This window comes from Megalops cyprinoides, chromosome 8 (assembly GCF_013368585.1).
Source record: "Megalops cyprinoides isolate fMegCyp1 chromosome 8, fMegCyp1.pri, whole genome shotgun sequence".
Taxonomy (NCBI): Eukaryota; Metazoa; Chordata; class Actinopteri; order Elopiformes; family Megalopidae; genus Megalops; species Megalops cyprinoides.
Window position 1 is genome coordinate 32,196,765 of NC_050590.1, and position 65,569 is coordinate 32,262,333.

The 65,569-nt window shown below is 43.8% G+C and overlaps 1 protein-coding gene across 1 annotated transcript; it reads right to left on the minus strand.

Annotated features, from left to right (window-relative positions):
• Positions 1-469: 469 nt before the first annotated feature.
• ldlrad3 (low density lipoprotein receptor class A domain containing 3) lies at positions 470-59,838 on the minus strand. The gene is made up of 6 exons (XM_036534516.1): positions 59,635-59,838; positions 30,968-31,114; positions 21,691-21,816; positions 20,460-20,594; positions 1,493-1,862; positions 470-1,242 (listed from the first exon to the last, which is right to left on the minus strand). The coding sequence occupies exons 1-6, from the start codon at positions 59,684-59,686 to the stop codon at positions 1,083-1,085; spliced, it is 990 nt and encodes a 329-aa protein (XP_036390409.1). The 5' UTR covers positions 59,687-59,838; the 3' UTR covers positions 470-1,082.
• Positions 59,839-65,569: the final 5,731 nt, after the last annotated feature.

Below are 65,569 nucleotides of genomic sequence, written 5' to 3' on the forward strand. Positions count from 1 at the left end.
ACTTTAGGACACACAAACTGCACATTTTTATCCTTAAAAGACTTGCAGTGTAAGGACCGAAATGCACTTTCATTTTTTTGCACGAACAAGCTATTGGACTGAACATGTCATTGCCCCTTCACTAAATCACTCAAGCTAGATGACCTCACTCTCTGTGAAAGCACATCTTACTGGGTTCATCAGATCGGATCGATTTATACTGCATTTAGTTAGTACATTTTACGGTAAGGCATACTGCAGAAATAAACATTGAAACCCTCTATGTCACCATAAATCGACATTTTCCACAACATACACAATATGGTGATCCTTCAGAACACTGATAAAATATAATTGAAAACTACGAGTATACCACTACATCTGTGTAACTGAATACTTGCATTTAGCAAAGAACAGACAGCTGAACATTGAAGATCTGATTTCTTTAATAGTGCACAGTAAGAGCACTTAGCTTAAAAGCCTCCCCCTGGTGGTGATGAGTGGTAGCAACAGTGACCACAGTCTGAAACCCATGCCCTGTCATAACCTCCACTCAAGGCTTCATAGATCAGCATAGAGAAATGTCCTTCAATGGACCGGTTTAACTTCACTGAAGCTGTAAGGATTGTACCACTGTGATAAGATTTTCAGTAAGGCTCTGCAAGAACATCAACAGGGTGATGCTTGAGTGACTCCCACTGCATGTTGCGGTGGAAGCCCGACATGGCGCAGTGAAGTGGTTGTTGCTGGTTGCTCCTCTTCCCCTCGGTCTCACAGTTCCTGCTCTCTCCAGCAGACAGGCTGGGCTACATGTTGAGGACCCAGCAGAGGGCACCACTGTGTCCCAGACACAAGGATCATTGTATACAGCATCACAGAGTATGGAGCCAAGGGCCTTGTGGGTATGGGGGGGAGAAGGAGACAGGATCGGGTTGTCTCATTTTTGAATGCCCAGCCTCTCCTCTCATATTAGCAGCAGGTGGGTACATAGGGGTACATACTTGCCCTCCCCTCCCTCCCAGGACCTCTGCTGTCCCATGCAGTCTCTTAGAGAATGTCCCCTCTGTGCCACTGTCTCTTTTGTACAATCATCCAGTACAGAGCTACAACTGATCCAACTCCTCCTGCAGGCTGGGACTGGCTGGTGTTGATTCGGGGAGGGGGACCACTGGCTGGACCTCGTATGGGGGCAGGTCTCTCTGAGGTGGCGGCCCTCCATCTGGGGGGTAGGGTGGTGGCGGAAGATCAAACCAGGGAGGCCGGCTGAAGGTGTGAAAAAAGGAGGAAGAACAATGGGAACAGAGCTTCATGGAAAAGAAACAACATTCTGTCATATAATTAGACAAGCGCTAAGATGACAGCTAGAGAAATCACTTGCTGATTTAATTCTGTGAGGTTTACAATGATCGACTCAAGGGAACAGGTGTGAAATCACTCCTGAACAGGCACTTCAGACTGCATCAATACTGCCACTAATCTCTACGCTGCCTCTCCTTACAGCAGAGCCCCCTACCTGGCATCCAGCACGGCCTGCGAGTAGGATGGTGGAGAGTCCAGGGGGAGGCCGCTGGGGTTCAGAGTGCTGGAGAGCAACTGGACACCTGGCCCGGCACTGTATGGGACAGAGGGCGAGGTTGGGGCAATCCCAGCATGTGCCCGGTCCAGGATGACCAGGCGGGACAGGAGTAGGGGCTGGTGGTGATGGTGGCCCCCCCGCACACCACGTGGGAGCAGCACACTGCGCTTTCTCTGGTGGTGCAGAACGAGGGCCAGCAGTGCCACCACCAGGACAAAGATGACAGCACTGCCGATCACCGCATATGTGATACTGGGGTAGTACCGCAGCCGGTAGTCCAGGGTAACAAAGTCCTGGCTAGGAGCTTCTGTGGGACAAGACAGGGAGAACACATCAACATGCACATATCAAGGCACAGAAATCCCTCATCTACAACATATCACATCAGTCAAAGTGCAGTGGAGTCAGGCAGAGCACATCTGCTAACCCTCAGGTTGTCAAGCTGATTCCTCATGGAGGTAGTGCTATTGTACCCTTGAGCATGATAGCTAACCTCAACTGCTCCAGTAAGTGTGCAGCTGTATGAATGGGTGATATGTAAGCCATGGAATCTGCTACAGTTTAAACAGCCTAATAGATAATAATGCTTGAGAGTGTGTGGAAGGAGGGTAATGCAGGTGCCCACTACAACATGAAGATGGACCAGAGCAGCACCCTTCTTCTGTGGCTAAGACAGGCTTGCAGAGACAGGGAAAAGGGCCTCTGATTCCAGTGTAGGGGAAAGCAAGCGTTTTGTTTTCACAGAGTTTGCAAGTATTGTAAAGGAGGATGACTTCATCCACTCTCTGAGATATTAGAGGAAGTGGAGTCTGGGGGACAGGAAGCTATCTATGAAAGGGCAATGTCAGCATTGACATTTTTACAAGAATGTGAAAGAGGGACATAGGAGGAGGGGGTGCGGATGCGCAATAGCTGAGGTGGTTGACTGCGTGGTTTGTGTCACATCCCTTTTGTCCTGGTTTATGTGGGTTGTAAATAGTCCCTTGTGTGAGGGGACATGAGGGAAGCCAAATAGGAGGGAAGTCAGAGAGGGAGAGTTTAGGCCTGCTTTCTTTTGCTCCATGGCAACTTGGTGCATTTCTGGTGTGTACTAGACTGTAGGAATGGCCATGGCAGGCGGAACATGTCCTCTCCTGGGGGCAGGGCTCCTCTCTGCAACACCGAATATAGAACATTTGGGGCAGGGGGGGACAGCCCTAAATTAAATCCTGCTCATCTGGTACACTAGCTAGAACACCTGACTGATGACACTTTCCCTCACGCCCTCTAAAGGGCAAGTCTAAAGTCATGTTAATAGTGTGTCAGTCTCAAACGGACAGAACACTAAATGCCCAGAAATGAATAACCACAATAACTGCAGAGGGAGAAGTTCTGCACCCTCCCTGTCCCCACCCATTATTCCTCTGCGGGGCTAGTGGAAAACTCGTTGAGGCAGACACAAAGAGATGGGGATAATTCAGGGACTGAACAGAAGGTGATCCGGTGCATTTACAGCCAGGCAGTAGAAAGAGCCAGGAGCTTTTGAAAGCCCTTTAATTGCTTTGCGCAGAGAAGATGCCTCAGTTTCTCATGGCGCTCCATTCTCTGGCTGTTGGGAGAGATGCTGCTATCCTGTCAGCTCCCCAGCTGAGCATGTGATTAATCCACATCGCCTTTCTGCTGGCTTTCAAGCCCTTCATGTACTGAGCCGCCGTTAGAGACGGTCCCTCCAGCATGCCTGTGCACACTCTGGCGCGAGCACCAAGATGCACAGCAGGGAAAATACAACAGGAATGGATATGCACACAAGCTACAGAAGTGCAAACACACACACACACACTCAGAAAAATACACATGCACACTAACACATAAATTAACATCCATATGCCCTCACACCCTCTCTCCCTCTCGCTTTCTCACACACAGCCGTCAATAACCTGAGTGCCCATCCTTTCTAGCTGATATCTTCCCCTCCTAACTCTGGGTACTCCCTCAGAGCCCATAAATAGCCCCCTCAGGAGAGCTCAACAGGCCCTGGTTTCCACCAAGGACACTTTAATCACTGTGTCATGGCCCCTCTCCTGCCCCCTCCACCACACGCCAGCTTCCTCCCACTCTCAGCCTGATTGGAAAGGTGCATGGAAGTTATTGTCATGGTAATAACACATGGCTGGAGTACTTATGTGGCACACAACAGCACTCAAACAAGATTACATGTCCACAGATATACACTGTTATTTTCTCTCTCTGCCTCTCTCGGCACTGTTTCTACCCTCCTTGTGAGAGTTCTGAAACCTGCTCTGTGTAATGTAACTATTCTATGTTTATACCTCTCTCAATCCCTTTGGTCCCTGTCTATGCCTTTCTCCTTTCTTTGACGCTGTCTATATCTCTGTTTCCCTTTGGTCTCAATCGATTCCTCTTTTCTTCCTTCACCTCTCTGGCTATCCGTCTCTACTATGCTCTGTGTTTTCTCTCTCCTCTTCCCTCTGTTCTCTACTACCCACTCTATTCTGTTTGTGTTTCTCTCCCCCTCTCTCTCAGTGTAGCGCAGTACATCCTAGAGAGCCATGGCAGTCTTGGAGGGGGAGGGCAGTTGGAAACCCGCACCCCTTCCACAGCCAGCGTGCAGCGGGTGCGTCCCTGCTGTGCTGGCTTTCTCCTCCTGCTCACCAGAAAATATTTTAGAAAATAAAGGCAGCCTTTATTTTCATTAGAAGCAGTGGGTTTGAATTCTGCATAGTTTGGGCAGACAGACACACACACACGTCATCCACCCAACATTTTTATTTTGTTATTTAATTTTCAACTACTGACCCCCCCTCACCCCCACACCCTACTGATGCAAGCGCAGCTTTTTACCTTAACTTGAGCTGTACACAAAACCTTGCTTCCGGGGGTGGAAGCGTCTGGAGAATACGAAGAGAAATGCAAAAGGAGAGAAAACTGGCTCTAGAATACTAACACGCTCAAGAAGGAGAGAAAAAACATATAAAACACAGCTAACAAATGCTGCCTGTCCCAAAAGGGCTACAGAGAAGCAATTCTGTGGGCTAAGAGAGAAACAATCAAAGCTGGCAAAGAATGGATAAGTTCTCCAGTCTTGTACAAGAGTCACACAGGCTTTTGTTCACATCAGAGGGACTGTGTTATCAGTTCTATGTTGCATTAAGTTTGCTTAGGACACATTCACTTTTATCCAGAGTTATACATAGCTCGTAACTTTTATATAATCCATCTACACAGATGGATATTTACTTCTACATGGGAATAAAATCAGCAACCTTCAGGTTAAAAACTCAATTCCACTAGGCCACTTTTGCCTAATTCTAATCTCTGCCTAAGCATCCACATGCCAGTGTTTGAAGCTATGTACACAAGTCTAAAATGTACAAAGATGATCTGTGTACTTTGCTGGAACAGGAGAAAAGTGGTATACACAACAGGTACTTGCTACACAAACAGGAAATAGGCTGAAACTCCAGGTTTAGCAACCGATGACTACAATGCTAACCTAGGCAAGCACAAGTTTCCACTTTTGTTTAGTTGACAGGTTAGAAGAGAAGAAAATGGTTTGCTGGATTGCACTCAAGAAATGCTGGCTTCCTAAAGCAAACAATAAAAAATAACCATCTATATAAATTCTATATTGAGAAGATGGTTGTGTTTGCAGTTTGTCGGTTTATTGGTAATTATTTCGCCCACTCTTTGAAGCAGTCTTCTGCCGTGGTGTGTGAAGCTCTTTTAGCTGGGAGGTGAAGGGAGTCATAGTCCCTTCAGAATATCCTCTATAGGCGCTGCACATAGGAATGTTTTAAGTGTCTGCCAGGTAAACACGCTCTCTGGAGTAACACCTCTGACATCCACACACACGCACATATGCACACACATACCATTTTATGCAAATACACATACGCATGCACACACAAGATGGCTTGATGCACAAGTGCAACCCATGGACCGCTAGCCTATGCATGCTGAGACGTTTTTTCATGCTGAGGGCCCAGCAGTATGTGTGTCGACCTGGGATTGAACCCCCACTCTGAAACAGCCTGACAGCACAGCTGCAAAATAATGAGGCTAAAGGAAGAACCTTTTGGCAAAGAAAAAAGAATCACATCCTCTCACACCACTGGGAAAAATCTATCAGAGAGGGTACCATATCAGACTGCTTGCAACATGAAAAAGACTACACAGTTATAGCTGACACAACAGTGACAACAACACACTGTACTAAAGCGGTGAAAAGAGAACAGGATGCTGGGAACTAAAGGGTACCAACAGGGCTGACATTAATGTTATACAAGGCCTTAGTCCGAGCATTCTTAGAATACAGTGTTCAGTTTTGGTAACCAAACTAGATGCAAGATCTGAAAAAAGTGCAGAGAAGGGAATCAAGACTTATCACATATCTACATATAAACAGATGTGTATAAAAATGGACTAAATTTTTTCTCTCTTTAATCTCTGCAAAAAGAGACTCAGCAAAAAGGGGGATTTCAATGAAGTATTGGTATTTTTATTGAAGGTCTTTAAAGTGATGAATAAGGTGGACTATGGATACTATTCCAAGCTGAGATCTGTCAGCAGAACTAGAGGGCATGGTTGAGGATTTTCACAGCTCAGCTTTCAAAATTTCACACCACCACCAGAAAGAAATTCTTCACAGAGTTATTAATGCATGGGATAACTTGCCACCGTTTGTGATGTAGCTGCTTGGGTCCTTCTAAGACCGAACTGGACACAGTAATAGTTTCAATGCAGATCAACAGTAATCTTAATCATTTTTTTATGACGGTGCCATTGTTTTTATATTGTCAGAAATTTTTCTTCTTATTATTAATGTCATATTGTATTTAATCATTATAATGAGGAATATATTTTAGCAGTGGTATACTGAGTTAAAACCAGGGTTGGGAGGGTTACTTTTAATATGTATTCCACTACAGATAACAGAATACTTGCTCTAAAATGTAGTTTGTAACGTATTCTGTTAGATTACTCAAGGTAAGTAACGTAATCTAAATACTTTGGATCATGTTCTGAACACCGTGTTTTAATTTTTAAAATTATGTAAGTAAAAGTGTGAATGTGGCATATACTAGTTGGGTGATTCTCACAAACTATGTCCAAGTGATGTCAAAATCTAAATAGCTAAACTTGAGTGATTTTTTTTTTACTGCAATACATAAAATACAGTCTATATTTTTTAATTATGACAACATTTCACATGAAAAAAACCATTTAAAGCATTTTATGAAAGTTTTATAAGGATGTGCACCAGTATAATTCTATGTTTTATGATGAAGGAAAAAGACGAATTAAAAGGTCTATTTTACTGAACTTTTCACATTTAGACAAACAGGTGCATGAAATGATCACAACAGTACATTAAAAGCAGTTTTGGCACGAGCCACCCTAAATACATTGTGAGTGAGAAAGGAGTATCTTAACAATTTTATGTATAATATGTGTAGTGTAAAATTGTTGGCGTAATCACAGTTTTGAATGTGAAATTTCACTTGTTTTGTCACTGTATCTTGTCATTAGCTAGTTGCTTTAATACTATACCTACTAGCCTACTAGCTAGCTGAATAGCTAATCCAGTGCAGCCAAACTATGTAAGATAGCTAGCTAGCGATCGATATTAACTTAAATAATGAAAAAGAGAACTTACTTCAAGATGCTTCTTCAGGTTAGAGGTTGACTCTTTTGAATCGGATAAGCAGTTTGGTTGCTGGCAAACGCAGCTTGCATTGTATTGTTATGTTGCGACCTTTGTGAAAGTAAAATGGTCCCAGTATTTCCATGACATAAACGCGTTGCGCTGGTTGCTTTCTGTCTCACTCTGCATTCTACTGTCTTGTGAGTCAGGCAGGCTGCGCGCTTTTTTCTTCTTCTTTTTTTTCCTGAGGGGCATATGGGAGATACACCCTGGGGTTGCCTATCATTGGATAGATTTTCCAACTGAATGAATATTAAATGAAAATAAATGAAATGAAAAAAAAAATCAATGTAATCTCATTCAATGTAATCCCTTCAGTACTGTAATCTGAATATTTTTAAAATGTAACTGTAATTTGATTATCATCAATTTAAACTGTAACTGTAACAGAATACAGTTACTCATATTTTTTATTTTAAATATGTAACACCGTTACATGTATTCCATTAAAACACTCTGAAGTGATAAGAACAACCCTGTGGATGCAGTTCTTTACAATTACGAATAATGAGAGCAGAGTGGTGAGCTGTAGTGTTCCGTGTCTTGATTTTGGAATGATGTCTCTGGGCCACACCTTTCTCTATGGGGGAGTGTGTGTGTGTGTGTGTGTGTGTGTGCGTGCACATGTCTGTCTTTCAAGGTATGTGTATCTATGTGTATTATGTGTTGGTATGTATATTTGGGTGTGAGAAGTATGTGTGTATGTGTGTTTGTCTCTGAGAGATAGACAGCAAGTAATTGTACATGTATGGGAAAGAAATCCTGTGAGAAAAGTGTGTGCTGTGTTGGACCAAGGCTGGTGACTCATCAGTAGCTGTAGATGTTTGTTGATCATGGGTACCTCTCCTCCTAGTATTCTCTCTCTCACACATACACACGCTACTAGAAACAGACAATTATATATATCTCAAAAATCACTACACCACCATACACCCTGTCAATCTGTTGCTGATCATTGTCCATTTTCCCTGTGAAATGAAATCATCCTCTAAAAACACTCTGTGATGCTACCCTGCTCACTTCTCTCTTACTGTCAAGAAATGAAACTCTTCTGATGAGGTCACAGATTCCCACACTAGGTAGTCCAACATAAACACACAACAGCCCAACATTAACACACTGCAGCCCAACAATGGCACACTGCAGCTCTACATTAACAAACCACACTGCAGCCGAGCTCTGTAACTCTCTCTCTTTCTATCTATCTTTAATTAAATTGCAGAGGAGTGAAACATTAACAACAGCACATTGGGCTGTTTGGTTGCCGGGATACAGCTTTTTTCAAAGTGCTGTACTCTGTACCCTGTACCCTGTCGTGATTGGCTGCCTGCCTGTGAATGTAAATTAGCTGCTGACTTCAGGTTCAGCCCCTCCCTCTCCGAATAAACAAAGACAGGTGTGTCTCTCTCCTGGTCAGTTCACACTGTCCCGGTCCACCATGAAATCAGCCACAGCAGTTAACCTAGCATTTCTCACAAATAAGAAATTTTTACCATCCTGCTCTTTGCATGGATCCATAAATCCCTGCCAAAATCTGAGAAGTCCATTTCTCATGTAGTGGAAGTAATGCACAAAATAGATGTTGTGAATACACACAGCTTTTTCTTACATGTCAAGGTTGAATGAGCAATAATGTGCTGACACAACATTTTTTGGTTTAGAAGGTTGAAATTCTTGATCTGCCTGAGCTGTTTGTGACTATTTCATACAGTGATTCTACAATATTCACACTTCATCCAAAGTGTACAACTGATATTTTTCTCTCAAAAGGTTGGTTTCCGTCTTATGTGTTTCAACAAGCAAGAAGCTGCTGTGTCAAGACCCACCAGCAGACGGCAGTGTGATCCCATCTCGATCCTGTACCTCTCCTCCCTTGTATTGCTCCTCCAACTCTGCTCCACTGAAAAGTCTCCAAAAGAAAAGCACAAACAAAAACAGGATCTCAGCCACCCCCTTCCCCACCCCCCCTCCATCCCCCCTCAATACCCTGCTGCCCTGGGATCCCATCCAGAGCGCCAGAGGGGACAGTGTTTACCGTGCAACCTAGACACAGGGGCGCTGCTGTCTGTCTGGCATCCTCTCTTACACACACACACACACACACACACACACACATCTCTTCCCCCCATGCACTATAACACACACTCAAAGGAGAACCTTTCTGGACATGCAAAACTGCAAGCACATGGCCACATTAGTAAGAAACAGTATACTGGCTCTGCTTTAAGGGCCTATATACCCACAATGCAGCATGAGAGTAGTTATCAAAGTAGAAAGCAGAAAGACTTTGCCAGATAAAAAAACATCAAAATTTGTGTGAGGCTCCTGTAGGTTAACAAAAAGAACTCAAGATCCAAGACAACCCTAAATTTCATGTGCAGGAATACATTAGAACTGCAGCTTTGCAGCTGCTGTAGCCGTCCTCAGGTTAATAGGTTGGTTCCTTTGCTTGTTTGCTGTCTACAAAGTAATGCTACTCCGTTCCATCCCAGTAACTTTGCCTTTAGAGAGAATATGAGAGTCGGATTTGAGGGGAAGTTGGTTACCTGGCAATGCGCCAGCTTTGTTGAGATTGTGCCGTCTGTCCTCATCGCCAGGTCTGACCACGTGCTTGCGAATTTCTCGCCCCTGACGGAGAGAGTATGCGGCGACTCTGAGCTCGGAGAGCCTTTCATGCTCCATCTCGCCTCCATCCCTTTCCCACGTGTAATAGCTTGTCAGCTCCAGTGAATGCAATTATCGGCACTAACACGCTCACAGGAGCAGGCATGCAACACAGACTGGACCCTGCGGATCAGGTTGACGTGTGGGAGAGCGTGCCGTGGGTTACAACACAAGGCCTGAGGTTAAGTTACGCATTCAGCTAGTTCAACCACTGAATCTCATATGTTAAACCTCCCAGTATATGAAATTAATGGCGGCATTCCACAGGGGCATGCATCAGTTTGGGTATGGGTAGGGAGATGGGGGGAGTGGGGATAAGGATTATAAATTCTAATTCTATAAAGTCTAATTCTTGGGGGGTGAAGAAAAAAAAGAGAGGAAAAGGGTCAAAGTTCAAATCGGCTTTGATGACAGACCCATCGCAGGACATTCAAAGGGGCTCGGTCTCCGTAGCAACTGATTAGCCAACCCCCCACACACACACACACATACATCTTAGAAAAAGGCAGGCTGAATCAGTGTATTGTGGGCTGAGGGGACGTGTGTTTGCAATGGTCATAGGGGGCGGGGGTGCAGAGATTAGGGAAACGCACACAGGCTGAAAGACGGAGACGTGCAGTAAACCTGAGGGAGATTAAGTTTCTTTTCAACTTGCTTTCTTTGGGGATCAAACGGGTCCTGGGGGTCCAGGGAAGATATCCCCCTGGCACAGACATCGTTTTTACAGCCGAACTCAATCTACTGACAGTATGACATCCTTGCTAACAGGCAGCTGTAGAGCACTCATACAACGGCCCGGTACAGGCAAAATTGCCTCTCCAGCATGACTTTTCCCATTTGGTAAATTAATCTTCAGTGACTAATACCAACACAGCATCAAGATACTGCTTCTTGACCTCTTCAACACCGAACGACTGCAACAACCGTTTTGATCACCTCAGGGATTGCAGTTTCATATTCTTTTTCATAAACTGGCGCAAAAAAAGGGTTCTAAAAAATTGATGAGACCCACCCCTTTTCATTTCTGTGAAGATTCACCGGGTTGGTGGGAGATTGGGAGCTTGCTGAGATCATTATATTCTGCTGCATAAAAAGCAGGAGGAAGGCCTCTGAGTTAGGCTCTAATTACTCTGTGCTTTAGCACTGCTTTAAGAGCCGCGTTAACTGAGTGTGGACAGGAGAAAGGAAGGGGGGGGGTTGGGTTAATTAGGACATTGCACCCGTGTTTCTGTCCTCTGCTTTAATCCACTGTTGCTTTTCTCCGAGATTCTCCTGATCCGACAAGCCATGGAAAAAAAGACTTTATTCTTGGCTGACAGATGGTAGGATTGTGGGACCCCATCTTCTCCCTTTCTGCTGATGGTCCAATCCTCCCTTGAAAGTGCTTTTCCCTGTCTTTTACACGAGCTGTCGGCACAAAGGTTCCCATAAGCTACTAATCCAACAGGTTCCTAACGGCGAGCATGGTACATTCATTAGGGAGAATCTTGCCCGAACGAGGGGAAACTCCAGCCCTGGGAGCATTAGTCATCCCAGCTAATTAACCCCCCGATTCGCCTGAGAGCATTAGCTTGGATACGTATTACTTTTTTGTAAATAAAAGTCTGAGACTGACAGTGACACATGGCACCGAGGAGAATTTGGAATGCCCAATTGAGCCTGGGGTGTAGGTATTTGTGTGAGACAGTGTGTATACATGGGTCCTGAGCTGGCATGGTTGACTGTAGATGGTTACTGTATTACCGTATTACTCATTTGGCTTTGTAGACACCCTTACCCAGAGTGACTTGCATAGATTACAAACCATCCATTCACACAGCTGGATATTTAGTGGGGTGACGATGGGTTTAACTTGGGCTGAGTACCCAGCTCAAGGGGTATGGCAGCAGTACCCCACCACAGTATGTGGCCAGTAAATATTAGGCTACAGGCCCAGCTCCTTACCATGGTGGCACATGCTAAGTAACACAGCTGAAAATGAGTTACATTAGAGTTAGTGTGAAATGGCAGGAAGAGATGGAGATCTGAAAACTTAGATGCTGTTACTCACTGTGCTGACCCCCCAGTAGGCCGCAGGGATGGTGGCTGTGATGAGTGGGACATGCATCACATGCTTGTTACGGTATCCTGAGCCATAGTTCTCACAGTTTAGATTCTGGTCACCCTTGTGGATCAAGCACAAGTGCTCAATGAAGTCTCGATATTGCAGATGCAGCGGCAAAACACTCAAGGAAGCATGTCTGCAAGGACATCTGGACAAGGAATGCAGTATCCAGAATTTCCAGATGGAGGGCCCCTCTTCTGTGTCTACTGCGGGCCACGCTGTTCCCCGGCACACAGAAGCACAAGGTGACTCAGAAGGTGACCCCCGGTATCTGCGCGCTGCAGGGCGTGCTGGTGGCAGCTGGATACAGCTGGGCCTCTCTAAAGCTGGACTGTCCTTATCAGGCTCCACCGTGCCCTGGATCAACTGTCACGTGACAGTGCTGCCCTCTGATAAGTCCTAAAACCAACTGACTGGGGACCAGTCGCTGACACGGAGGGTAAGGAGATCTTGGGTTTAAGGGGTAGCAATCTGACCCCCAGTTTGGCACACCAAAGCACAGAGAGCTTCCAGACACCCAATCCAATATTTAATCCCCTATTCTCTCACAAACACAAAAAACCCTCTCTAGCTGCTGGTTGTGAATGCAGTCCGTCCCTTTATCTGCAGAGTCTGCAGGGTCCAGGCCTGCTCTGCTTGGTGAATGGTGGTGTGTCCGAACGGTCATGTGGACCCAACGCCACTTCATCCGACTGCTGAATGCTCTCTTTCAACCAGTAGACGGCGTCTCCTTTGAAGCTGAAGTGCCTGCTGCTGTGATCGAGCCAGCCGCTCCAGCGAAGCCCGCGGCGCTTGCGTAATGACAGTGCGTGCGGGAGCCATCAAGGGTCGGCGCTGCTTATTAGCAGTGAAAGCGCCCCTCCTTAAGGGACAAAGAAATGAAAACAAAAACCTCGGCAGCGTTTAGACAACGTGGGAGGAAAGGATGCTCTCCCCGGCTCTCGAGGCAATTGAGATGTGAGTGTTTACCAGGAAATGTTGCCAGGGCAGTTGCAAAGAATAAAGGAAACCAATTATAATCAACGCATCCTAAATCAATTACCAGTGCATGTGTAATTGCCCAAGGGCCTATATGGAAGCGGTCCTTTTTCATTTGTGGCAGGTAGAGGACGCCACTGCTCAGAGAAAGAAAGAGGGGGAGAGCCCCTACTCTTTCCTTGGAATACCTTCAGTGCCTCCCTTGTCACAGGTTTTCTTTAGGCGTGCCAGCACTACACACCCACTCAATCAATAACCTGCAGACACCATGGTGCATATAAACACCTGCAGCTCTGCTCAGCGGGCTCCAGGACACCAACCTGCAGCGAATCTCAGTAGCATACATTACCCTCCAAACGCAGCTTCCTGTACAAAGGCAATGAGAAGAAATGGCTTTCCATTGGAAGAAAAAGATCTTTGAGGAGGCCCTGGACACAGAGAGGATAATTGCGTGAAAATCCCAGATTGCCAGCCTCTGGGATTACTCTGTCAGGTTATAAATAATATAAAGGTGATTACTAGTCCAAATGCCTTAAAGGAGGGCGCAAAGGCCTACAGTGGCTGCCCCTGTGTGGTACAGACCATTGCATCAAAAGGGCTGTTGGAAAAGAAGATTAGGGAAAGATGCTGTGCAACTGCAGAAGAATTTTTCCAAGGTTCACCTCTTCTGGAGTCAGCCCCTACCACATGTGATTCATCTAATGACTGCCAGGCTTTAGGACCACACCCCTGGGCTGTCTGCAGTCATCCTAGCTTTGACCTTCTACAATCACAATGGCAAATCACAATTTTTTTGTTATTAAATGGCTTGTATGTCATGCTCCATGAAGTCCAAACAGTTTTTTCTGAAGGATTTTTTTACCCTTTAACAAAGTCTTTAGTGATGATTGGCACCTTACTCTTTTAGCGGCTGCAGACGCCCAGGTCATTACTGTGTTGTATTGGGGATTGAGAGCTCTGCTGCTGGGCTTGGCTCTGTAACGGGACTTGCAGTGAGCTCATCAGGTGGAGTTCTGTGCCGACAGAGCTGGGGTCCATTCCGCTTCTCTCCTGCTCATGGAATATGACTCCACTAACGAGGCACGGGAGAGAACTCACTGGCTAAATTCAATACCAGGGTGCAACAAAGGCCACAAAGCGAAACCAAGCGATGAAAGAAACATATTTGCTCTAACTCACTCTCCACTCTACTTGCTTTTTTTAGCTGATGCTGTGGCACATGTAACCTAGTCATAGAATTTCAACCAATTGTAAAAAGAGAGAGAAATAGATAAAAATAAAGGCACCACAGGAGCTGTGCAGAATTACCATTTCAAGCAGCTTACATGTTTTCTTTTTGAACAAAGAGTCAGAGACACTATGCAGAAGGAAGAGAGATGGGAGAGGGTCTTCTGCAGTCACGTGGGGTTTTGCGGTTGACAGCCTGTCACAGAGGGAGTCATACTGTATACCTGCCATTGAAAGTCAAATGTGATTGGTTAATTAATGCATCAAATGACTGACTGACTGATTGATCAGCCTGGAGGTGCATAGTTGAGCTGTGTGAAGCCTCCTGCAGGCAGAGGGGCCCTGAACAGCTTGAGTGGCAGCAAGTAATTAACACCAGCAAACAAGGGCTGTGGGGAGGGCTAATCCTTGCAATCGCTTCCGATATTACAGGGGATAAGCAAGGCCTGGCGTCCTGTCTCTCTCCCTCTGTCTCCAACCTTCTGCCTCTCTCTCACTTGATTTCCATATGCTAGCATCAAGTACAAATGAATTAAAAATAAATAAATATTTTAATAATGTCAGCTGCTCACGCATTTGTGCAGATTAAACAATGTCACTCTAAAATTACAATGATAATCACTTGTATTCACCATAATCAATTGCATAAAATGTCTGAATAAAATATCTGTCTGCCTAATCATGTATATGTTATTTTCAGTAGTTGGTGGTTACTCACTATCCCTCAGGCTATGGTAGGCCAAGATGCACTGCACTGCCAACAAGGCTGTTGGTCCTTCCCCTAACAGTGTCTGCAGGTCCTTGTTGTTTTTCATAAAACTGAAAGCATTCCTATTTTGACAAAATACGCTGAAATGTATTTCCTTTATGTGTGAATATTTTCCAGTGTGGGAAGAAGTGGACCTCTGTCTCTGCCACAGGAGCCGCACATGCAATCTTCTTCTTTTCTGTCTCTTACTGTCTGTCTCATCATCTGTCTCCCTTTCTCTCTCTCTTACTCTCTTTCTCATTATCTCTGTCTGTCTTCACCCTCCCTGTCTCCACACAGACCTAATGGGGGTGTTTTTTTCCTCAGTGGCGTTTCCTCTCTCTAATCCCCCTCTCCTTTATGGCAGCTCCCTCCCTCTCTTTCATTTCTCTCTTTATTCACTCCGTATTCTCTGAGGAGCCCTCTCTCCACTCTCGTTTCCTCCTCTATCTGAAACTCGATGGTTTTAGGCTCTATCTTCGGTGCCTCTCTAGGGTTTTCTTCCTCCCAGGCTTCTGCTGTACCTGCTATGATGCTCTCAGAGAAATTCACCTTGTCCCACAGAATTACTCGGATGTGCACTGAAAGTTTGTGACAACAGACTGATCCAAAGCTCTCTCCTCTGATTGAGTGGCAGAAATGACCCTCTTACTTGTGTGACATGAAGCCATTTCAGCTGGAATTGAAATGCATTCTGGGTACATCAGGCTCAATCCCTCTCTCTGACAGATACAGGACACCCCCTCCCTCCCTCCACCCTTGTGGAAAGACATTCTGTCCTTCACATTCCACATTAATCTGTGTGGACGCCAAGGGAAATCGACCTGGATATCTGGTAAAGGCTCACACCTCCGGGGACCAACTGGGAATTGATCTGTCCAGGGGGCTCTTGGAAGGAAGGACAGGCCCCTAGGTAAACTTTGGAGCTTTGATTCCCATTCTCATCAGGCAATGCTCATTGGGAAAGTGTGTCAAAGCAGTAATCTCACCTCCTCTCCTCTCCCCTCCCCAGTTCTCTGTGTCCGGAGGAAACTGAGGCCCCATTGTTCCGGGCCGGAATTCCTCATCTGGTAGTTAGGGCAAGCAGGTTGCCACTTGGCCACCATCGCCATGGCGACAGCATGGGGTGAGATGTGACAGGGAGCTTGTTAATTGAGGAGCTGAAAGACTTGGCCTGGTGTTCAGGAACAGGAGGCTTTTCAATCGCCGGGACCCCAGAGGGTGATGTTCTCCTCAGGCAGGGCCAGAGGCAGCTCGGCTTTCAGCAGTGGCCTCCTGCTGAATCCTGACACAAACTGGCCCTACTGTCTGTCTGTTATCCCTGAAGTTCCAAAATGGGAATGTTTTTTAAAATGTGTGATGGAAATATGTACACACACACACACACACACACACACAAACAACATATTATTTGTGCAGTATGTAAATTTTCAGCTGAGCTACAGGAATACATTTGTAACTACACATATACATTGACAGATGAGGACAGATAACAGATTACAGTACAATGGCTTAGCAAATATGGTTGTTCAGAGCAACTGACCTAGCTTTGCATTTTTATGTTATCTATTTAAACAAGAGTATTATTACTGACTATTACTTCAGGTTATGTATCCTGCCCAAGGGTAAAAGAACGTTGGGGGTTCGAACCAGCCACTCTTGGGTTACAAGCCTTTTTCCTCACCACTACACCATATTAGGGCATCAGCATTTTGGACTGGAGTGAAAGTTGGACTGGAGTAAAAGTTTCCCTGAAAGAAGCTCTGTGAGTAGCAGTGTGTTAAACATAGATTATTAGGTCTGTCTGCTAGGGTGAGAGGTCTGAATAAACCAATGCTCCTACATTCTCCTCCAGTGACTCCACAACAAAAGCCTGCTGCTCTGGTCCCTGACCTCTCTCCCACAAGAAGGATGGACCAGCTGTCCACTAGGCAGAAACCAGACCCACCACTGCTGCTCCAGAGCAGAAACGAAACACTGGGTCTCACTCAGGCCCACAGAAACTGCAAGAAATCAAAAGGGCTATGGTCTGACATATACAAGCTCCATTCAACAGTTCCCTCTCCAGTAAAACTGTGACAAAACATGGATGCAACATTATATATATATATATATACAAGATTTGTCTATGGAGATTGCATGGCTATGTCCTTGATTTTATGCACCTGTTAACAATCGATGTGGCTAAAACACCTGAACTCAATAATTAGGAGGGGTGTCCACATACTTTTGGCCATATAGTGTGTATTTATACATGTATGTAAACTTTTATTTAACCAGGAAGGCAAGTTAAGAACATTAACTCATTTACAATGATGACCTGACAAATAGCAAAGGAACTGCAAAAAAATTCATTTTCTTTCATATAAATCATTTTATAGAATATAATGGAATACGCAGTTCATCCAACTCACATACACAACCACTCATACACACCAATGCTGCTGGAGATAAGATGAATCCCAGCATGTCTACAAATATTGAAAAGCTACAAACTTGAAAGCTCTCCACGATCAAACAGCTCTTATGCTATCTGAGCGTTATTGAATTTCCTCATAGACAAACACAGACAGCCTCCGCCACCATATCTCACAGGAGCACTGTATATCCTGAAACACATATACGTACTGATGCAAACAGATGTATTTTTCAATATTACTTTGGTTATTTCATAACACTGCAATGCATGTGCTGTCTCTGAAATTCAGAGCAGATGTGTGTTTTGTAGAATCTGAATGATCACTATAGTGTCACTATAATCATACTGTACAAATTTCTGAGGGCTCTTGACAAGTGCCCTAACACCACCCAGAAAGCTGTTAGCTCTGGGCTTTGTCTCTGGGTGATTCTCAGAGGTCAAACGACCGATTCTAATTGACCGTTTCTATATGCGGACGAGATGGCTGAGGGGTCTTTGCGTTAATTCTGCTCTCGTAGTCATGGCAAACTGCCTGGGGCCCGGCTCGCCCCACTGTTCTTTTCCCGCTCGCCGGCTCTGATCCGATTGGACTATTTATAGACCCGTGTGCGTTGTTGCCTTTTTAGTGCTCTGACCGCATTAAAAACGGTAAAAACAAGCTGCACTGCAACTTGCCCTCCTAAAAAAAAAAAAAATTCCACTTGCAAAAATAACACCCCGTCCTCCTCTTTGTTATCTCCAGGCGGCCCAAATCGAATCGTTAAAATAAAATATCATAACAATACAATGCTGGGGGGAAAGGGGTGGGGGTGGGTCTAATAACAGCAGCTTGCCTGGACAGGTTTCCAAGAGCTGGCTTGGTGAGACTTGCCCCTAAAGCAGGCCTCCTGGTGGGATCATGGTGACAATGGAAAGTGTGGCCCTGAGAGGAACAGAAGAAAGTGTGCAGGAAGTGCAGCTCAGCTGGCTCAGCGAGAATTGTGTCCCTTATCTGTCACCTGCAGCTCAGCTCTTATTAACAGAGAAGCCAAGTCAGAGGAAAAAGTGTGTGTGTGCGAGTGTGTGTGTGTCCACTTACGTATTTGTATGTTTATGTGTGTGTGTGTATGTGTGTATTTATAAGCATGTCATGATGGTGGTAGAGGATGGGTTTCATTTCTAGAAGCAGGTCTCAGAAGAAAGCAGGTCTCTCTGTCACAGCTGTGTGACCTCACCATCCCCATGCATTTAATGACAACTGGGGAGGGGGGGGGGGGGGGGGTTAAACAGACCTTGATTAGCTTTGATCTAATGTGGGACACAGTTTCACAGGTTAAATATGGGGGGGAGTGATGGATCAGGGTGAAACCCAGCTCTGATAGACATTACATTACACTATTTAGCAGATGCTCTTATCCAGAGTGACTTACATACGTTACAGTTCTTTACAATGTTATCCATTTATACAGCTGGATATTTACTGAGGCAATTGTGGGTTAAGTACCTTGCCCAAGGATACAGCAGCAGTGCCACAGTAGGGAATTGAACTGGCAACCTTTCGGTTACAAGTCCTGCTCCTTACTACTATGCCACCCCAATATAGAATGGGCACAGGGGTTCTTTACTGAGGATCACTAGATTGGTAACAACAGTGTGAGTTTTTCTGTACATTACGGCTATACCACTATAGTAGGGCAGTGTGTATATGGTTTACCTCAGGGGTCTCCAACCTTTTTTCATCTGAGAGCTACTTTGAAAAAATGAAAGTGGCGGAGAGCTACTCATGTCTTATATTACTTATTCACATAATGTATCAAAACACTCACATCAACCAGATGAATTAAGCTACTTTTTGTATATACATGTATCAAATGTCAATATCCAAAGCTCATATTTTGGATCAAAAACATCTTAAATTCACATCAAGAGCATATCAAATGTAGGCTATGTTCTGTAGCCATATGTTTCAAATTTCAATGTGTCAAGCTCACATAATATATCAAAATATCTTAAATTCACATCAAAGTCATAGAAAACATAGAAAAGATTACTACGTGTTTATGATGTGATATGTCAGACAAATTTGGTGATCATTGGATGCTAGTTTGGAACATTAAGCCACGTTAAGCCTTTTCCTTATAATGGGTGTCAATGGAGATGAAAACGCTTAAGATAACGTCCATACTCATAGGATTTCGGTTTTGACTTTTTTGGCAGGTGGACGCGTTTATGACAAGACATGTCCAAGAGAAATGTGGTGATCATTGATCGCTGTCTTGGAACATTACGCCTTGTTAAGCTTTTTCACATTATGACTTTTAGAATGTCCCTGAAGTGGCGCTGAACGTTGCATCTTTTACCGACTGAAACGCTGGTACCGCAGATGAGGCACAAACACTTGTCCTTCACATTCGTGGAGAAAAAAAAAAAACTTGTGTTCCCATTCCTCATGGAAATAGTATGTTTTCTGCTTTTTTGGCCTGGCCACTTTCTTTGTTCATCATAAATATGGCTATTTTATAAGCTAAACTGGCTTGCTAACACCACCGAACTCATTGCTTTAGCTCAGTAGCTACCTCAGTAGCTAGCCTACAGGGAAACTGACATGACGACGTTTTGGCAAACTTGACAGTAGCCTAACTTATTTGATTGACAGATGATATCATTTTGTGTTGGAGGGGGGTGGGACATCTGGGTATTTGATTGGATTGAAATGGGAAGGTTGGATTTTTTTGTACATAATCTTTGAACCTTTTGGCGAGCTACTCAAAAACAGGCAGCGAGCTACTGGATAATGTGTTGGAGACCCCTGGTTTACTCAGTACTTTATGAGTACATCTATATCAGACAATAGAACACAGTATCTGTGGTGGTATGCATATATATGTGTATGTGTGTGGGGATACTTTGCATTTATATGCACTTTGCATGTATATGGGTGCTCAAGATTATGTGTGTGAATGTGGGCATGTGTGTATTAATGTACTTTTACTATTAATGTGTGTGTGCATGTTTGCTTGTGTATATGAGCTTATGTGTGTGTAGGTATATACATGTATGTGCTTGTTTGTATGAGTGTACCTGAGGTGGTCTGGCAGTCCTCTTCATCACTGTTGTCCTGACAGTTGTCCTGACCATTACACAGGAAACTACGGTCCACACAGCGGCCATTTCGGCAGTGGAACCTCGCAGTGGAGCACACCAGGGGGTTGGCTGCTGTGGGATCAGGACAGCAAACACAGTATCAATCATTCCTTCACTCCTACAGGACAATAACTATGTTCTCCATCTGTGCTACAATGTGCTACTCTCAAGCGGTGATACCAAACAATGCTGCTTGTGCTGAAAATGAAATGGCTATTGCAGCTATGTCTGTGATTCATACATACTGAAATAAAGTTTGTATGGGGGTATTTTTGCTGGAAAACATTTCACAAACTTTTCATTCAACAATCTCAGTACACCATCCGTAATGACTCCCATTCCATTCAGCACCAGTATGTTTTCCCTATAAACGCTACTATGCACATGATTAGAGATGTTTTTTGGAAGCAACAAAGGTGGTGGATCAGTAATTAATTTCACAAAATGAATAAAGCAAAAAGCTTCACAGTCAACTGGACAATTCACTTGCACATTTTCTCATCTCTGTTGTTGCAGGATTTCCAAAAAACAAATGGAGCAATCCCCCGAGAAGATCCAGGCTGTTATTCTACAGAGAATGCTGCTTGCTGCTTGGCGCAGGCCTACCTTCAAATGGCAGAATTAGATTGTGAAGCGTGATGCCCCGTGGGCCTGGCACACCACATTTCATTTTAGAAAATGATTTACATGATAGAGGGACACCCTTTAGCACACCCTATCTCTGCTCTGTGCTGGTGAGGGAGAGCAGGGGTGACATAGAGAAGTTGTGAGCTATAACAAGGTTACAAGCTGGCAGAGAAAATTACAGTGATATTGTAGTGAAGCTTCAATAAGCACTCATACCAACAGCACTTAGGGATGATATTGTTTACACTGGTCATTATTTGCACTGGATGCTACTTGTCAACAACTGTGTCATTCAAAGAGCTTCTAGAAGAACAGCCCTTCCATGGGTTACTTGTGTGTTTGTGCTTTCTTTGACAGGGCATTTGTGGCTTTTGATATTGGTGCTTTGGGAGTTTATTATGAAAGTAACCACTGGAGGCTTTTACATAACTTATTATCCATAATGTCCTGCTTCCTGTCACATGATCATCTCACATCCTGTCATATGATCCACATTCCAGGTGACACACTAAACACCCAGTATTTGCTTTTGGACACTCACTGCAGTTCTCTTCGTCGCTGCCATCAGGGCAGTCATCAAACCCGTTGCAGCGGAACCGTCCAATGATGCAGTGGACCCCGTTGGCACAGGCAAAGAAAGTGGGTGCGCACTTCGACTTCACCTTGGCTGTGAAGATGAGAGAGATGCCTTTAGTGCGCAGTTAACGAGCACAAGTCAGTGGGTGTGACTATTACATGGCAGGGATAAACCAATAACCCTTTATTTATGGTCTGACAAGGACAACTCTTTTATATTCTGTTAATTGACTCATCTCAAGGAAAAAAACGGTAAAAAAATTTCAGTAAGAAAAAATTTCATAAACGCTTGCAATTGCAGTGACCCATCTCATTAAGCAGATCAAACATTAACTAGTTGAAATAATAAACATTAGAAAACAAGTAAAAAAAAAACATAAATAATTTAAAATTTTTACTATAATTTTATAAACTGTATTTTCAATATGCAGCTCAACCAACAGCCTAATGAACAGGGAACCAATGATTCTATCAAGTCTCAAAAAACATCTGACCCTAAGGCCCTGGAGTGGCTTAGACAATAAAGGTGCTTGTTCATATTGTACTGATCCCCCTGACAAAAGTTCAAAAACCGGCCACATCATCTGCCAGTAGCGACCAGGAGCCCTGTGACTCACTCAGGCACCTACAAGGTACTCAGACACTGTCAGGCAGATGTGGCTAACCTCAATGATTTCTGCAGCACTGTAAAAGTTGTGTGAGTAGTTGTTGCTGCTTTGTGGGTTTTGGAGGATTGCACCCTGCACACCTGTTTGGGTGCAAAGTTTGTGACAGTGGGATGAGCTTCATGTTCAGCTGGTGGGGGAAAAATACAGAATTCAGCATTAAAAATATTTTTATTATTTTTATTATTATAAAAGGTTTAAGGCAGCTTTGATGACTATATTATCCATATGGATAAGATGGAAGGGCCTGCATGCACGTAATAGAATGTAAAAACAGGCAAAAGCCAGGAGAATGTGTATCCCATCAATTACACAGTAAGGTGGATGCCCATATATCTAAGCATAGTTTATTAGAAAAACCATCAACACCTCCTAACTCTTCATCCAGGCATCGAGGTATGACAAAGACACCACACTACAAAATCTGGCCTGCAGACATCTCCAAGACAACAGCATGCTGGAACGCAGTTGACAGACTGTCGGTCAGACAACACAGATGGTGCGGTAAACGGGCCGCACTGCTAATGGCCCCCGTGCCAGACTGGGGCCTCGATAGCATGGTCGCATAGAGACAGGGGGCCATGCCTTTGCTCCAGTGCCTTTCCTACACGTTTGACTATGGTGCATACACTTGGGCCTGCTTGTTGTGCCTTCCCGTGGTTAGCAGGTGATTCGGGGGGGGGGGGGGGGGTCTACAGCCAATTACAGCTTGGCATCTGCAGCACATGTTTACCACCACTCTTTAAGGGCCGCTACAGAGTTTTTCCATGAGCCCTTTCAAGCTGCCTGTATTGAGAGGAATATAATTCACCATGCAAGGTTTGAGGTGCCCTTTGAAAGTAGAGATGTAATCCCTGAACGTTGGCCTGTCTATGGCTGAGCTACAGTCTTGGCTGCCTTTGTTTAGTTCTGAACCAATGGCTCTTAACAGTTCAAGCAAATTCTACACGGTGGATCCCATTCGTAAAATGCTCTGGGGTGGGGGTGGGGGGGTGAAGATAAAGCTTCAAGCAATAACCGAATGAAAGTATAGATAAAACAGCCTCTTGTGTGCAGGTATAAATGAAAACAAATTCAGCCACACATAAGAAATATAACTCGTTTTTTCTTTCCTTTTCACAATGTTTAATAACATGATACGGTCTGTTTGTCACAAAACCTGTTTGCTTTTTTTCTTCTCTTAAACTAATGAGAATTCATACTCCAGACAAGTTGTGAATTTCAAGTATCCAGCACAGAACTGTGGAGGAGAAAACAGAATCTCTTGGCCGAGCACTGAAGCAATTGCTGTCGAACATCTTCCTCTGTCTCAGCGTCGCAGGTGTAACGTGCATCAAATTTTCCTTGTTCATTCCTCATTCCTTGTTTATTTCTCTGTGAAGGTGTCCTCTTTTTCCATCTCTCTCTGTGCTAAATCAATTCATCCTGCTTCATTTTCTCTCAAAGCATGGTACTTTTGCCCACTGACCCTCCCCCCACCTCTCTGCATCACTTTCTCCATCTTTGTTCCTCTTGTTTAATTCCTTGCCAGGTTTTTTTCCCCTCTCTCGAGCTGAAATAGAAGTTGTTGACAAAATACAGCTCGGCCTTTTTGTCCTTTTTGAATCGCTTCCAAGCGCAGTGTTCATCCCTGCTGTGCGCGCAGGAGAAGAAAGAGTGAGCCGCACCTCTCAGGTAGAACGCTGTGTGGTCATGCCACGTTACCTGCCAGCACAGCGCTCAAACCTGCTCTAATCTCATCAAGGCCCACCACATCACACTAAATATATAAACAAACTCAGCCCAGTCCTACACTGGGGGAAGTTACCGTTTCCACTCAGTGAGCCCCGAACTTCATCCAGGGAGCACGGCTAATTGCAGTGTGTTTTCTATAAAAATGTCTGAACAGCGTCCAGACGCATATTTTTAGCCCTAATTAAATACTTTTGATACTTCCTCTTTAAAGGCGAGCTCTGTCAGAAAAGCTTTGGAACAAAGCTCAAGAGAAATTTACTGCCGGTACTGCGAGGTAAAGAGAATCTGGATTTTTTTTAACTCCTACAGGGTTTGGCCCAGGGGCTGGGTCTCTATATCGCTTTGCCTTCCAAGTTAGACTTTTTAATTCTTCCTGTGCGGCATGCGCCAACATCGAACTGATGGTGCAGCAACATTGCCTACCCCATGGCTCCTTGGGGAGACAGGCGTGGACTGCTCTGGACAGATGGGTGAGGTCGTGACTCGTGTGCCAGAGCGGGTAAGCGGTCAGAGACATGTGAGGGAATGAGCTGGCAGGAAGCTTCACAGTCGAAAGGATTCTCTGACCTTGCTAAGCATTTCTGAAGGAAAGAAAATCGATAAGTAATGGAGTCTGGTTGCGAGCACGTGAGGCATTGAGACAGTCTGGGTGGAGGCTGCAAGATCAAACTAATCAATTCGAGCATCTCAAAGTCAGGCTCTGACTGCTGCTTGTACAATGTAATAATGCGCCATGGAGCGCCCAGCACAGAGTTCACATGTCTTGGCTGAGAGCGGTTTAATGGAATCCTTTGATCAGCTCAATCGATGTTCAACTAATAAAGATTCAGTTGTGGGAATGTATCTATCCATGCGTATGATATCAATTGCACGATATCATGCAAAATGTCATCCCACGAATTAGAGGTACTGACTGGGAAACAGATTCACTTAGCTGGGTCCGTGTTAGCTCGACAGATATCTCTCATCCAGGCGCCGTGCTGCAATATTAATCTCAGCCTCTCATATCTCATAATAGCCTTGTTTCAAGCGAACGGCCCCGACAATGACTTGTGAACGTGAGCCACTTTTATCCCTTGTTAGATTTCAATCCCCGTTTTGCTCAGTTGCAGCTAATTGTGAGGAGCCCCGGATGAGACTTTGAAAAAGAAGCCCAGACACGATCAATATTTCATGGCTGCTCCCTGGTATCAATTACGCCAGCGCATTGATCAGCGATCCGTTTACTGTCTGAACCAAGGATGGCCGATTCCAATTAGGCACCCCCTCCTTTTGTTTCAAAAACCCGACCCAATGCCACCCCCACCCCCACCCCCGTCACCCAAGCTGACTCGACGGCTGCAGAGGGAATCGTGCTCCCACTCTAAGCCCTCGAATCCCGGCCTGTTTCCCGGAGCTGCAGAATCCTCCTCCTAAAGCTGTGCAATCACAAAAGCCGAATCAAAACAAGACGCAGAGCACAGTCAAAAAAAAAAAAAAAAAAAAAAAACGGGAAAGACAGAAAAAGGGGAAGAAAGAAAAGCGCCTCTGTTTCTCCAGAGGGTGAGCTCCAGCCCGGGGAATTTCCCTGCCTGTGTGTGTACGTGTGTGCACAAGTTTGCTGAAAAACAAAATTAAATTGTTAGACAATCCACCCAAATGAGGGCTTGGGTAACAAGGGCTTAGTTAACGATGTGCTGGAGACTTCTCGTGGTTGCAGATTCTTAACTTTGAACTTGAGCACAGGCCTTCTGATTTTTCCCTATCACTCGCTGGGAGTGTGACTGAAGTCTATACAGTAATGGCCTGATGGTGCAGTAATTTTATTATGCTCAGTCTCATTATAATATTATTATTCTTTCTTTTGCTTAGCACATGTGCTTAGCAAGGGTGACTTACAAAGCTTACATTTTTACATATTATCCGGCCTCTGAGGCGAAGCTGGATTTTCTCTAGCAAGCAAGGTAGGTTAAGTACTTTACTCTGTGTGTGTGTGTGTGTGTGTGTGTGTGTGTGTATGTGTGTGTGTGTGTGAGCGCGTACGAGATTGCCTTCAGTTGTCATGTCGTGTTACTCTTCCATCTGACGTTCAGACCAATGTTGTGCATAAGTCTGGAGTAGTTAGTGTCTTAGATTAGTGTGTCTTTGAAAGGTGCTGGGTTGCCCTACCTTGAGGCAACTGAGTCTGATGCTCTTTGTGGTGGCAAGCCTTTTGCCCTGTGGTGGCAGGGTGGTGGGAAATGTCAGGGCTTGCAATGTAAATACAGAGATAAGTGGCCCATCTCCCCTGGGTGACACTAGTCACCCACAGACTTTCTGGCATAAAACGCTGTTGGTGAGTTAAACCAGACCTCAAAGTTTTCACTGCTTCATTGCTTTCACTGTTCACCTCTTTTTAAAAAGTGGATGGCCATTAGTTTACATTGTAATGAGTCATGAAGAGAGTAAAAACATTCCCAATATAAATGCACTGACCATGAATGGAGTATAACGAGTAAAACACAGGCATGGACACACACACACACACACAGACACACACACACACACACACACAGACACACACACACGCACACACACACATATACACACACATATACACACACACACATACACACACACACACACACACACACACACACACACACACACACACACACACACACGCACACACGCACACACACACACACACACACCAAACAGAAACAAAAACAGAGCTCTGGAAGCTAGTCCCCCTTTCTAACCCTCGGGAGGTAATATGCTCCATTGGATAGGCTCCCAGCAAGGGGAGGGAGAAGGGAAGGGGGCTCCAAACTAAAAAAAGAAAAACTAAACCCAAACACATTCAGGATGATTAGTGTGTTAAGGCACAACAGCTATACCTCCCTGGCCTTTCTAGGAGATATTTTGGCCTGGCATGGCCTGGCCTTGCCTGGTCTGGCCTACAATTCCTGACCAAAACCACTTCCCTTGGCTCTGGTATCTGAGGGAACCCCTCAGCCTTCCGCACAACCTCTGCATGGCACGTGTTACAAAAAAAGACCCCTTCCCTCTCCTACATAAGCCATCTTTAATAACAATGACTTTATTACCTACCTGGGAGTGAATGTTTGGCTTTGGGTAGACAATAAAATTATGACTGTTGCTACAAAAGTAAAAAGGCTACTTATCAACCATGCAGCTGCTTGGCCATTTAGTCAGTCTTGTATGTTTGGTGACAAGAATGCCCTTAAATACGATAAGCATACACTGACCCCAGGGACAGGTGGAGCTTGTTGTCAGGCTGTTCCTTAGGTAGTGAGAGACGGCTATTGCGGCAGTCAAACAACTTCCACTTCTGACTGTGTGGGCTTCACGCACTAAATTATCTCAGGTAGGACCCCAATTGGCATAAGGCACACTGTAGCCCTGACACATGACTGGTAATCGAGGCTGCGGTCTCCACAGATCTGTTTTGGAGTGACAGATAGAGACTTCTAGAGTATTCAGTTCTGATTTGAACAGTGTTATGGTGAAGGGAGGGTGAGGGGAGGGTGAGGGAGAGACTTATAACCCCTGCTGTCAGCAGCCAACCACCTTCACCCATTAATCCTGGTCAACACCTCTGACGGCACAGCCATGGAGCACGCGCTGCCCAGCATTGTTAAAATAAATGGCACACCACGTTCTAAACCAGGAATTTAAAACAGGATGGAGTATGGTGGCTGGCGAAGAGATGCACTTTCAGACGTGAGCTCTGCTGGAAGATAACTAATTATTTACATGACTGCCACTGACCATAATTCCGTTCTTTTACAGATGAGACAACAAACAAGAGAAAAGGAAAAAAGGAAAGAAAAAAACAGCATTCAAGTGCCAGAGAAGCCACCCCCCTTCCCCCATCCACCTCCCACCCCACCAAGTATAAACAACCCTGCCCTGGCTGACAACACCCAACCGTGCCTGGAAAAGCACAGCATGAAAGCAATAAAAGGGGGAATAAAAGGGAATATGGTCCAGGTTAGCAAGGCTCTCTGTCTTGAACTTTTAAACATGTTGCTATGGGAACGAGGCATGCAACCAAACTCAACGGGTCACTGTGAGAGAAGCTGGGGGTTCTCGCGGGGAGAGGCCACAGAGGAGCAGTGCAAGCGCGCATGTCAGTGTGTGTGTACGCTTACTGAAAATCAGAATGATAGCCTCAAGATTTAGACGGCACTGCCAACCTAGGGCTCAGTTAACGGAGATGCCACCTTTCATTTAACTTTCAGCTCCTGGTGAACGTCAGTACTTGGGCATGGGCACTCATCTTTCCCTGTCACTCACTATAGTGTGACTGCAAGGTACACATACTGCAGTGACCTGATGCTTGAATGCTTTTATTATGCTTGGTTTCATTAACATTACTATATTGTTATTCCTCTACTTAGTAAGTGACCTCAGCCAGGGCTTACATTGGCTTACTTTGAATTAATTACATTACATAGCTTTTAAAGTTTTTTTTAAAGATGTTCCATTCAGGGCTGCATCTGAAATGGCTCCAGTTTGCTAAAGGCAATCATTCCAGATACAGGCTGTGCCTTGCAGCCTGCAGCCAAGCTAAGCTTGAGTTTGGGCTCTGTCATGACAATGGATGGAAGTCGCAGTGTTAGAACACAACTGGCTCCATTTTGCTAGTGTGGATTGAGTTAGGTCAGCCGGGGCCCCCTCATCACATCGCTCCAGTGCGGGATTGCAGTGAGAAAAATAGCCGCTGGATGCGTGACAGTGCATCAAAGGATTGCATTTGCTGTGCTTCAGTGCTGCTGCATGAGCAAAGAGAATGTTGGGATGAGGAGAGCGTGATACACCGTTATCAATTCCAAAAAGCCAGGGTGGCTAAAAAAGGGGGTGAAGTACATAGAAAAAAGTTTATTAGTACTATTCGTTCACCATTCATGCAGCTGGTCACACTAAGTACCGTTGTGAACACCACAAAAGAACAATGGCTGGGCCCCCCACCTGGGATTCAAGCTCGCAACCACCAGAGAACTGAGTCCTGTTCTTGACCAATGTATTGTGCCGCAGGCTAGTGACAGCAAACCATGTGTTTCACTTTGAAAGGTAAACTGTCCCTCCACCCACGGCAGCTCCCCTGTCATATGAGCCCGGCCTCATGAATACTCCATGGAGAGATATCTGGAGGCCAAATTAAATCACACATACTTAAAAAAAAATACAGCTGATGAATTTTTTCTCTATGTTGCCATGGTAAACAGGACAAACGTGTGCTGGGGGTGTGAGAGTGCAACCAGGGTGATGGTTATTCTAATAGCGGTGGTGTGTGCATGTGTGGGGGGGTGGGTTACATGGACATGGAATAGGGGACCGTCTCTAAACCGTTTATGATGTTGCACCAGATAACTAGGCAATGGGGCTGAGTGGGCTCGGTGGCAGAATACCGCATGGACAGAAGGGGGGGGGGGGGGGGGGGGGGTTGGGTTGTGGGGATAATCTTGCATTTATAGTCCAGTAACTGCATGTAATGAGCTTCCTAAGCAAACAGATATGCCAGGCGCTGTGTTGAAACGGTGACGATAGCAGTGAATCTTCCTCTAAAGAACCTCAAATAGACTAGGACAATTTCCAGGTGTTGCCTAGAGCAACCATCCGTGGTATTGGACGGGAAACAACAATCTGTTTCAGGATAATAAGAACAACAGACAATCGCATCTTGACAACTGTGCTGCGATATCCGTGTCCTGGGTTTACAGGAGGTAAATATGGTAATTATATGGTAAATATATGGTAAATATACAGACGCCGTGACAGCGAACAGTGAGTGGTTATTATTGCCTGTGACACAGATCCAGTTTACTCTTGCCATAAGGACGAGGCAATGGTAGGCTGTTATGTAAACTCCGGGCCATGAGATCATCGCTTCAGAGATGAGCAAACAGACAGGAGTAATTCACTCCTTCTTTGGATCAGAAATGTTCTCATGTTGTAGAGCTTCAGGATGGAGAGTTGGCGAGGGGTGGTGGGAGGTGGGGGCGCATAGAGCTATGAACATGGTATGCACAAATGACATTTGTCATGAAGCCATTTTGCAGGCGAAAGTTTGGCAAGTGAAAGGGTACCCTGCTATGATGGAAAGTCTACAGACTCACTAGTTCAAACCAAAGTGAAAACTATGTGACTTGGAGAAAAGGCGCTGTAATGAGACAGCGCAGAAAGGAACTGCTTTCTTCTCTGAGAAGGAGAAGAGGGAACCAAAACTTGAAAAAATTATATGTGGTGACTGTGGGGGATGGAGGGCGGAGGGGTTTCCTGAACTTTTTTAGGTTGACATGACAGAACCAGAAGGGGGAAAGGGTCTCAAAGTGCTTCACTTCAGCACCACACCAGTCATTATTCCTTCCTTCTCGTCTCTGTGGCCCGAGGAACACCAAGAGGAATAAAGTGTGTAGTCAGGTTTTTTAATCAAATCTGGCATGTTGAGCGTTACTCTTGCATCATAGCTGTGTTACATTTCAGTAATTCTGCAACCGATAACAAAATTGACAGATAACATAACAGATAATTGATAACAGAATCTGTCACTTTGACAGAATGAATAATAAAATGAATGTGCAGGGCCTCTTAAATGAGTCAGCACTGTTTTTTTTTGGGGAGAGAATTAGTATGCAAATCAGTGGACTCCTTTACATTTCAGTTAGTACCATTCTCTAAACAGTCCATTCTAAACACCATTCTCTAAACAGTCCATTCTAAACAGACTCCTTTACGTTTTAGTCACTTCAGCAGTGGCTACAGCATCCCTAGCTTTGACTCTAATGAGTGTGTAGGGGCTTTGAGATGGATCTCTGCTAGCGTTTTTAGGAGTGGGAGAAGCGGAGTGTCACTCACGGCAGCCCTTCTCGTCACTCTTGTCAAAGCAGTCAGGGAGTCCATCGCACTGCCACCCGCCTGGGACACACTTTCCATCCCCACACATGAAGTTCCCCGGGATGTTGCACTCTGTGGTGAAGTTGTTCCCGGGGAGCAGCTGGCTGTCTGCGAAAGGAAAAATGGGAGAACATTTACAATCCATGCTCAAAAAAGAAAAAATACATTCAACTTCTGGGTCAGCTACCATTCAACACCTCACTCCCCCCAACTTTAAATGTGGTGACTTCTTTCACCATCAACAAGTCCAGGCTGCTTCTCTGGAAAAAACACAGGCAGGGTGAAGCTTGTAATGCAGCTTGATCCAACGGATGTAATAAGACCCTGTACTAAAGCACAAGTTCTGCTTGAGCAGCACCATGAACAGCTCAGCTTCCTTCCCTCTCTACAAACATAAGGTCTTCTTTGTTGTGTGTAGATTACTCTATATATATGCTAGAAATAGGCACATGACATAAATAAGTAAGACACACTGTTTAATGATTTCTATAGTTAAATATTTAGTAGTTAAAAAGAAATCATGACATAATATTTACAACGCATTTACAGCATCAATCATTTGTCCGTCAACTGAGATGCTAAACTGAGATCATGACTCCACATGATCACAAAAGTTTCCACTGTTTCTATCCCAACAGAGAAGGGGTCTCCTCTCCAGTCTGGATCTCTCAATCTGGTCATAGAATACTCCCTAAGTTTACCTGGCATCCTCACCCCACTTGATGTGTGGTGATCTTTCAGGAACAGAAATGCACTACACATTGAGATAACACATCTTCTCAAGCACTTCATAAAAAATGTTTTGAGATTCATGAAAGGCCCTACACAAACACTATTCATTGTGAAACTAAGTATAATGATTATTCTTATCGCTCACTCACTGCCTGGTGGATGTAGGCTCCACACCACTTGCTGAAACACTAAACTTGGCCCATTCCCAGGCCTTCCTCACTCCAACTGACAGGAGACACGAGACTGGCTGGGACCAGAGCTCTGTCTGAGCTGGGGTCTCTGGGCACATCATTCCTCCCTTTCCAACTGCAATTAGTGCACTAGGTGCTCCGCCTTGTTCCTCGTTAGTGAAGCCTTTAGAGCGAGACACTGCTGCCTCCCCCCCTGGAACTGATGTAAGCCTCTCCTTTGTTTCTTGCAATAAAGGGAGAAGTAAGGCGTTGCAGCTTCTTTTATGCGCTCTATTCTAACTGTTACTTTCCTTAATTGGAACTGGGATGTGCCAGGAGCCACGGTGTCCCCTACTGAGGAATATGCAGCCAGTCCCATTCCTGCAGAGCAAACATGCTTATACACACTTGCAATGCACCGCACAAGCACACACGCACACGCACACACACAACACAAACACACACACCTGACACAAACACACACAGCCAGCATACACATACACTCACACAAGTATGTATGCACCACACAAACACACACCACACACGCATATTTACATACACACACACATACACACACACACGTGCGCGTGCACGCATCTTGCCCCACACACACTGACTTACACACATACCATATGCACCCATACACACTCACTCTCTCAGACACTTGCACACAAACAGAAAAGCACACACACCCATACACAGAGCTGAATAATGGCAGGTTGCTGAGAATAGCTGGGGGCTAATTACCTGGCTGCACAGAGAGAGCGTGGAATTGTGCAATGCATTTACCTAATATAGTCTTCACAACTGCCTCAGCTACCATTTCTACCAGTGCAAACAGTGTGCATTCTCATCTCAGTCTCAGCTAGAGTAAAACAGTCCACCACAATTCACTCAGAGGCAAGATTCCTCCTGTCTTTGCAAAGAAGTGATGTGTAGATGTGAACCCAAGATCAAATATTTGCTGTCCTTGCAACTTCAGAGTGGATTTCATTCTACATACAAAAGGAGTGAAGGGCATTGGAGGTGATCGAGGTCCAGGAGTTGAAATTGAAAGATGTTCCAGGTAAGCCGTTCAAAGCCACCGTGCCGTGGCAGAAAAGCTCTTTTCTCTTGTGTGTGCACGTCAGCGCATCACAGCATACAGTTCAGCAATGCGTGGTGGGACCCAAGGGCGGCCGAGCACTGTCCTGCTGTGCAGAACTCCTGCCTTACTGCATGGCAGTGCACAGGCTGCCAGGGGTGAGCCTCGACAGGTGTGTCATCACACACACACACTCACACAACAATACACACTAATGCATGCATGTGCACACATATATATACACACACTAACACACAATAACAAACACACATACACACACTGACACACACAAATATACAAACATACACACAGTGTCTTCCTAACATGCAAACACACACACACACACACACACCTGACACAAACATGCACACACCAACCCTGTCGATCACTTAACAAACGTACAGTGTTACTAGCATGCACATACTATCATATCACTTAGTCATGTGCAGATTCATTCATTCATTCATCCACTCCAAGTTCCGCTATAGCTGCTGCATCTCAGCATGTCCTGCTCCCCTGGGCAGTACAATATGAATGCATGTCAACTGTGAGATTCATTACTGTGCTTCAGCAGGAGGAGGCACTGACAGATGTTTCTGTACATTTTAACAGTACATTTTAAAGGTTCAGGTGAGTAATACCACTTTCTGGGCTCCTGTTCAAAATGCTGGATGCAAATACATTCTCTCTCTAGTGTGCACCGCCCAACTCACACCTCCATGCAGACTGCCCACACCACTATTAACTTACCACACTGCTGTCTGCCCTGAGTCCCCCTCCAATTACTAGTTGCCAAAGAGCCTGAGACCCAGGTGGCCAATAAGAAGTGCTGAACTGACCTCACTGGCTCTGCCTCTAGGCCACAATCTATCCCACAATGCATCTCTCAGGCTCCACAGGAGTCAAACACTACTTCCCAAGAGGATTGTGCTTCACTGTCTGCCACTGCTGAGAGAATAAAGAATGAAAGAAAAAAACACAATTCCTGTTCAATTTTCAACCTGCTGGACACCATAAAAAATAAAACACAAAAAACTGCCTCCTTGTTCCATTTCAAGTTGTGAAAGGCAAAATAAAAAACAAAAAAATAAAACAGATTTTTTCATGACTGAGATACAAGAGGGCAGTTCACCCTAGTGGCTGGAAAAAACAAAGAAAAAAATCCCATAACATATCAATTTATTGTTTCTCCCCCAATGCTCATATGTATCTGAAAGCAGGCCCCAGTTTACTGGACAGTGTATGTGTTCCCAGAGATAGTCGTGAATGAGTCTGTGGTACCGAAGATGAAATCAGAGACCTGTCCTTCCGCGCAGTTGTAATTGCGCCACCACCACCGCAGTTCCTGCAGGCCTCTCTCTGCAAATGCAAACAGAGCCTTAAAAGTAATTTGTTCAAAAAATTCTCTCGCATATACACCGCAGATGGGATTATGCAGACGATTTTAAAAAGTCTCTGTCGGGAGTTTGTCAATTACAGAGTGCAAATATTGGTTCAAACCTGGGGCCAGGGTCTAAGCTGCTAGAGGCCTCTGAAGGCAGATCCCTGTCAGGTTAGCAGTAATTAGGACGCCTGGAGTCGGATCCATTGTAGCTGAAAGGTAGCTGGTTGGAGAGGGATGGAGGGGGAATGTGGGCATGGTGGGTGTTTGGCTCTGCCAGACTGTACCACGATCTTGCAGATTGCTGACAGAGAGAGATACCATAACCCTATTGATCACGACAAAAGAGGTGGCCGATCATCAAAGGGGGTCAAATAATTTTTTTCTTTACTTGAATAAGCCCTCAACTACTGCTTCCCACAAGCCCCCTCTATGACCGAGTAGGGGTGCAATGGATCACAAAACTCATGGTTCGGATCGTATCATGGTTTTTGAATCATGGATCGGATCATTTTTTGGATCAGCAAAAAAAAAAAAGAAAATAAAAAGGGAGACAAATATAAGTCTGCTTTCCACTCATTACTTAAAGACCATAAAGAACACTTAAAGCAAGGAACTTTTGCCCATGGTCTTAAATGAAAATAACATTCAAGGTGTCCAATATTTAAATAAAATCTTTAAATAAAATATTCAATATTCAAATTAAAGTGCAATATGAGTGCTTGTTCTGCTGTTCTTCAGTGGTGTCCGAAATCACTCCCTATTCACTATATCATGTATATATATACATTTTACACTTGATCGTTGGACTTAACTGCCAGCTAGCTAGCTAACGTTAGTTTCAACTAATTTGAACAGATGAAACTGGGTGCTAGTTCTTTCATTAAGTTAGCTAGTGACAGCTAGATAGGTAGTGGTATTATCTAGCTAGCAGGTTAATGTCAGTAGGGTTGGGTATCGTTTCAATTTTATCGATTCCAATTCCGATTCTGCTTATTGAATCCGGTTCTTATCGAATCTCAGTTCCGATTCAAATATTTTTTGGAGAGAAAAAAAAGAACAAATATTTCAAGGACAAAAATTAGCCTACCTTTATTCTTGGCACATTCAGGCTATAATCAGTAAATCAGTTTGGTGCTAATGACACTAACGTTAGCATAGAGACTAGCGCTTGGGAATTGAGCCCTGCTGTGAGGGGAGAGCACACACTCACTGTCTCAGAGCATGACATCAGGAGAACTCTGCAATGAGTAAACACTAGGAAGGCAGCGGGTCCTGACGGCATTCCTGCATGGGTGCTAAAAACTTGCACAGATCTGATAACCCTTGTGTTAATGACCATCTTCAACCTCTCCCTGGCCCAGTCTGTAGTACTCACATGTTTTAAAAGATCTGTCATTGTTCCTGTGTCCAAAAAGCCCTCCCCAACCAACTTAAACGACTACCGCCCTGTAGTCCTCACATCTGAAATAATGAAGTGCTTTGAGAAGATTATGAAGGACTACATCTGCTCCTCTCTGCCATGCACTCTAGACCCCCTTCAGTTAGCCTATCGCCCAAGCCGCTCCACTGATGATGCAGTCACTCACGTACTGCACACCGCCTTATCCCACCTTGACATCGGCAGAGGGAACTATGTTAGAATGCTGTTCATTGACTACAGTTCAGCTTTTAACACTATAGTCTCCCTTAACTGGTCAGTAAGCTTCTGAACCTTGGACTGAATAGCTCTCTGTGCAGATGGATCCTGAACTTCCTGACTGGTAGACCACAGGTGGTTAGGGAGATGTTCACAAGTCATTTTTTGCAAGTCCAAGTCAAGTCTCAAGTCTGTGAGGTGCAAGTCCAAGTCAAATCTCAAGTCTTTCGTCATGAGTCCAAGTCAAGTCTCAAGTCTCTGGTTGAAATGAGTGCTCTTTCACTCCATTTGGTCTATCCATAACACTGCATTGTCTTATCTTATGAATTCAAATCATGTACTGTACCATCATCTATCCACTACAGTATCAAAATTGATCAGTTGTAGGTTCACTTTAAAATGAGTATTGCAATGCAATGTGAAGAATGTGTGTCTGTGTTACTAACTGGATGTATAGGCCAACCTCACCATGTATTATATTTTTCAATATTTAAAGTTTTAGGAAAACATCTGTATTGAAAGTGACCACACCATGGAGCAAAAATATGAATACTGATACTTGTTGTTACTTAACACTAATACAGAATGAGAAAATAACCAAAAATGAAATAAAACAATTACAATTGATACTTTACTCATTGTTATATAACAATATTACAGAATGAGAAAATAACTAAAAATGAACTGAAACAATTACAGCTTGAAAGTCTGCAATAAGACCACTTGGCCTTCTAAACCTTCTAGGTCAGTCAAAACCACATGACAACAAACCTAATTGCCCTTCAGTGCCTTAAGCCCTAAAATAAATTTAAACAGAATTGTTACATTTTAAAAAGACCAAGCTTGATAGTGTCTTTGCTGTAAGTCGGGCTCTGTGAGGGCTCATTATAAGCCCTCCCTGGCTGAAAACCCTTTCCACAGGGGCACTAGTGGCCGGCACAGCCAGAACCCTCATGGCAACAAGATAGAGCCTCGGGAATGTCTTTGAATGTCTCTTCCAAAACTCCAGACAATCAACTTCGTCTTCATCAGACGACACCTGGATATAACGGATGAGCTCAGCCTTGACAGATGAGCCGTGGTCCACGCATTTCTTGGTGCTTTTCTTCCGGTAGCCAGAGAACAGATGTGGAGTTTCAGCAGGTGGTGGCTCCTCCTGATCATCTTCACTACTGCTGCTGTCAGGTACAGTCACTTTCCGAGCCTCAGCCAAGACCAGGTCTGAAAAAGTTCAATAAAAACCTTGCTTAGTCATAATATCATGCCACTGATACAATCAGTGCACTGTAAAAAGTGATTTGTTAACTTTACTTTAAAGACGTGTTGAAACCCATTGCCTTAGAAAAGTAATAATCCATCATTACTTAGCCATAGCAAGTTTTTTTCTTAGTTTTTCAAGTACAACGGGTTTCCACACTTTTTTAAGAGTAAAGTCAACTCTCACTTTTTACAGTGTGTCAATGAATCAATCAAGGAAGACAATATACAGTACTTGGCATTTTTAGTTTTGCATAATATGGTTGTCATGTGTTTGGAAATGGTGTATACTTACCTATTATCATCTCCTTAACTTCACTCTTGACCTCATCTGGTACTTGGACATCTTGCTCTAGCCCAAAGAGGCAGAATGATGGATCTAATAATGCAGACATCATGTACACAATATCTCCAAATGGAAGATCTACGGCCAGTTCACAGGAGTCAACCATTTTGACATTCACAAACATCCGCTTAAACCGGTGCTGGAGGGACTTCTGCAGCGCTTTCACTAAATCAACCAGGTGATGAGTTGCATTCAGCATCCTGATGAGATGGCTGTTCAGTGAAAGCACACAAGGGTGGGCTGCACTGAGGGTCACCACTTTCTCCCCTTGAGTGAGATCTGTTGCTTGAAGAAATAGGGCCAAAATTTCCACAAGCTCTTTCAGCTGACCCCATTCTCTGGCTAATAAACACAGGCCTTTATGACCTTGGGCTTGCAAGAGTGTATTTAGGCTTTGGGGATCCAAGTCAGTGACTGCCTCCACAAGGTGCAGAGTGCTGCTCCATGTTGTTGCTACAGAGGAGGGGATGCTGTGGTTGGCTCCATACTCTGCCTCAAATGCCTCTTTTAGCCCACAAGTGGAATGGAGCAAGCTGCAGAATTTTGTTACCTTTGCCAATGCGCTGTTCAGAATTTTTGTATCTTGAAGTCCATCTCGCACAACAAGCTGTAGTGAATGTGCAAAGCACTGAAGTCTCTTTTGCCAGCAGCTGCTCTGGATAGATTCCACATCATCTTTGTAATCCTCACTTACGTCCTCCCAGAGGTTCCCATTTTCCAGGTCATCGGCATCATCTTCACTACTTGTAGCAGAAGGAAAATACACCGTGAAAGCCTTCTTCATGTTTGACGCATTGTCAGAGATAATGTAGTCTAACTTGTGCTTGATGTTGAAGTTATCGCATACTTCTTCAAATTTTTCACTTATTCTCTCACCAGTGTGTGACCCTGTGAATCTTTCGCAACTTAACAGAACTGATTGAAGACTTGGGCTGCTTCTGTCTAGCTCCATGAAGTGAGCAGTTATCCCTAAAAAGCCACACATGGTCCTGTCAATCCAAATATCCACAGTCACAGACACTGTGTCTGTCTTCACTAATTTTGATCTTATTTTGGCCTCTTTGTCTGCTGTTAGATTTAAAAAACCTTCTACTCTGATGCCATTGAGAGCATTCTGGCAGGATGCATCACTGCCTGGTATGGGAACTGCTCTTCACAGGACCGTAAGGCCCTGCAGAGGGTGGTGCGACTAGCTGAGCGCACCACAGGGACCATTCTAACTCCCCTCCAGGACTTGTATACCAGGCGGTGCAGCACCAGAGCTGGTAAGATAATGAAGGACCCCCATCACCCGAAACATGGACTCTTTCAATGGCTGCAGTCAGGCAGATGCCTCCGCAACCTCAAGGCCAACACTGAGAGGCTCCATATGAGCTTCTTCCCCTAGGCCATCAGAACACTAAATGCAGCTCATACTGGAGTCTAACTCCGTTCTGCACATTCTTCTGTCTTGCACATTTTTCTATTTTGTTTTATACCTTCCTTAAGTTATTTTTTTTTATATTTTTATATTTTTTCTTTATAATTTTTCTATTGTGAACTGTGTTTGTGAGTAAATTGTATTTTTTCTGTTGTGAGTTTTGCACAGTCTGCCCCGCTGCTGACCATCATTTCACTGCACTGTACAACACTGTCAACTCATCACAGTTCTACAAACAGGCTGTTTATCAAGTAATGATAATGTGAGACAACAAATTTTGTTTTTTGTTGTTTATTCAGCTCCGCTGACAAAAATAGTTCCTTCAGGATTACACGTGTTGTCAAGCAACACTTAAACAGTTTCTTGACTGCAGGTTAGTTAGCTAGCTAGCTAGCTACCTGCTTTTTATCAAACATGAAAAGGCTAGCTAGCTACTTTCTTTCATACCTGACAGCAGGCTCTACTTTTTATCATACACGTAAAGGCTAGCTATACAAAAGGCAAACAAGCCACTTTTAATCATCGCCTACTACAGGTTAGCGAGCTACTTTTTAGCATACATGGACAGGCTAGATATACGGTAGGCTTGCTGGCTAGATATTAAATCATACCCACAGTGGCGGCGGGTGAGCTGGAAACAGGGCAAGCCCGAACACTACCTTTAAATCTATCACTACTTTCAACCTGTTCCCCTTTATCCTCCTTGATTAACAATAAAACAAATAATTCACTGAATAATTGACACCAATCACATAAATAGAATACATGATTATGCTCACGAAACACCGCAGATTGTCTGAAATTTGTGTGCTATTGCGAAAGCTACAGCATGAGATTGTTTAATTAACAAGGATGGCTTGGAACCGGTTCTTGATACCCAACCCTAAATGTCAGTTGCAACTAGCTAGTCACTTAGCTAGCTAGCTGGCACAGTTAGACACAAAGATGTTCATACAAATGTTTGAATAAACTTGCAAACATGAAACTATATCCAGAAAATTATTAATTTATTGTATGACTGTGAATAGTGAGTGAGTGAACGAGTGAGCGATTTCGGACAATTTTCACAATGCTTCTGCTAAGTAAGGTTGCTGGTTTTTAAAATGACGCTCGTATCTTTTCACTGCAACTCTGCATTGAGATTGAGGGAATTATTACTTTAAAAAGTAACAGTGGCAGTAAAAGTGTATTTCACACTATTATGATTAAACTTCACATGCGTGCCGAACCGTGGAGGGGGATCTGTACGGATCACGGATCAACTACGGTCCGTTACACCACTACCGCCGCAGCTGGCAGCAGAGTTAAAGATGCCCTCTCAGGAAGGTTACTTGGCTCTGGAATTAATCATCTGGAATAGACTCTCGTCTTTGAAGGGGGTGGAGTACACACCTGCTTCCATTTCACTTCATAAACAACTTCCTGTGTGCTGCAAAAACACTTACAGGCCACAGAGCAAATATAAGAAATTAATTTGTGTGCCCAGGCTGGACTGTTTAGAGAGTGGTACTGCTTTTCGAATGCCCAACTAATCCACAGAGATGGAAAAGGCTTCTGTGTATCTGAAGGCAAAACCAGAGGAGAATGGATCGATGCAAGCCAACTGCACAGACAGACTCTGCTTTTGTGCAGAGCCCTGAAGCAATAGCCCTCTTTTTATCACTGGGAGCAGAAACGTATTCCCCAATTACAGGCCTTTTGAAGGAGGGGGGTGGGGGCGACAGGGGAACAGGGCGACCAGGGGGGTGGGGGGGGGGGGGGGGGGGGGTGGCCTAGCACATCAGAAGTTTTTGAGGCGTGACGGGTGGTGGAGTTAATTTGCAGCCCGGCATGGGACTGTTTAAAGGGCACATCTCCCTATTCGCTCCTGCTGATGAGCGGCAGAGCGGTACCTTAAAAGAGACGAGCATCCCATTCTCTCTAAGAGAAAAAAGAAAATTGGACAGCATGAATCAGTCACCCTGGATGGGAACAACTACCAAATGAAAAAGTATGGATGGCAATACACGGCCTACAGTCTACAGACACAAGTATATGTTTCAGCTAACAGAGAAAGACACAAATTCCCCTTTTTCACATTGATTGAACCAGACTGGGATGAGCTGAAAATGTACTTGCAGGGTCCTGAAGCTCCTGTTTTGTAACCATGTGCTAGCAAGAAATTTAGCTGTATTTTGCACCCATTTTTCTTCATTGTAATTCTTAATTCTTCCATTTTCTTCTAAAAGTTTCAAACTATCCAAGTGAAGCTTGCTGTGAAAAATATAAACCTACTATTGATAGCTACAGAGACCACACATATATATTTCTAGAGAGAGAGAAGCTGAAGACTTAATGCTCTATGACTGAATCTTTTGACTGCAGAACAGCTAGCTGAACTTCACAGGATGTCGGTGAGAACCACCTGTATAATTTTTGTCATCTTGACAGCATTTCCATGATGCTGTTCACTAAATCCAGGCCCCGGGCCAGTTCCTGCCAGACTATAGCCAAGTAAGATTCTGGATGAGCATGGCCAGTATGTCCTAGATTCATTCAGTATATCTGACAATGACAAAGCTGTAGGGAATACAGAAGGAAAAAAAAATTGCTCAGGATATTAAAGTGACTCCTTGTCATGTCCCTATGTGTCTTGATGGAGGCACTGAGCCTTGAGTCATTGTTCTTGACATTGTTGTGTTGATCACCTACTCATCCGATCAGGACACAGCTTTCACCCACAGCACCTTGTACACAGTAACCAGTGCATCTCTTACGTACTTGATGCTTTTACTTCACCCCAGAATAACAAGTAATATCAATGCCATGAGTCAGTGACAGCGAGGCCCTTTATCTAGCCCTTTTTCTTTCTTTTTTTAGCCATTTCTATGAGTTCCTGTATGAATTAATGGTGGGGCATTTTAACAATGTGGCCAAAAAAAATCTACATGAAAGCCAAGAAGTGGAGCGGTCAAGGCCTTTGGCTCTGGATGAGGGATGGGCCTCTCCTTTTGCCTGACCCCAAACCCACCATCCCCACCAACAGGAGATGAGGATCATGAATTGGGATGACAAAAACAAAACCAGCTACTGCTCTGGTGTCCACCGCTGTGGCTGTGCTGCTTTTACACTAATGCCTCTTTGAAACAAAACACAGGGTCGAGTAGAGTGACACCTCTCCACAGCATGATCCTGACGGAAGAGAGAAGGGGGGTGGAGACAGAGAGGAGGGCAGACAGAAAAGACAGGAGTGAGAGAGACAGAAGAGAGGTGGGGGAGAGAAAGTGGGGGGGGGGGGGGGGGGGTGAGGAGGACACACACAAAGGGAGAGGGATGAGAGGAGATCAGCAGTAAAGAGGGGAGAGGGGAGATGTGGACAGGAGAAAAGAAGAGCACAATGAAGGAGAGGAGAGACAGCAGGGCTCCTAACCCAAAGCTTGCTAGTTCAATTCTTGGGGGTGCGCTTTTGTTGCACCCTTAGGCAAGGTGCTTCACCTGAATTGTCTCAGTAAATACACAGCTGTGCAACTGGATAAAAAGTTCACTACGAAACTCTGGGTAAGATCACCTGCAAAGCAAATGTAATGTGATTGAGAGGAGGGGGAGAGGATGAGAGGGGAGGAGAGGATACAGAGAGGAAGAGAGAGGGGAGAGGAAATGGGGGGGAGGAGCATAAAGGCAGAAACAGAAGCCTCTGAACATAAAATTCTACAATCCAATCTGGAACCTGACCAAAAAGATAAAGAACGGGGGCACAGCAGGTGAGGTAATGACCTGACAGGTTGGCCCGCATCCGTCTCCCCAGAACGTGACCTTGATATTCCAAGCGCTACGAGCCTGAGCCATGAAATATCCTTCCTGCTGTTCCACTTGACAATTTAATTCCATCAGAGACTCCCTAGATTAGCCACACACAATTCATTTCAGACAAACACCTCAGGAATCCTGGGCTGGGTGGGGTTTGGGGGTGGGGGGAAGCACAGGGGTACGATGGGTATGACAGATACGACACAAGGGCTTTGGCCAAATCAGTGCTGCAACTCTCCCTGAAACCATTAGCACTGCTGCTCTTTTGCTAGGTCCTTGTGAGCCATGAAAGCTGTAATATGCTGTATACAGTTCAATAAATCTTTAAACACAATCCGGACCTGTGGGCACAGGCGGTGTGGTGCCACAGAACGGTGGCGTGATTACAACAACTCACCCTACATGGGAATGACAGACGGGGCCTGGAGAGTGGGGCCATCGATGACCCCAGAGCTATCCTCCTAGTAGATTAAAAAATAAAATAAAATAAAATTCCGCCTGCTGTTCATGCCTGTTTGTTTCACATTGGCTGGACATGGCTGTGCCACTGAAAACACGCAAGGAATCCAGCTGCCAATGGCATTTTAATAACTGCCGGGTTGATGTGCCCGCGCCATGACACCAAAAGTTATCAACACAAACACAAAGGATGCTCTGGAGTTGATTTACAAGACGGAGTCCGTGTTAAATCAGGGACGAGCCTTGTAATTACAGTTCAAACAGCTTAGAGGACCATTAATGAGACTGCTCGAAGTCACAGGGCAATACAAGCCTGACAGGCTGGCAGTTCCAATAGCAAGCCCCCGCCATTACAACACAAAAAAACAATACACAACATCAACTCCATTCCAACCCTCTACCACCCCTGACTGGCTATTAAGCACATGACACCACATGGCTTTGGAATTTAAATGGGGTTTGCATCCACAGCAATTGGTATCTTTATATTATTTATTTGCTTAGCACACATTCTTATCCCTGGCAGCTCACATTGCTGGCAGTTTATGCAGCTGCATGTGAATTGAAGTGATTAAGGTTCACTGCAGTACCTTGGTAAGCATGTACTTTGAACTGCCATCCTACAATAGGTACAGCTCCTTACCCACCATCATCTGCAGTCATGTGAGCTATCCCTGTGATGCACCTAGCTAACAGGATGGATGGTTAAAGAGAGGCAGCCATCTCCAGAGCTGGGGTTTTCCCATTCCTTGGCAGGTACAGCACTTTGCTATGTTGTGAGTGTTTCGCTCCTGTGTGGGCAGTTCACTTGAAACTGTTCACAGGGTTTTTAACACCCTTTGGAGGAACTACTCTTAGGTGTGTCAAGTTTGACTTCATTTGGAGTGTTGGCCATTCTGGTTTTGACTGCCAGGAGATGAATTAAGAACCACATCTTACTATATTTTGGTGCAATATAGGATATTCAACAACATGTTTGTCATTAGAATGCTTGATATTTTTATATACATAAATCTGTAAACTAACATAGTTTTGTGGAATTCAAATTAAACTTAAATAATACACTGGCTAGGAAATTCCTATGTCCTTAAACTGGTCAGATAGCCATTATGAGTGGTAGGGTAGCTCAAACATTATTAGTATTACTTGGTTTGGATTGGTTCTTCAATCTACTAAAGCAACAGTAAGAACACCCAAGGATACACCACTACAATGGAAGACTTCTTCAACAGCACTTTCAACTCAGCTCTCTTCCTCCATCAGAGAACTTCAAGCAATGGTTTTGTGTTTGGAATGTACTCCTGACACCATGAAAGTGACACTCCATGTGGCTACTCTGCAAGTGACCCAAACCGATACCACCATGTCATCCTTGCGATGCCCCCATCCTTCTCCACAAAGGCACGGCTGCAAAGCGAACAGTGAGACTGCTTAAAACAACAGGCGAATAAAAAATTCATGTGTGCATCAACAGGGAATGGGCACAAGTAAAAACATCAAGTCTAATGACTCTGCCAACCAAAGTGGGGGTGTGGGGGATTTAAAACGTCTTAAAAGATTTTTGTTGCTTTTGACAATGAATAATGGATAACGCATCCGAGACTTGGCATCGAATGTGAGCAGACTGGAGTGAGAGGAACAGGAAAAAGGAGAGGAAGACCAATGGAGGAGAGAGAGGGAGGAGGATAGACAGACAGAGTCTGGGCTCGTGGCGGCAGCTGCCCAAGAGATCAGAGCCAAGGTCAAGGTCTGAGGAGTCCCCCAGCGACCACAGCCATCTCCTTTCACCACTAATGGATTCAGCAGTTTTATTCGCCCACCTTCCACTGCCCCACCCTGGTTGTCGGTGTGCCGTTGTGGAGAATCACATTTCAACCGATGGAGACTCACTGATCACTGTTGTCCCAGGAACATCCTTAGAACTGAATACTTCTGGCAGGGCTAAGTCTGTATCACCTTCATTTCTGAACAAACAAACGTGATTGTTTGTGCATTTGCTTGCTAGCTTACAATGGACAAAAAATTCCAATGCTTTAGCTATTCCTGTTTTGGAAACAAAACTACAAAGAGACTATAGTCAATGATGCTGTTTAAATGTAAGGTTATGTGCACATTTGTGTGGTTGTTTTCCAGCAAAAACACAAATACATTTCTTGGTTAGGTAATTTATACTGGACAAATACACCTTGTCATTTGTAGTCTATGCTTGGCCTTTTACTGTCAGCAGGAAGAAGGCTATTGAGAGATCTCCGAGCTTGTGACAAGGCTTCTTACCCTCTTGCACCAGTGGAGCCCAAACTCTGCAATCATCCTCACTGAAGCAAGACACCAGAGCTTACCTACCCCACCCCACCCAACCCTACCCCACAAGATCAACAGGTACTGTCGGCAAAAAGACAACTTCATCTAAACAATCCTTTCTGTACTGGAGACATTGTTCTGACATTGTCTCTACAGATTCTGCTTGGGTTATGGTTAGGCTAAGTAATGATTTTTCACTTTTTTCACAAGGTTTCCTAAATTAACTGGATCTTCTATGGACCGAAAGTAGCAGGGGCCATTGCCTGTCACAGCACAGGATTTAACTCGAGTCTTGTTTTATCATACTTTTCCAATTTTGAGCTGGGATTAGGGTCAGGCCAGGGGTTGAGGCCAGCATTAGGAATGTCACACCCACAGACAAGTCCTCTTTGGTAGAGACTAAAGTTTTTGGACAGCTCTTCCCATCTGCATTAAAATCCTTCTCCTCCAGGAGACAAACCAGTGCATTGCCATGCGAGGACAAATTAGTCCTCCATCTCTCACAATGTGTTAATAAGGGGCCAGGTTCATTCTATTTCCATGGCAACTTATCCAGGCATGTCAAGGCTGTACCATGGCAGATGAGCCAAAATGCAAACCTGACTGTCTCCACAAAAAGACACAGTGAGAATAGGCATATTTTCAGTGTGCCACAGCCAAAGAATTTCATGCTTTGAGAAATAAGGGATAGTACTGAGAAAAGTATTTTTTCATGAAAATGATCAGGATATATGTTATGTGGTATGCTGTATGTGAAAACACAATGAACATTGCAATTTGGTAAGATAAGAAAAGGCTGATTGATACCTTTTCTAAATGAATGCAGAAACATGCTTTGCTAATCATATCCTGATATGCTCCCCTCAAACATTATTTCCAAAGTAATTCTCTTTTAAAAATGTACAACTGTAGGTGGCACAAACATGCATACTCTGCAGTAATTATTTATAAAGAGGAAATACAAGTGCTCCGAACAGAGGAGGGACTTTTTTTAACCAGAACAGAACTGCACATCAGTCACCGCAGAGAAATAAATGATTGCCACGGCCACCCTGAAGCAGTGAATTGATGAAGCTAAATGCGACTGCAAAGAATGCAACCAGCTTTAGTTAACAAGCTGATATTAATCGTAAGCTGTGTTCATGAGACCGCATTAGCTCGCTATCGCGGACTGAGATAACGCCAACTAATCCTGGAAATGCGGCACTGGAAGTGACTTCTGCTTTGTACAGGTGAACATCCAAGCAGGCTTGGACACCCAAGTGTGGGGGTTGGGTGGGGCGCAGTGTCAGATGGATGTGTTTCACCTATAATGGCAAAGCTGCCCTCCTCTGCTCGATCTTTAACGTCCTGCTGCAAAAGTTGCTTCTCAGCTCAATTTGCAATTGCAGTTGTACTGTGGCATTGTGGTTAGGTAGATGGACCGGTAACTACTTGCCTCTGCAGTTGTGTCTTGCAAGATCCTGTTAGGTGAATTCCCTGTTCCTCTACATTTTAAGGATGAAATGTACTATGCTTTTTAAAATAACAATGTGTTTTTAACTGTTTATTTAAGCATCTTTTATTTCAACTGCATAGAGAATATTGGCCAGTGGATTTTTTGCCAGCATTCATGCAATTACATCTCCACACTGGTTGAAGTTCATACTGTGTAAAACAGAGCAGCTGTGAGAATTTGCTGCCAACACGCCAACATTAGTCGAAATGTAGTGCACACCATTTATGCTTTGCCCGTTTTTCAGTCCCATTTAACTCTGTAACTCTACAACTCAATGGTACAACTGTCTGCTACTCTGCATTTGTTGCTAAAGATGCCCTTATTTCTGTCGTTTCTGTTAATTTAGGTTCTGTTAGGCTAAGAACACATTCTGTGTGCAAGCTTTGTTAAAAAAGTGCTACCGCTTACCACTGTGTCTCTTCTAGCCACAACCAGGGTCTGGGCAGAATGATAAAAGACTGTTGACTTCCTGTTTGAATAACTTCATTGACCACGACACTGTGTGGTTACTGATGGATGAGTGTGGGGTAGGCAAAATAGCAGAGAAAGATAAATCTGTACTCACTATTTATATATTGAAGCGATAATTGATAATATGAATATCTTTGATGAAATCTGATTTATGATTTGCCTATGTTATGATTTATTTTCTATTATAATGTAATATAATGTATGGCTGAAATGGATTGTTCCTTTCAAATAGGATTTGTGCTTGCCATTTGCAGTCTGTCAGTTGTTGGCATTAGGGGGAGGTGAAGCATTATAGGAGTCAGACTTACTAAAGTCTGAGCCAGTTTACTCAGTTCATCCATATATGTAAGTATTTATGTTTGCTGTTTGATTTGTTCATTTGTATACAGTTGGGTAGGAGGGCATGGGCAAATAAATGGTTCAAGGGGTGTTGCACCAAACCCCCTGTTTCCTGTTCGTTCACTGGAAAATCCACTGCATCCACCATCCTTGTAATTAACATCCACTGCATCAACGATCCTTGTAAGAAACCTTCTTCTCTGTGCACTTCTTTGCACATTAGCTGTACATGTGGATGTAATGGAAAACACAGGTTGTACATGCAGGCAAAGAAATAACAGGAATGCTTGACAACAGATTTGCACTTCTAAACTTGTTCGTCCAATTTTCAAGTTATTTTGGATGCTCTCCCTCAAGGTTAAGGGCATTGCTTGGTTTAATAAATCCACAGACAATTTTTATTGTGGCAAAATGTCTAGAGGCGTAAAACAACACTGCTGGATTACCTCTATCACTTGTTGCCACTTGTCAACGGTGCTAAATGGATTTTTGACATTGACTTTCCTTTAGCTGAGTCCATATCCCATCGAAATGTGGCCATAAAGTAAATAGTCCTACACATTTACACACCCTGAAAGACTGAAACACATCTCTGCTTTGTCTGAAGGAAACAGCTCTTCTGACAGAGATGTGGGCCCCATTCATTCTGGTTCCTACCTCGGGCTGTCGACAGCTAAGCAGTAAACTAAATGTCACCGCAATCCCTCTGTCTCTGCTGCCTCGGCAAACGTGCTGCCTGTCAACCGTTTGTCAACACAGAGTTCCAGGGCCAGATACGAGATGCTGAAGCCTTCTGGATGGCGTCGTGGACAGTGATGGATGGGGACGGTGGTGCTGATTGTAACTGTGCTCTCCCTGTGATGTGACAGGGACGTGGCCATCCCAGCATCGACAGCCTGCTGGCCTTGAGGACCGGTGACACGAGATATGCACTGAGATTGGGAGGTGACAGCTAACAGTGGTGAGAGGCTTTTTTTCCATTTTTGCATGAAAAAGGCAACAAAACAGCTACTTGTCGTTTTCTCCTTGTGAAATGCTTGCCTTTTTCAGATAATGAGCTTTAAATTGCATTGTGTGCCTGCAATGTGGCAACATGGGAAATGATCCATAAGGGCCAAAAGGCCATTGCATCACATTCTCTGAAGGACAGGAATCTTTGATGTGCTTTTCTGCTAACTAAATAAGAGGTGTGGGATACAGGGCTGCTGTCACTGCCTGTCAGAGATTCTGTGGAGAGGAGCAGGTGCTCTCTCCCACCCTCCATCACTCTCTCTAAATTGTCCTGCGTACATTAACAATCCCACTGACCCTCATGTGTAGGAGATGTGGCAGTGCTAAGCTAATTAGCAAAATGTCCTTGGTGTCATCGCCCGGGATTTACTAGCCCCAACCAGTCATCTGTTATCATCCAATAACAATCATCAACTAACTCACCTAAAATAAGGGCAACTGCTTCCCTGTGAGTTGCAGAGGGCAGAGTTTACCTTTAAAAAATACTAAATTTGGTTTCTGTGTGATGCCTACCTGTGATAACAAAAAAAGTGAGCGGAAGCACCCCTAGAGACAGCGTAAGGGATTGGCTTGTAATTTGTACAAAGACGGAGTGCTTCTTCCCACTAAAAAAAGCCTTACACAAGATAAGAGGAATTTCGGGTTTCCAGGAGGAGAAATAAAGCAACGAAACTGGCACATTTTAATTATAATTAACAACTTCTGAGAACCTGTTCAAGCCCTGTGAAGGAGAGAGGTCACTCTCGTAGTTCAGCTGTTTTTCAGTTAATTACTCGGGCGTTTTCCAGCTCTTGGTGGGGGGGGGAGGGGGTGTGCATGTGTATGTGTGTGTGTGTCAGAGAGGTGTATGTGTGAAATGGACTGAGGTTGAGAGATGGGTCTGGGAAATCACTGCACCCAAATGATTCATTTCGTAGTGTTCCATAAAAGCAGTTTTGTTCCTTCTGATCATCTCCTCTCTGTTCTCCCCTCCTCATGTGATGTGTTCCACTAGTCGACCCCCCTTCTGGGGGCTGAACCTCAGTTACACCCTGTCGGCTCACTGTGAGGCTTGTTATTTGAGCACAGTAATTACTATGCCAGTATGTACTCATTCACGAGGCACAGTTAAACACTGCAGTAACACTGCGGAGCTGTCAAATCACTGTAGAATCATGTTCTACTCTTTTAAAAGTCTTTGTGATCTAACTAACAAGCAGTGACGGGTGGAAGCACAGGTGTCAATAAACTCCAATGCCAGCTCCACTCCAGCCTTAAAATCTCCATTGATTTGGTCTGATTTGTCAGCCTTTCTGGGCAGCCTTAGCTGTTGGTCATGGAAGCTCTACCTGGCGGGAAAAAGCCAAAACAGGCGCTTAGATGGAGCGCTGGAGGGTAGCATACAGAGAAGGTCTCATTTCTCTTCACTACACGAGAGGTGCCATCTGTTGTTGAGGACGGGGGGGGGGGGGGGGGGGGGGGGGTTGACGAGAGCCTCGCTATGAAAGAGACGCATGACTCCCACCACTCAAACTAGCGCTGCTGAGGACAGTCCTAAATCAGAACAAATGGACCACTCCACGACCAGCATTCACTTTCAATATAATGACTCTAGACAAGGGCAGCTTTTATGTGTCTGTTTGTTTGTGCTTGTTTCTGGTGCACTTCCAAAACGGATTCTATTATTGTTCTATTATTTGCCACTTCCATGTGCTACATCCACAAGATGATGCAAGCGGTACCGTGATGTTCCTGCTGTTGGAGGAAGGCTGTTAGTTCCAGAGCCAGATCAAAGTTCATTTTACATGTTAAGTCCATATTTTTGACAATGAACCCTAGGGTCCAATTGGACATGCAATGTGTGACCAGATCATACCAAGTCAGTGAGCCTTGGGTGGCTGATTTAGAAATGCTTGGTCTTTCTAACCATGTACTTTCCCTGGGTTTTAGTTCCCCACAAATCAACTTTTAGTCTTTTTCAAAAGAATCAATAAGATTGTTGCTCCTCATAGAAAAACAGACTATATCTTAATATGTGATGCAGTTGCCCGACATCATATTCGTGCTTGCATTTCTATTTAAACTTTTGGTTCTGAGCCCACACATCTTAAGAGAGGGCACAAATTCCTAATGTAAATTCAGACAATTCAGCCTGACACAGACACTGCGTCTGAGACTGACTTATATAGTCTATATAGGCACCAAGCCTCTATTTCCCATTGGCAGTAAACCCAGGAAGCATGCTTGCACTAACCAGCACTGTATGTGTGGTTTTGTTGGATCATGTGTCCAACCATTTTCTTTTGTTTTAATTCTAATTTTTAGATACTAATTCTGCTTTAAATACCTCCTCCAGGGACTTTACATTTATTTCAGAGTCCAATTAGATACATGTTAAAGTTTAATTGGGAGGGCTGAGTTTTATCTTTTTTCTTTTTAGAAAGTAACCCAAGATCCTCTTCAAAGAGAGCTAATAAAATGGTACACATTAGGGTACTGTTATGTGCTATTCGATTAAGACCTAAATATTAATACCACTTTCCTTCTACATCCATACCTATCACTTTCTTTACTGTTAATACTCAGGTCATGGTGAGATTGACCTGTGTGTCACTCCAATATTACCAACAGTGCTCATTTCCAATCCTCATATAACTTTACTAGAAATTAAATGCAATGTTAGCTCGAGGAGTCCACCCGCTCACATCCTCGGTGCGTTTGCGATGAGCAGGAGCTCCGGTCAGTGGATTCTCGTTAAAGAGGGGCAGAGACACTAACCCAATTACCATCTTTGACAGCACAGAAAGACTCAGAAAGCAGCCGGGAGGGAGACTGATGCAGTCTCCTGAATTAAAAACACCGCTGCCACTTGCGGTCCCACCATTGTTTCATTCTCCCTCTTGCGTTGCCAGGGGGCACATCTGATATGAAATGATAACATCCCAAACTACAGAGGAAGTGGCTTTAATAGACAGGACTCTGGGAGCCCATTTCTGCTGAGCTCAGAACTCATATCGAAGCAATTCATGCCAGCTTTACATTTCATTTAGGGATAACTAACAGTCTTGATGGATGGCAAATGGTGAATTGGGGGGGTGGGGTTGGGGTTATGATTTGTTCTGGTGGACACTGCTTTCTGTGGGCTCCTTTTGGGGTGAATGAGGCAGCAAACATGCAGGGAACATGCTGTGCACTAATTAGGTGAGATTCAAAAGTCGCATCTGCCGGTTCACCTTTTCCCTAACCATGACAATCTCCCTGGCAATGCAGGCTGCCATGGCAGATGATTTGCTCCAACGGCAGATCTGCACAAGGTCCCCAAAAAAAGCAAGGATGCTCTCTCTCAGAGGGAAGCCCATGGCATTGTACTTGAGTGTTTAGTCTAATGAGGCATGTGAGATCTTTGGGTGTTGGTCCCAAGGGAAAGGAGAGATGGACAAGGAGGGCCAAAACAGGTCTGCAACACTTCACAAATGTTTCCTGAACTTTCAAAGCTTTGGCCTTATACCTTTTTGAACTGTCACTCACGTAAATGTCATTAATGTAATGGTAAAAAGAAAGCGTACAGCCCACACCTCACAGATACTATATTTATTTATTGTTTATTGCTTGTTTAAATAGTACAGCAACACTATATTCATAACAAAAGCAAATGCCCTAATCCAATCAAGATTAATCTTTTTTCTAACAAACAAGTGCAAGTGCGACTTTTATTCAGTGAAAACACAATTTTCTTCAATTCGTTTCGGTGATCGCTGAACTTGCCAATCTGCGTTTACAAAGAAAAAAGTAGCACCAGTATTTGATTGAGATTCAAACTTGAGGGGACACGTTGATTGAATCCAGCTCCAAATCCCAGTCTGTACAGGCACTGATTAGTTGCCCAAAGGCGATCACACAAATGAATGCCTATTCTCATGGGTGAACATGCATTAAAATGCAAAGGGATAATAACAACTGAGTAACAATTTTATTGCGTGGGGAAGGCACAATGACACTTTACTGCCTTGGAGATACAAAACATTACAGAGTGTATACATAAAATTCCAGATGTCTAGCCGTCTGAATCATTATTTGCCAGACCTTATCAAGGTATGACGGACAGGAGGGAACCAGTACTGGTCTCAGTAATCTATCCTTTGAGTACGTCAGTGCCGCAGTCAACAACAATTGATGCAAAACTTTGACCGCCATGAACAACTCCCAGATAATGGAGAGCACAGTACCAAGCTCTGATACAGCAAGCCACGACCTTGAACGTGCACAGCAATATCACCACTCCACATATCATTTCACAGTCTTTTGCATGAGCTGTTACTTGTATCAACTGAATATTCTAAAAATCTACATGAACCATATTTATGAACATCATATTTCCAATTAGGACAATGCCTGCTTTTGATCTGCTGATGACCAGACAAGGCCAGAGGTAAGATTTCAATGAGATTTCAAACTACGGGGATGTCCCTTTATGCACCACTTGCATGAAAAAGAGGACTGGGGGCATTTCATGACATTGGACACCACCATTTTAGTCTGTGTTATTTCTTCTACGGTGTGCACTGTCATGAAAGAACAGACAATATTTAGGTTTCTCTCAGGTCTAGAGCATCACGATAAACTTAAATACACACTCCTCTGCATCTCATTGGAGCCCAAAAGAGGGCTAGATGTCTAAATTCAACATTTCCTGCAGGTATGAACTCCCTCCTTAAGATTCTCACCACCTGCTCTGCGGCGATTATTATTATTACCATTATTTATTCACTTGGCGGATGCTCTTATCCAGAACGACTTATGAGGCTGTCATCACAAGATAATATGTGCTGGATGCCATAAGAGCTGCAAGAACAAGGGCATAGGTGCGGAACGGCAAGTCGCACTTCGGGGATTTAAGCACAATAATGATGCAAATCATTTGCGTAAATGCGTGCACTTTGGAGCCACAAACATAAGGAATACTGTTGAATAAGACATGAGAGCATGCACTCTGTTTCTGTAACACAGCTGAGGAGACTGCATAATTCATAAATTTCAGAGACTTTGGTTAAACAGCTAGGGTCATATAAACATGATCAGACTTCAGCAAAGATTCTTGGGCCAATCCCAATAGGTGAATCCACAGACCAAGACAACAAGGGACTAAATGAAAATTTACAGCTTGCCTTTAACAACTATAGCCATCTCTGGGTGCGGCATCAGCACCAGTGTGCATGGTGGCTGAATTTGCAGATATCGGGCATCCAATTAAGTCCCAACTTATGGGTCGAAAAGCCATGTGAGGTCTAAAATTTTAACTGGTTTCATTTGTTCATTGACAAGCTATCCACAGCCATTATGATTGTACCTTCCCTTGAAAAGTGATGGATCTCTGTGTTGAGGTGATAAGTAATGTTAGCAAGTAAACAAGCCGTCACATCTGTACACTGGAGTACAATGTGAGAGCACTCGGAGACAATGACTGGACATTGATCTCATGCCTCTCATATACTTTTGCAGGTTTAAAATGCGCAAACCATTTCATTTGACCAACAGGGCGGACTTTCATTTATTTTGCACGGATACAGACAAAACTACTAGACTATCCATTTACTGACCTTAGATGAGTAGATCAGTAATGTCCTTATAATGTGCTAGCCAGGGCCATCTGTAATGCAACTGTAATTAGGTAGCTAGGTTGTTTAAAATTTATTCCACGAATTATGTATGGACAGACACTAATTGGCCATGCGAACCATTTACCAGTGTCAGATGAGCAGAACTGTAACAACACCATAATGAGCTAGCAAGCAGGTTGTTTCAAACATATACCATAAATTACCTAGTATGAAACCAGTGCATCAATTTTTGTCACTTGTTCACCCTCTATCATTCACCACTTGGCTCTGTAGCTACTATAGTTTCTTTGTGCTTCCTGTTTGTGTTTTAGTGTCTAAACTTTAAAAGGCCCTCAAGGGGAGTAAATCACACAATGTGAAGTCTACGACATGCAAATATATTTCCAGAGCCAATTATCCATTACATTAATGCCCACTGCACTCCTTAATTCACTAGTAACTTCCTCGATTTCACTAAAACTCCAATAAAACAATGTGAGCAAGCTTCATCTGTACCACTGCACTGTCCCTACCTGTTCTATTTTGGTGCCAAGGTTTACCTGCCTGCTTCAAATATATAAAGCCCAAGCCCTACGCCCACAGTATGCCCATTGGTGCTACGCCCATACTACACCCACTTACACTGACAGAGTGAGAGCATCTGTGCTCATGGCTACGCATTTGGAACATGCTAACGTGTGACTTTAATCAGGCTAAGCCGTATAATCATGTCAACAGGCATGAGCAGCCATCCTGGCAGCTCTCTGAGAACAATTTACAAGTTTCGAGAGATGAGGCACAAGCACCTTGTGGTGTCAAATGACGAACGCCTTAATGACTGCTATTAGTCCGGCCATTTTTAATAATTCTGTGCCTTCTCTCGAGGGAGCACCAGCCTCAGTTCTCGACAGCCAGCCCAGGATAAAGGTATACCCCTCCAGTGACTGCAGGCTTCTGCTTGTTACAGCCACAGTGGCATTCTGGGAGTGGGTTTCTGAAATAGCTGCACGATGGCCATGATGTCACACTGTGTGACACATCACAGTAAATGACTTCAGATTACAGCAACAGCAGGGGAACACGCCTGCCTGGCAGTTGCGCTGCTCACTACTTAGAAAAGGGGTAAACAACATGCGTGGCACTAATGCGCTTTTCCACAGAAAAATGAAAAACGGCAAGGGATGGGGGCGGGGGACATTGCTCGTGTGTAAAATGGTATTAATCCTGCATGGAGGCAGACACAGTATCTGAACGCTTCTTCGCCCTTGCTGAAGGAAACAGGCAGTGAAACTGCTTGGTGAATGGGTCAATAAAAGAGGGGATGGCATCCCTCTAGAGTTGTATAAGAGGAATATACTAATTGCACACTGCCTATGCAATACTTTCAAGTTAAAAGACAACATTATAACAGATTAAAACCAGGCCCAGCTCCAAGACAGCCTTGCAAGTTCATGCATTTGATATACAACTGGGTTTAATCACACATATTGCCTGTGGAACTGAGTTTTTATTATGCAACAGAAGAAATGAAATTAACTGCCTTCATTACGTCAAAACAAGAAGAGATGTGTCCCAGATACCTTTTTTTCGCAACTTCCATTAAATTATATCTGAAATTTCTGCTCATGCAAAGCCTTCCTTTTTAAAAATATTTTTTAACAAAGAACAAAAATAGTAACACTAATACCTTGCCTTGACAGTGTTACACTCTGTGTAATTCTGGTGGAAATGCAAAGATCTCTACAGACTCTAAAGACCCCTGCTTGTTAAGTAAACACTATTGGCTTTATGGAGAGCTCCTGACCAAACATTTCACCAGAGCTGAAAAATGTGCAACCCCACCCCCAACCACAATCACACCCTGACCCTGCAAATCAGTGACCTATCTGAGAAGCTCTGGGGTGGGGGGTTGATGTATGTGGTGTAAAGGTTAAGTAACTGGTCAGGTACCCTGAAAACTGAATTCCCACTAGGGGCTGAACCATGGTACCTTTAAACAAGGTAGTGAAGCTGAATTAGTTTACCACATGTCCAGTGGCCTAAATAGACAATGGGTAAAGTTGTGTGTTCTCATGTCATCCTTGAGCAGGTCGTCCACCAAGTCAATAAATAATAAAGAGCGGGTCTCCTTTTCTTGGCTCTACTGTTGGTGGTGGATGTTGGCATTGAGTTTCTTGTTTCTGTCTGGCAATTTAGCCAACATAACTGCTTTGTCTTAGGCCAGATTTGAAGATGTTTGAACTTCCATCCCGCAGTCTTCTGCCACACAACCTTCCATCACCTACCAGTTTAGGTAATCTGTTCTTTCTGTCTTCCTACCTCTAATCACATGCCCTTAGTTTATGCACAGACAACACTGGTTCAACACTAAACTGCAAAAATAACACATTAACACACAATAACACACAGGTCACTGAAATTGGGGGGGGGGCAGTACCTTGGGCAAAGTCCTTTGCTGACCATCCATCCTGTGGTCACTAAGCTTCAGTCTATGAAACATGCAGCTCTAATACCTTTTAAATGCCAAAGAACATACTTTCATTCTCAGTGTGAAGCCTGTCTCTTAATACCAGGGCCCTCCTTCACTTTTAACTCCACTGGCAATAATTCAGACATTTCAAATGAGGCTCCCACTCCTCAGACCTGTTAAACAACTTACAGAGTGCCCTTACGTATGGATTTACTTACATTAAACAGATCATCATCCAAACACAGCATCATAAAAACAAGAAAACAAAACAAGATTTGTCAGCTGTTGAGGTACACTGCTTTGGCAGTACTGACAAGCATGGTGCATTTTAATCAACATACACAATAGTGACAACACAAACAAGACCTAATCAGACTTCAGTGGTCTCCTTATTAGGTGAACGGGTGAAAAGACAGACAGTGCAAAGAGTAGCAGAAATGAAAATTAGTGGTAGTGTAGCATAGTGGTTAAGGAGCAGGACTCGTAACTGAAAGGTTGCCGGTTCGATCCCCGCTGGGACACTGCTGCTGTACCCTTGGGCAAGGTACTTAACCCACAATTGCCTCCAGTAAATATCCAGCTTGTATAAATGGATAACATTGTAAAGAACTGTAACCTATGTAAGTCGCTTTGGATAAAAGCATCTGCTAAAGAATAAACTGTAAATGTAAAATATTGGAATGCCTGTCCTCTTCCTGGTGAAAAAAAAGTTTATCGTGCATCTCTAGCCTTGAATGATATGAGTTTGCCCAAACGGCAGCCAAAGATCTACAGACAAACTGCAAAACTGTATAATCATAATAACAATCATCATCATCAAAATTGATTGCATCTGTATAGAACCTGTTATGGATCTTAAATCAGTTTTACTTTAATGAGTGAATGTATCACCTCAACTGTGACAAATATCCTACTTATCACCCCAGTCGGATGATGCAAAGTAACCATTTTATGCCATAACTCTCACAACACATGAGCTGAATTGGGGAGTTGCGAGTGGGGGAAGTGTAGCCAGTTAAACTAGGAGAATGAAGACAGCCAGGATGGGAATGTGCCTAGTACCCCAAGGCAAAAGTCCTGCTCTTTGACCCCCTACCTGGAATTTGAATCTGAGGAGGAACTTTTGTATCTGGAAATGGTAAATTTTAATTCTAAGAGACAAACACTCACACAACATAAACATGTCTGCATAACATCACAAATCCTCTGACCAAACTGCAATATGTGATCAGAAGTCATAAAATGAATGTATCATATTATTACCAAAACCTACCATGAACTTTGTAGCACTCAAATTACATTGGTCCAACTCCAAGAGACAGACAGATAAATGTAATTATTAACCTGTGTGACGATTTCAAAACAAGGACAAACATAAATTTCGGAGAGAGCCACATGCTTTGTAATTTAAATAGGTCGATTCTGCTTTGTTCTAAATATAGCCACCTGTGCACTGGGTTTTGAAATAGAGTCAGGTTGGCTTGACCTTGAGCAGGTGGCCTCGGGAGCACACGGTCTGACGCTCCTCGAACTAGTTTTTATTCTGCCTTGCCAAGGCATGAAATAAAATATGGTACTCTGATCACTTAGACCACCAAGGTCATCGCGAAAACAACGCAGGTTATTCAGTGGAAGTGGTGACCTAAAGATGAATGAAGAAATACTCGCTTATACCCCACACTAGATGAAATGGACTGGGCAATGACTTGCTGCTTTTTTATTGTACAATTTAATTTAATGATACCCTGAAAAAGAAAACTCACTCACTCTTTTCCTGCTCACTTTCAACACAGAAAATGGTTCTAAATTTCACAATTTCCTTTGGCATATCCCCTTAAGCTAAAGGCATGTGGTAACTGTAGGTGCGACATTTGTATGGACGCCAAGATGTTCCAAAACCACAGATGTTGTTCTTAATAAAGAACTTAATAAAGCTGTGATATTTCCAATTGACAAGTGTATGCAAAACACCAACATACACACTGGCCCATCAACACAGCTAAATGGCGAGTAGTTACATTCATAAAAAAAATAAATAAATAAAAGTCGCCCATCAAAGCCAGCTCAAATCTCTTTCTGTAATGTTATCCATACACACAGACTAGAGTGCAATGTACACTCCTCATATTTCTTCTCCGGTCTGAGGCCCCTGGTTTGTTGGCAAGGCCAAGGGACAGATTGACTTGTCACTGCTGTCCTGTCAACAATCCTACCTCCTAAGACCACTGCTCCTTCCAAAAAAATCCACCACCTCCCAACTCCATTCCACAATGCACATTCACATTTCGATTTTTTTTTTTTTTTTTTTTTTTTGTGTGTTTAAAATTCCGTTATTCGTTATCATAAAGAATCCCAAATACACTAACTCAGCTTGAATTCTGTAGCAGTAAAGAAATTGCTTTTCGGGAGAGATCCGTTTTTACAGAAAGAAATAGCGCTACGTAGCTTCGCTGGTTTGCTTAATTCACTTCGTGTTGTCACTTCAGCTAAATCCAAGTCCTCCGATACAGTTCGATACGAGTTACGTAGTTAGGTTTAATACGTAATGTAAATACAGGCGAAACAAGAAACAATTGTTTTGCAAGCACGCGCTTTCTTTTCCTTAAAACCTGCGACGAGCGGCCCCTTTAAAGCGTCCTCACATCGGCAGAGGCTGTAACACAAGGCAAGCGTAGTTTTTAAACTTACCAACCGAGCTGGAGCCCGAGCCCGAACCCAACAATAGATACCAGATCCACATCCTTTAATTTGTCGACCTGCCCCCTCACCCGCCGCAGGTCTACAGTCGGGCGATTAAAATTTGCCTGTTCCGTTTTGCCCTGCTTCACTCTGGTAGTGTTTGTTTCTCCCCTTTGGATAAAGTTCAGAAGTTACTTGCTTGAAGGAGCGGAATCTCGGTCGCACAGGCGTTCAGATTTAGGGCCAGGAGGGGGAGGAGAACGTTGGCAGTAGAAGGGGGCGTGAGGGGTGGTGGAAGGGGAGTCGGACGGGGATCGGGTTCGCGCTAAGGAAGGCGGGGACTTGCTGTTGTGGAACGATGCGCTGTGTCCAGTCCAGACGAGCGAATAACGCGGTCGTGGCTGGATCGGTGTGGAGTGAAATGAGTGGTGGAACACACTGACACATGCATAAACTATAATCTTACTATCTTTACTGTTTTACAATTGTTAAAACTGTTTGGTTGAAAACCAACTGAAATATTTTAAAGCTATCATATTTGCTCTGCCCTCCAAGCACCCTGCCAAGGAAAACAAATAAGTAGCTTGATTTTTTAGAGGAGCTGTTGTTTTGCTTTTCCATACCGACATGTTATCTTGTTAGTCTACACGATGGATACAATTGAATACTTCGTAATTCCGTTATTTGTTTGTAACTGTTTTGGCAGGGTTGTAATAGCTGAACATCAAACCAACTGACATAGAAAACAACAACATCTCAGACGTTTTCTAATCCAAATTTGAAGCATCTCAGCGTGCTCAGACTGCCACTGATAAAACAATACCACTCTTTTTAATGATCCGAGAACGTGCAGGCGTAAAATCAAGATGAACCGTATTATCAGAACTTCCCCGCGCAATAAAGAATTTCCAAAACATATCTCTCGGTAAATCAACATTCCAGTGACTTAATGTCTCTGTGTAAAATCCAAACACTATTCATATAATCTCTGGCTTTATAATCCCTTTGTACTTCAATAAATGAATGGTTAACATTAAATAAAGAATATTTCATTCTGAGCTGAAACCTTGACCTAGGGTATCAGGTTATTCAAGGGATGGCAGTGAATCACTTCTTTGTCTTAGCTCCTGTGTCTCATGTGCATTTGCAAATATGTCTTCAATTTTTCAGAAACTCAAGATGATGGGAATTTGATGCTTGTATAATATTTTCTGGCTGGGTCTACATATTCACCAGAACATCTGGGATGTGCCAGGAACCAATCATTTGTCAAATAAATGAAATGAACCAAAGAACCCCCCCCCCAACAAAACATGACAAAATAACAGATGATGTAAACAAATATGGTTTTTGATATTAAGTTAAGCTGTGAAAATATACATCACATTTCAACAGAATACATGTGTGCACTTTCAATGAAGTGTCCTACATATGAACAACACTTTTTCTAACAATTGTATAAACATCCATCTTCTCATAAGCATGCTTTGGTTTGGCAGTTACCCAGAAATGAACAGCACAACTTCTAGTAGTCTGTATTTGACTGCATACCTTTTTATGAATGTTTATGTTGTGCTTATGAAGTTATGTTAAAATTCTTTCACAAAGCTTGTTGAATTGCACTGATTTAAACCATAATAATGTAGTACAACAGTAGCACAAACGTGTGTATCCTTAAGGTACGGAAATGCAGTAATGGCACTGACAGAGGAAGTAGTCAAGACACAATAGACTGACATGCACAGCTTTACCATTGCCCATCAATTATCTTATGCTATCTACTAACCATAGGCCTGTGGGATCTAATTTGCCTTTTCAACAATGACAAATGTTTTTTATGTTACTGCTGGTCACAAAATGACCTCATTAAAACTAATTAGATTGTAATATGAGTTATTGACTTAATAGTTGGAGGAACCCAATTTTGGCCCAACCCTGGAAAATTACATCAGGTATACAGTAGCTTATGTGACTGGCAGTGCAAGAAGGGCAGCTTGGGGTGACAGGAGAGAGATAACCTTGCCAGCTCCTTTTTTCTATGAACTAGAGGGCATTCCCATTAAATGAATTTACTTGTCATTGGTTTATGTGAGGAAAGGAGCATCTCTAAAAAAATGTGAGTGAAGTATGAGGCTTCTTTGTTGTGAAGCTCGGCAATGACAAACCATTGGCAGCACAACTTGTTCTCAAGTCATGGCCGCCCAAAAAGAATGAGTGATATAAGTGATTTGACTTTGGGGCTTGTTTAATACATATTGTACGTCAAACACCCTGTGAAGGGCATTATCATTTGGTTTTGGGTCTGATGGAGCCAAGGAAATGAGGGCAATTACTTCTGAGGTAATTTCATGCGAACAACACCACAGTGCTTTTGTTAATGAAACGACTCTGATCACAGTCTCCCAGGGCGGTGGACTGCCTGGGCCTCTCTCCTTCACACAATTCTGATCGAGCAAATGTATTTATCAATCAATTAACCCATTACTTCCTTTTCCCTCTGCGCAGGAGTGATTTGCATGTCTGACATGCAGAGAGTGTCACATTTTGCAGACATCACACAGACAGTGATATGTAAGCCAGAGAGGAGAGAGAAAGTGTAGTTTGTGTGCAAGTATCGGAATTTAAACCCACTTGCTCTGCTTGAGGTGGGTTTAAATTCCACTCTCCATGCGTCAGCATTCCACAGCATCTCCCTTAGCCCCCCTTCAGCCCCATAGCCACCTGTGCTTCCACACTTTCACTGACCTTCAGGACAATTCTCCAAAGCTGGCTCTCGTTAAGAAATTTTGCAGACACTCGTTAATTCTGTTTATCAAGGACAAGATTTTAATTAGCTGAGTACTACAACATTTTGTATAAGCTCTGACTCTCTCTGTACACACACACACACACACACACATATATATACATATATATATATGGACAAAAGTATTTGGCCACACCTGTTAATTATTGAATTCAGGTGTTTCCTAGCACCTAGCCATGCAGTCTCCATTTGCAAACATTTGTGATATAAAATGGGTCGTTCTGAAGAGCTCAGTGACTTCAAGCATGGTACTGTGATAGGATGCCACCTTTGCAATAAGACGGTTTGTGAAATTTCATCCCTGCTGAATATTCCATGGTCAACTGTAAGTGCTATTATTAGAAAGTGGAAGTGTTTAGGAACAACAGCAACTCAGCCATGAAGCGGAAGACCACATAAAATCACAGAGCGGGGTCAACGACTGCTAAGGCGCATAGTGTGTAAAAGTCACCAAAGCTCTGCTCATTCCATAGCTGAAGAGCTCTGAACTTCCACTGGCATTAATATAAGCACAAAAACTGTGCAGCGGCAGCTTCATGGAATGTGTTTCCATGGCCGAGCAGCTGCATGCAAGCCTCACATCACCAAGTCCAATGCCAAGCGTCAGATGGAGTGGTGTAAAGCACACCGACACTGGACTGTGGAGCAGTGGAAACGTGTTCTGTGGAGTGACGAATCACGCTTCTCTGTTTGGCAGTCAGATGGGCGAGTCTGGGTTCGGCGGATGCCGGGAGAACGTTACCTGCCTGACTGCATTGTGCCAACTGTGAAGTTTGGTGGAGAAGGGATCATGGTATGGGGCTGTTTTTCAGGGTTTGGGCTAGGCCCCTTATCTCTAGTGAAGGGCAATCTTAATGCTTCAGCATACCGACACATTTTGGACAATGCTATGCTTCCAACTTTGTGGCAACAGTTTGGGGAAGACCCTTTTCTATTCCAACATGACTGTGCCCCAGTGCACAAAGCAAAGACTATAAAGACATGGTTTGATGAGTTCGGTGTGGAAGAACTTGACTGCCCCGCACAGAGCCCTGACCTCAACCCCATCGAGCACCTTCTCGTCCAACATCAGTGCCTGACCTCATAAATGCTCTACAGAATGAATGGGCACAAATTCCCACAGGAACATTCCAAAATCTTGTGGAAAGCCTTCCAAGAAGAGTGGAAGCTGTTATAGCTGCAAAAGGGGGACCAACTCCATATTAAAGTATATGTATTTGAATACAATGTCATTACAGTCCCTGTTGGTGTAATGGTCAGGTGTCCGAATACTTTTGTCCATATAGTGTGTGTATATATATATATATATATATATATATATATATATATATATATATATATACAGAATTTGTGATGTGATGTGTGTTTCAGTATGTCCCCAAATAAATGAATGAAATTACATGGAAAAAAACATCCCTGGGGTTGGGGAGATGGCAGGTTGGGGCAGGAAAAGGTCAGTTGCCAGTCCTTGCACCCCTGCTCTGCTTTAATCAATAGCACCACGACTTGGAGTCTCACATGCCTGCAGGCATCTGAACCTCGCCAGCTGCTGCTCTGGTGACCAAGCTCTTCTGCAGCACCAGAGTGGGGGGTGATCACTTTGTCCTATCTCCATTTTACCAGTCTGCTCAGCTTTTTCCCTGTCACACTAAGAGACACATACCCGAAATGCAAAGAACCATGTTACTGACACCAACTTTTTCCTCAAGGGTTTACAATCTCGGTTGCAAAAAAAAAAAATAGCAAAGTACTACTGACCTATGGGAAATGCTGCCAGTGTAATGATAATAATTAAAAGCAACATGGGCATAAGCATATGATTGGCTCTTCTAGCCCAGGCATTGAGTAACTGTCACGTCTTTGCACTAGTGCCTTCCAAGGTTGTGGGATAATGTGTGCTGTCTCGGTCAAGGAGGAGGTTTGAGGGGAACAGGGCAGGGGCATGTGTATAAAGGCCTCATTTGGGAAAGGGACTTTTGATCACATAGCGGGGAATACCAGCTTGTGACTTGACTCTTCAGTAGGCCACTAGTGTTGTCCTGCACCCTGGGAATCTGCTGCGTGTGGCTTAGTGTACAATACACAGAGTCTTTTTCGTTGTGCGTACACAAACAGCTCCCAATGGTATGACCCTACTGCACTGCCCAGAACAACCTTTGATCAGCCCGACCTGAGTGGATGGCAGAAATATTGCCAGAAAAGTGGCTGTCAATCATTTCATGAAGTAAAGACTCATGATTTATGGGTCTGCATTTTAATGGGTGCCAGAATGGGTGCACTAGTACTTACTTGAGGGGGAAAAGACCAACCAAGTCAAATCGTTGAACGCATGGTCAGGAAAACGTCATGCTTGTCTTGCCTTTTTCACTTACAAATGTACATAAAAGGAGTTAAAATGCCCTCCTAGTAAGATGCCCCAAAGCTGAGCTCGGTGGTCTGATTTTTTTGGGGAACTAGGGCCAGTGGGGGGTTTCCTCTTCGGATCAGGAGAGGAAAGGCAAGTGTGAAATGAGCACGGCTTTGATCTTCCCTAATCCTCAGAGGGAAAAGTACCTAGGTACATGCTGGGAAAACGCCAACTCTTACATTTCACAATTTATTTTAAAAAATAAATAAATTGATGGTGCTGCCATAGGGTTTCACAGACTAGCGGCATTCAACAACATGGATCTCAGCCCTTGAATGTTAGATTCAGAGAGGGGTCCAGATCTCTCTTTGACTTTTCGGTTGATCAAATTAAGAGGGTGTATCTGCAATGCTGAGAATGACCCTCACACAAGGACAATTAATATGACTATGTACTCAGCTCTGCACACAAAGAGAGGTGGAATGTGGACTCATTTAATCAAAGACGCTTTACATTATCATTATTGAAATAGCACACAATAAATCACACATTCAACTCTATTTGGTTTTAGTAGAATGTAACTTGGGGGGGACAAAAAGTTTAGGAAAAGAAAGCCACAGTGGCAAGATCAGATGTCAAAAAGTAGACTCAAAAAATTCAGGGAAATACAGGAAGCTGTAACAAACAGAATGAAGAATATTTGCATGGGACAAGTGTTTTGCATTTCAGAGTTTCACTTTTTAAAAGAACGACAATGACACACAGAAAATATTTTGGATGGCGGGTAAGTC

Bases quoted from the DNA above. Each gene is read 5' to 3' on its own strand.
- ldlrad3 (XM_036534516.1), bottom strand. From the start codon at position 59,686: ATGTGGATCTGGTATCTATTGTTGGGTTCGGGCTCGGGCTCCAGCTCG. The intron at 21,817-30,967 runs GTGAGTGACACT...TCATCTTCACAG, and splicing joins GAGTGACGAGAAGGGCTGCC to CCAAGGTGAAGTCGAAGTGC. The intron at 1,243-1,492 runs GTAGGGGGCTCT...TCACACCTTCAG, and splicing joins CAGGCCGTGCTGGATGCCAG to CCGGCCTCCCTGGTTTGATC.